This window comes from Aspergillus uvarum (assembly GCF_003184745.1).
Source record: "Aspergillus uvarum CBS 121591 unplaced genomic scaffold BO82scaffold_29, whole genome shotgun sequence".
Taxonomy (NCBI): Eukaryota; Fungi; Ascomycota; class Eurotiomycetes; order Eurotiales; family Aspergillaceae; genus Aspergillus; species Aspergillus uvarum.
The window spans coordinates 1-57,030 of NW_020291326.1; the positions used below are offsets into that span (position 1 = coordinate 1).

At 50.3% G+C, this 57,030-nt stretch overlaps 16 protein-coding genes across 16 annotated transcripts; 8 read left to right on the plus strand and 8 right to left on the minus strand.

Moving 5' to 3' along the window:
* Positions 1-253: 253 nt before the first annotated feature.
* On the minus strand, positions 254-1,464 carry BO82DRAFT_354615 (uncharacterized protein). The gene has a single exon (XM_025635246.1). It carries the CDS (start codon positions 1,146-1,148, stop codon positions 729-731), a length of 420 nt encoding a protein of 139 aa, XP_025491583.1. The 5' UTR covers positions 1,149-1,464; the 3' UTR covers positions 254-728.
* Positions 1,465-3,457: 1,993 nt separating this feature from the next.
* Positions 3,458-4,516, plus strand: BO82DRAFT_354616 (PaaI family thioesterase). Its single transcript, XM_025635247.1, has one exon. It carries the CDS (start codon positions 3,556-3,558, stop codon positions 4,237-4,239), a length of 684 nt encoding a protein of 227 aa, XP_025491584.1. The 5' UTR covers positions 3,458-3,555; the 3' UTR covers positions 4,240-4,516.
* BO82DRAFT_284287 (thioesterase family protein) lies at positions 4,466-5,588 on the minus strand (the record flags this gene model as incomplete). Its single annotated transcript, XM_025631453.1, has 2 exons — positions 4,466-5,367; positions 5,477-5,588. The coding sequence occupies 2 exons, from the start codon at positions 5,586-5,588 to the stop codon at positions 4,466-4,468; spliced, it is 1,014 nt and encodes a 337-aa protein (XP_025491585.1).
* A 744-nt stretch (positions 5,589-6,332) lies between these two features.
* BO82DRAFT_354619 (putative alpha,alpha-trehalose phosphate synthase subunit TPS3) lies at positions 6,333-9,499 on the minus strand. Its single transcript, XM_025635248.1, has 3 exons — positions 9,402-9,499; positions 7,936-9,322; positions 6,333-7,856 (listed from the first exon to the last, which is right to left on the minus strand). Exons 1-3 carry the CDS (start codon positions 9,422-9,424, stop codon positions 6,477-6,479), a joined length of 2,790 nt encoding a protein of 929 aa, XP_025491586.1. The 5' UTR covers positions 9,425-9,499; the 3' UTR covers positions 6,333-6,476.
* Positions 9,500-10,307: 808 nt separating this feature from the next.
* On the plus strand, positions 10,308-11,699 carry BO82DRAFT_354620 (Stk19 family serine/threonine-protein kinase). Its single transcript, XM_025635249.1, has 2 exons — positions 10,308-10,910; positions 10,987-11,699. The coding sequence occupies exons 1-2, from the start codon at positions 10,358-10,360 to the stop codon at positions 11,583-11,585; spliced, it is 1,152 nt and encodes a 383-aa protein (XP_025491587.1). The 5' UTR covers positions 10,308-10,357; the 3' UTR covers positions 11,586-11,699.
* A 198-nt stretch (positions 11,700-11,897) lies between these two features.
* BO82DRAFT_354622 (SRPBCC family protein) lies at positions 11,898-13,181 on the plus strand. The gene is made up of 2 exons (XM_025635250.1): positions 11,898-12,458; positions 12,563-13,181. The coding sequence occupies exons 1-2, from the start codon at positions 11,954-11,956 to the stop codon at positions 12,973-12,975; spliced, it is 918 nt and encodes a 305-aa protein (XP_025491588.1). The 5' UTR covers positions 11,898-11,953; the 3' UTR covers positions 12,976-13,181.
* A 572-nt stretch (positions 13,182-13,753) lies between these two features.
* Positions 13,754-15,876, minus strand: BO82DRAFT_82528 (C2H2 zinc finger protein). The gene has a single exon (XM_025641591.1). It carries the CDS (start codon positions 15,765-15,767, stop codon positions 13,866-13,868), a length of 1,902 nt encoding a protein of 633 aa, XP_025491589.1. The 5' UTR covers positions 15,768-15,876; the 3' UTR covers positions 13,754-13,865.
* Positions 15,877-19,088: 3,212 nt separating this feature from the next.
* BO82DRAFT_284235 (uncharacterized protein) lies at positions 19,089-20,597 on the plus strand (the record flags this gene model as incomplete). The annotated part of the gene is made up of 3 exons (XM_025631449.1): positions 19,089-19,481; positions 19,545-20,012; positions 20,067-20,597. The coding sequence occupies 3 exons, from the start codon at positions 19,089-19,091 to the stop codon at positions 20,595-20,597; spliced, it is 1,392 nt and encodes a 463-aa protein (XP_025491590.1).
* Positions 20,598-21,136: 539 nt separating this feature from the next.
* Positions 21,137-24,423, minus strand: BO82DRAFT_82629 (condensin subunit BRN1). Its single transcript, XM_025641592.1, has 3 exons — positions 24,171-24,423; positions 23,526-24,111; positions 21,137-23,459 (listed from the first exon to the last, which is right to left on the minus strand). Exons 1-3 carry the CDS (start codon positions 24,245-24,247, stop codon positions 21,456-21,458), a joined length of 2,667 nt encoding a protein of 888 aa, XP_025491591.1. The 5' UTR covers positions 24,248-24,423; the 3' UTR covers positions 21,137-21,455.
* Positions 24,424-24,716: 293 nt separating this feature from the next.
* Positions 24,717-27,901, plus strand: BO82DRAFT_383687 (sodium/calcium exchanger protein; the record flags this gene model as incomplete). The annotated part of the gene is made up of 3 exons (XM_025638036.1): positions 24,717-25,151; positions 25,229-26,585; positions 26,616-27,901. Exons 1-3 carry the CDS (start codon positions 24,963-24,965, stop codon positions 27,899-27,901), a joined length of 2,832 nt encoding a protein of 943 aa, XP_025491592.1. The 5' UTR covers positions 24,717-24,962.
* Positions 27,902-28,241: 340 nt separating this feature from the next.
* pan1 (actin cytoskeleton-regulatory complex protein PAN1) lies at positions 28,242-34,833 on the minus strand (the record flags this gene model as incomplete). The annotated part of the gene is made up of 9 exons (XM_025639320.1): positions 28,242-29,427; positions 29,488-30,030; positions 30,123-32,183; positions 32,235-32,298; positions 32,363-32,955; positions 34,181-34,317; positions 34,381-34,490; positions 34,554-34,612; positions 34,709-34,833. 9 exons carry the CDS (start codon positions 34,831-34,833, stop codon positions 28,242-28,244), a joined length of 4,878 nt encoding a protein of 1,625 aa, XP_025491593.1.
* Positions 34,834-36,361: 1,528 nt separating this feature from the next.
* On the minus strand, positions 36,362-39,335 carry BO82DRAFT_284320 (uncharacterized protein; the record flags this gene model as incomplete). The annotated part of the gene is made up of 3 exons (XM_025631456.1): positions 36,362-38,557; positions 38,629-39,031; positions 39,091-39,335. The coding sequence occupies 3 exons, from the start codon at positions 39,333-39,335 to the stop codon at positions 36,362-36,364; spliced, it is 2,844 nt and encodes a 947-aa protein (XP_025491594.1).
* Positions 39,336-41,988: 2,653 nt separating this feature from the next.
* On the minus strand, positions 41,989-44,020 carry rad7 (DNA repair protein Rad7, protein; the record flags this gene model as incomplete). Its single annotated transcript, XM_025637440.1, has 4 exons — positions 41,989-43,022; positions 43,154-43,319; positions 43,378-43,908; positions 43,979-44,020. 4 exons carry the CDS (start codon positions 44,018-44,020, stop codon positions 41,989-41,991), a joined length of 1,773 nt encoding a protein of 590 aa, XP_025491595.1.
* Positions 44,021-44,414: 394 nt separating this feature from the next.
* Positions 44,415-48,393, plus strand: BO82DRAFT_354630 (DNA repair protein RAD16). Its single transcript, XM_025635251.1, has 12 exons — positions 44,415-44,773; positions 44,914-45,788; positions 45,841-46,170; positions 46,224-46,332; positions 46,384-46,458; positions 46,511-46,569; positions 46,630-46,850; positions 46,903-46,949; positions 47,001-47,127; positions 47,177-47,929; positions 47,994-48,239; positions 48,298-48,393. Exons 1-11 carry the CDS (start codon positions 44,725-44,727, stop codon positions 48,223-48,225), a joined length of 2,877 nt encoding a protein of 958 aa, XP_025491596.1. The 5' UTR covers positions 44,415-44,724; the 3' UTR covers positions 48,226-48,239; positions 48,298-48,393.
* A 670-nt stretch (positions 48,394-49,063) lies between these two features.
* BO82DRAFT_82860 (C2 domain protein) lies at positions 49,064-51,433 on the plus strand. Its single transcript, XM_025641593.1, has 2 exons — positions 49,064-50,142; positions 50,213-51,433. Exons 1-2 carry the CDS (start codon positions 49,346-49,348, stop codon positions 51,177-51,179), a joined length of 1,764 nt encoding a protein of 587 aa, XP_025491597.1. The 5' UTR covers positions 49,064-49,345; the 3' UTR covers positions 51,180-51,433.
* A 1,045-nt stretch (positions 51,434-52,478) lies between these two features.
* BO82DRAFT_354632 (putative ARF GTPase activator (Csx2)) lies at positions 52,479-56,732 on the plus strand. The gene is made up of 5 exons (XM_025635252.1): positions 52,479-53,012; positions 53,072-53,205; positions 53,306-54,983; positions 55,079-55,169; positions 55,218-56,732. The coding sequence occupies exons 1-5, from the start codon at positions 52,949-52,951 to the stop codon at positions 56,611-56,613; spliced, it is 3,363 nt and encodes a 1,120-aa protein (XP_025491598.1). The 5' UTR covers positions 52,479-52,948; the 3' UTR covers positions 56,614-56,732.
* Positions 56,733-57,030: the final 298 nt, after the last annotated feature.

Below are 57,030 nucleotides of genomic sequence, written 5' to 3' on the forward strand. Positions count from 1 at the left end.
TTTTTAGGAGGAGGAGGAGGAGGAGGAGGAGAGGGAGAGAGAAGAAGAGAGAGGGGAAGGGGAAAGGAGAAGACCGAAAGAAAATTGAGATACAGGAGATAAGAGGGGGAGGAGAAGGAGGGGGGTCCACCAGAAAGGAAACAAGATCCAAGAGAGAAGCAGAGAAAGAGGAGGAGAAGCGAAAGAAGCGAAGATGGAAAAGGGAAAGGGAAAGAAAGAACAAGCAGGCAGAGATTGGGCGGTGGAGAAAATTCCATTCCGTTGTGGGAAAAACTCTTGGCGCCGCTTCTGCCGTCGATAAGTTGACTGACTGTGCAGCTTGGGCTTCCTAAGATGCTCCTCCGTCTACACCAACTCAGCAATACAACGAACAATGTCAACAGCAGCAACAATAACAACAATCAAAAGAAAAGAAGCAGCTCAACAGCAGATTAAATTAATGTGCAAGGATCGACCGCTCCTATGGGCGCCCAGCGGGGAATAATCGTATTTGACATCAAGTCGTAGAACATACAGCCACCACCACAACCATCACCCTTCTTCCCTCTTGAAACATGATATTACCACTACAAAGACTCGGAGAAATGTCATGGAAGGTAGAGTCGGCGCTCCAACCCACCCCAACAGGCATCAAATATGCGAACGGTCCCCATCAGTGGATGTGTGTTGACCCGCTTGCATATAACACGCCCTTTTCTTCGGGTCGTTTTCGCTCTCACACCATTCACTTACAACACCAGGCGCAGTCCCACAAACAATGCGGTGGCCAACAGACCGGTGGCATGCTCCTGGGCCAAACGAACGGCGGCGTTGGCCGTGGACGAGCTGCTAGTGCTGCTTGAGGTGCTGGTCCCGGTAGCCGTGGTCGATTTGTCAGAGCTAGTGCTGGTGCTAGTAGCGGTGGTCAAGCTGGTGGCGCTCGAGGTGGTGGACGAGGTAGTCGAGGCAGCCGACGCGTTCAGGGTGCCACAGGTCTTCTCATAGTCCTTACAGTGCTCCTCCTCAGTCAAGCTGGACGAGTTGCTAATGCACTGGGCATAATTGGCCTGACAAACGAAGAAGGGGACGGTCTGCGCATAAAGCGCCACGTCGGCGGCAGAGCCGTTGGAGCAGATGCAGGAGAAGTCCAAGGTAGTCTGTCGCGACATGGTGAGCGTTTCGTTCTTTTCAATTGGTTCGGCTATGCGCTTACCGAATCGCAGGAGTTGCTGGTAGCGACTCCACCACAAATCTCAGGGCAAGAGTTGCGCTCCGCAGTACACCAAGAGGCTAGGATCAGCGAGTCAGTAGAGGGCGAGGAACACGGCATTGCATACTAGCATACCGCGGGTGCCAGAGGAGATGGCGTTCAGGTCGAAACCATCAGGTAGAGTATAGTTGCCGGTAGAAGCGGCGGTGGCCGAGGCGACCAGACCGAGGGCGAAGAGCGAGGAGGCCAACATGTTGATGAAAGTGATCAAGTAGATATTCGAATGGGCGAGAGTAAGAGGTGATGTGTATATCACAGTCGCAGTAAAGAGACTTGCAAGGTAAGAAGAGCCGGTGATTGGTAATTGTACGTAGACGTTATAAAAAGACGCTGCTATTCTGTGGAAGGGGGGGGATTTGGGGGAAGAGGGAAGGGCCGAAGTGTAACAAGGAAGAAGAAGAGAATAGAGGAGAAGAAAGGAAGGGAAGGAGGAGAAGGAGAAGAAGAATTGAAGATAAGAGAGCAGGAAGAGAGGAGAAGAGAAGCTGAAGGAAAGAAGCTAAGCCAAGAGGGTAAAGCAGTAACAGCAGCAGCAGCAGCAGCAGCTAACAACAGCTACAGAGTACAGTACAGTCACAACAACAACAACAACCATAATAATGATAATACGGCGGAGAGGAGAGAAGGTGCGGTGCTACAGCCAGTTAAGATCCCTTCCTTCTCCAGTCTTCCTCTGCATACCTGAGTTACCGGTAGTTACCTAAGTTACTTAAGTGAGTGACTGACTTAGTTTGTGTATTCCTCCTTTTTAAGATTTTTTCTCTTTTTCTTTTTTCTTTTTTTTTTTTTGGTTGCTTTAGGTTCTCCCCTTTTTTCCTATTACATGCGCGCGCGCTCCTCCTCGTCTTCTTTAATTCCCAAAACTTTTTCGAATTATGGTCTTCATTTATGGTTGCCGCATGGTCTCAAAAACAACGACTTCCACCCCGACTACTGTACAATCAGTAATAATCAGAGTGGGAATTTTCGGTGCCACTAGTGAGTAGCCTAAGATGACTAGTCTATTCCGTAGTCAAGGATGAATTGAGGAGATGGAGACAGCCCTGGCACTCACTGACTGGATCATGGATTCTTTTCCCATTATTATCCGGCGGGAAATTATTAGTATGGCTGGTGCCTTGTTTTCACGCTGTCTGGGTATTGATTTGATTGGTCAGGGCTGCCCTAGTATGCGAGGGGAGCTTCGAGTTGATATGAAATGAGATGAAATGAAAGAGCAACTCGTTGAGTGCCACTCGATGCTTTTCCAGTTGAGACCGTGCGTGCGTGCAATGCGCAAGATGAACGAACTCACTCCTTCCTGCAGCTGCAGCGGAGGGAGGGGAGGGGAAGGGAGGGGGTCATTTCTCCTATTCTCTCGATTCATGGTGTTACCCAGTCTCCGTATACATCTACGTAGAGGTCAGCCGATGCTCCTGGCTTTGGGCAAAGAATGTTGCCCAGCCCAGTGGTATGAATGAGAGAGGGTTGGTGGAACCACCGCAGTGCGTTGATAAGCAGAGGCCAACTGGAAGACACCATCTTCCAAGGCCCAATTGAGTTTGGGGGCCTTGGTTTAGGGCCGGCGCTAGAGAGTTTGTTCCTGCCCTGCTGCTACTGGTCATACACTGGCGTGAGTGGTCTCAGGCCCCAATGATTGGCGTAGATTATTTGAATGATTTGTATGAGACAGACATAGCCGCCCACTCATCAGTTATCGGAAGAAAGAAATATTGAACTTCAAAAGTGATGCCAGTAAGTGATTTGCTATTACTGTCTAGATAGGTAGTACAGTACCATTACAGTAAGTGAGGTACAGTAGATCACCCGAGGAGTTCCGCAGCCGAGGATCCAAAGCAGAAGCAGACCCGCTAGTTATACTCCCGATACATACTACTGTACGATGTAAGATCACGGGGTCCTCGATCACTGTCTGTATTGTGTACGCAGTACTCCATACAGGACATAGTGTTGCTTTTCTTCATGCTCTCTGTACCTTGCATCCCACCGCGGGGAGCTAAAGGACAAACCGAACAAACATCTCGGCGATGGTGCTAACCTGCGGAGTACGGTATAGTACAGTACAATACTGTACAGGCACATGTCTTTCACAGGATGTAGGTTGTAATACACCTTCTTACCATACTCAACCACAACCTGAAGAGTCCCTCCTCTTATCCAGATAAGAAGAATACTTTTCTTAACTTCCTCTTCTCTATCGCATCAGTACCACTACGGGGCAATCAGTTCCGGACTTTATACTCTACGCACTTCTTTTCTTTCTCCTGTCCCCTTTCTTCCACAACCCCATATCTCAACCCCACGTCATGTCCCCTTCGATCTCCATTCTCAAACAACCACATCCCCCCGCCCTCGAACCATTTCGGGCTGCCGTTCCCCCGGTGCTGACCCGGTTGTTGCATCATCCCGAATACTTTCCCATCCGCACCTGGTCACGCATTTTCAAATCCGAGTCAGGTGAGGATGGCTATTTTGCCAGGACACTGGCCTCCCCATTGACGATTCCCCATGTCTGCACCCTCCGTCGCCAACCGGAACTGCTCGCACCCCTCCCTGATATTGCTCCTGTCTGGCCCGCTCCCAACTCGGTGTCTCAAATTGAGAACCCAGATCTCTACTTAGTCTTGCAGCTAGCGACGCCAGGGATCTCCGGTCATCCCTCCACCGCTCATGGCGGTCTCTTGGCGACCTGCATCGATGAGGCCATGTCCTATGCCGTCGCATTGCACGCCCCGGAGACAGGCGCCGCCGGGGCTCTCTCCGCCCACCACCCGCGCGGCATGCTGTACACTGCCCAGCTGGACATTCGTTATCGCGCACCCGTCGCCGTCCCGGGCTATGCGCTTGTCCAGGCCAAGGTATTGGCGCGGGTAGGTCGCAAGTTCTGGGTGCATGCTCAAATCCTACAGCCAGGCGAGGCGGACGAGGACCCGCTCCGCGTTACAACCGATGCAATTGCCTTTTGGCTTCAAACGAAAGCAGCCTTGTGAATCGCGTGGCGTCTCAGGTGCGATTCTAAAGAATTCAAGGCCTCGCACAGCAAAGACCCTGCTGATCGAATGCGAGTCCTTGCATTTTTCTTGCACATATTAATGCTACTAGATAGATTTATGTATATCTCTTCATTTGTCTACATACCTTTACTGAAGATAGAGATTCTTTATTTATTGACATACACACTCGAGACCAGCCCATGACATTGGCCTCCGAAGACTTCTACAACTTCGGCCGACGTCCTAGATTGCGGCTCGCACTCACCACCAAGCCCACCTGCGTCGCCACGGCCACCACCTGCCCTGCTGCATCCATCACTGTGACCCCCAAGTCCGTCCGACCACCCCGCACTGACACGGTTTGCACTCGACTGTATAACCAGGCCTCCCCCGTAGCTGGCAACCGCTTCTTGAAATCAATATTCAAGGCCACCGTCGGATACCAATGCCGACCACCAGCCTCGCCGCCGCCTTCTGCCGTCGCAGCCCTCTGATCCAGCCCAGACAACGCGAGCGGGAATGTATCAGTCAGGTACACCAACGCTTCGTTTGACCAGCGCGCCGTCTGATCACCCTCCGGTCGAAATCGAGCCCACTGATCCACAGCCGCCATGGTTGTGGGCTGTCGGGGACTGTACAAGTCAACATGCTGCGTCGCGCGCCGGAATTCAGGAAACGGGAGTTGGATCCGCTCCCACTCGCCATCGCGCCCTGACCCCCCCAACGCCACCAGATCGACACCTCCATCTGGCCGTGATCCCCGTGCCGGCATCGGCAGGGGCGCCCAGCCCGTTGGGGCCGTCAACCCAACCTCCGCGTGAGCGGGACTGACTGTGATATACCCCGCTATCTTGAGCTCTTGCTCTTCCTGGACGGCACCCTCCGAACCGACCCCTCTGCCCGACTGCTTAGGCTGTGTCAGGGTCACGTGCAGCGTACTCGTCCGCGACCCGATCTTGACATCCTGTACGTTCAGCAGGGCAGGTCCCACCGCCGTCCGGCGCAGAAAGGTCAGTTGCATGGCAATCGGCGTGGCGGGACCACGATACTGCAGCGGATGTGTATGAGCAAAGTGTGTCAGCGCCAGGCGGTAGAGGATGGCACTCGTGTAGCCTCCATGTGGCACTGTTTATGGTTCCTTGTCAGTGTATCCGAGGTAATATGGGACGAGAGCGAAAAAGTGGCGCCGCTGCCTATCGATAACCTCCAAACAATAATAGGCATGATCTCTTACCAGCTCCGATGCACCAATCCTGCCGGAGATAGGCCGAGTATTGATGCGAGTTAATGGGGTTTACTTGGATTGCGGCCTCAAAGGCGGTTCCATGCGGAGGTGCTACCACCATGTCGTTCGTTGGAATTCGAACGCGCTCAAATTCTTTCCCCTTCGTATGGTACTCAAGCCAGCGGCAAAATCCACAGACCGGTAATATTGATTTACAAAACAAGCCGTATGTTCTGCACCTAGGACTTTATGAATTGAGGAAGAAATAGGGAATAGGGAATAGGGAATAGGGAGTAGGGACAAAAAATAGACGAACTCTTGAGACGGGGATGGGAAGTTACTCACAGATGTCGCAGTAGCCGTGAACCTCGGCTGTTGAACCGTAATGAGAAGCGGAGAAAACACCCTTCCCTGGGTCGGCGAGTTGTAGTGTACTATACTGTATCATACTGTATCATATTATACATTAATATACACACTAATCAAAAACTTTCAATATAAGTATGCTACATACATAAGTTTTGATACACTCAAATCAATGTAAGTCTTCCTACTTGACTATGGCTTCCATTGACTATTCTAAAAACAAGGTCGGTCTACAGTAAACGCAGGACTTCAACTCAAGGAACAATGCAACCCGGTCCTCTCTGTCCTCGGCATCAGCCCATTCTCGTCACCGACCGCTTTTCTGGTCCCTGTATTCGGTTTGTCTACGAAACCCGCATATCTGTCCTTGCCATGATATTGTTAGGCATGGTACAGTACGTCCGCGAATAGAAGAACCCTCCGGTTGGCCAACCACCTTTTTCCATGTATCCGTGTGCTCATGCCTATGCAAATGTGAAATGATATGTCCTGTAATCGTGTCGTCGTGTGCTTATCGATGTATACGTCATCGCGTCTGTGTATGGGTATGTGCGGGCCCGCATTGGGATATGCATGGAGTCATTTATGACCTGTGCTCAGCCAATCGTTCCAAGCACGACAAGACTCCTATTGAATGAATATATTAGCCACTTGTCACAATCACGTAAAAGCATGCAGAGCTAAAAGCCTTACCAGTTACACCTTGGGTTAGGGTAGCCCTGGCTTCAGTGCTCCGAGAGCCCAGTGTAACCGTCACGGCGTGGGTGACCGCTTGTGCGCTCTCCAACTTATTAGCCCATCGAAATACAGGCTCGTCGTCGCGACTGTCTCCAATTGCCAACAAGAAATCCGGACGGGCCACGCTCGGATCTTCTTGACTCTGCTTGAGACCCGACCGCCACACCAGTTCTGTCGCCGACGCTTTGTTCGTACCCATCGGCTCGACCACAAGAGCTCCTTCCACAGGAATGGCATGGACGCCCTGGTTGGCGCAGGCATCGTTGATGTGCCCGGCGCACTCTGACGCCAGTCGTGCAGCCGCCACCTGATCTTCCGCGGATCCGTAATGGAAGACGAGTGAGCAGTGTCGCTGTTCGATCCAGCTGCCCTCAGCACGCTCCTGGTAGTAATCCAGAATCTGTAGCACCGCTGTCTTCCAGGCATCCGTCTGAGTCTTGTCCGTCAGCTTGAGCCAGGTTTCCGAATTTGGCTCTCGCACGAAACAACCATTCTCTGCGATCAAGCCCAGGCCAGTGACCAGGCGAAACAGGCGCTCCATCTCTTCGGGCATACGGGCACTCATCACGTACACCACATTGCGGGGATCCTCCGTCAGCTCTGCTAGCGTAGTGATGGCTCGCTGAGGCGTAGTCACGATTATGCTCTTGGGCGACCCCCAAGATGCAAGGGTGCCTTCATAATCCACAATTATCAATCGACGATTCGACTTTTGATACATCTCCTCCAACTTGTTCAACTGTAAGCGTGGCACTGCCATTATTTCACGCGACGATTGCTCGTTCCAGACACGGTTCAAGGTCTCACTGAACGACTTGACCCAGTTGGCCGTTGAGTTCTGCAGCACTGCCTGGTGCATTTGCGTCCAGACCTCCTTCCGCTCTGTTTCACTCCGCGACAGCGCCGTGTGGATCGCCTCCGCGCATTGCCGGTAATCCCAAGGATTGACCAGGAGCGCATGGTTACCAAAGACAGACGCGCTACCAGTGAACTCACTCAAGATGAGCGATCCGTATTTCTTGTTGTTGCCCCATTTACCGTCCTGGCAGTAGACGAACTCATGACTAGTCAAGTTCATACCTTCACGTAAGCTTGTGATGATCAATGCGTCAGCGAGGGAAATCAGCGCCAAATACTGAGGGAAGGCCAGGTCCTGTTTCAAGAAGACCAGTGGCTGGTGGGCCAGCGTGGAATGCGTTGAGTTAATCCGCATCGCAATGTCAGAGATGGTGGCCTCGAGCTCGGGCTGCTCGGTCGTGCTTGTCGCTACTTGAATCAAAACAACCTGAGTCATCGTTAGGAACCATTATCACATGCTAAGGGACAAGCTAAGGAACAAGAAAGAGATCGACTGATAACCATACCTGATCACGCCATTCGGGATATGTGTTGAGGAAAAGCTCATAACTCAACAACTTTTGTCGGATGCCTCGGACCTGATCGATCTTGTCACGCGAAACTATGAGACGCTTGCCCTCGTAGCGCTCTGCGATGGTCTTGATCCACCTCTCCACATCGGCTGCCTTGCGCCGCTGATCCCACGAAGTTGGGTCAATGCCAATGGAGAACTTGCCAACATTGACGAACCGATCTTCGAGTTGAAGCCCTTCATTAGTGGCCTCTACGCAGAGGATGCGACTACATGTCTGAAGAAAATGACGGCAGTATTCGTCCGTCTGAAATCCGATAAGGTTCGCACCGAGAATGCCCTCTAGGAGCTCCTTGCGAGGGGCCAGACAACGGAACACCTCGGAAGACGGGAAGGCAATATGCAGGAAGAAGCCAATCTGTGCGTCAGGCAGCAGCTTCCGCAGCATGGCCGGAACAAGAAGCAGATGGTAATCCTGGATCCATATGGAATCGCCACGCTTCCATTTCTGGGCGATTTTCTCGGCAAATGCCTGGTTCGTTTTGACATAGTAGATCCAAGAGTGATCTTCATATGCCTTGCTCTTGGGATTATCAGGAATTTGGTAATGGAATACTGGCCACAGGATTGTTTTGCAGAAGTGTGTGTAGTGACCGTCAAAGTCGCCGTCGCTGACATACACCGTCGTGGACCCGTAGTCTTCCTCGAGCTTCCGAGCAATGGAATCCTTGGTTGATTGGGGCAGTGCGTCAGTAGGCATGCCCAACGTGCCCACCCAGACCTTGTCCTCCAACTGGCCAGCATCCGTGGCGGATCGCACAGCATTGCGCAGTCCTCCATTGCCTTGCTCCGCAGTCTGAATGGTCCATTCAGCGTCGGAGAACGAGCTCTTCCGGCTCTGAGACCCATGGTGATCGGTGGCAGACGAGGTCGGCGGCTGCGGGGTTGTGCGTGTTTTCTCCTTGGCAGGTTCCGTCCCTGGCGCTATGGGTTCTTGGTGCTTAAGAATAGATGGCGATGCCGGGAAAGCTGCGCGTGGTCGAGGCTGGTTCAAAGAAAGGGTTGAGCCCCATGCAGGCGAATGAGCTTCGCTTTCAGTCAAGAGGTTTGCCTCCCGATCGGTACTTGGGAACGGGTAGCCGGAATGCTCCAGTTCAGCCTTGGCGATGTCTGCCGCAAAAAATTGTTCGTGTTCTGATGCAGGCCCGGCAGGGGTGATTCCAGGCTTGACATCACCATTGTTTCTCTCAAACAAGCTCACAGCCGCATTCGGAGTGGCAGCAATGCTTTGCACGGGGTTGGTGGGCGGTGGGCTGGTCGTTGTGTTGGCTTCATGATTCTGCGGGTCATTCACATGGAAGTCTACCGTATAAGGAAGAAACCTGGAGTTTCATTTTGTTAATCAGAACCTACACTTGAAGTTGGTGTCTAATTAGGAGGAAGGTCAAGTTGACCACATACAATGAAGCAATATAGATAGTCATGGTGACAAAGAGGGGGAAAAGTCCCCGGTGCGGCCTGGTGGGGATGAAGCGGGGGAGAGGTAAGGAGAAGAGAGCTAAAGGGTGATTAAGTGCTAGCAAGAGATGGAGGCTCGGTGATTGGAATGGAGGCCCGAAGCAGATAGCTTACCAAAGCAAGGTCTGGGATAAGAAGAGAGAAGGAAATGTAGGAGAAGGTGTGAAAGAAAGGAAAGAAACTTAAGAGGGGAAATAAAGGAGGAAGAAGAAGGGGAGGAGGAGAAAGCGGAAGGGAAGCCAGGTTTGAGTTTCAAGTTCTCATGGCTACGTCATGTGAAGTAACTAGTTATTAGGTAGAATTAGAAGAGAATAAAAAAAGAGTTCATGTCACATTTATGTAATAACTTTATAGTAGCTCTTTCTTATCAAAAGAGTGGGTCAAAAGTTCTAGACAACTTTGGAAAGAGCTGGCAGTGTCACGGGTGTAGTTGTACGGAGTATGGTACTGCGCACTGCATCGACTGTAAAATAGTAAGTATCTTACAGTACCTAATATGATAACTTGACCCAAGGTTTCTTTTCACACAAATGATAGGCAAACAATCGATTTCATTCCAGACTGAATCTTTGTATAGGTGCCCAACTTTTCATGGGTTACGCCATAGCTTACAGTAGTCATGGTGGTCCTTTGACTGTTCTTGGTTGACCTGAACTATATGCACTGTACAGTATTAATATATAGACACATATACACATACATACGACGTACAGTATGCTAAGTTATATCTGTACCATGCCCGGTACTGGTAAGAGACGTTTCTAGTCACGTGATAAAATAATCACTGGTCCCTGCACCGGCCTTAGGCGCCAACCTTCTTTAGTTCTGCTGCGTGCTCGTCTTTTTCCTGTTCTATACTCCATACCTCGGACTTTCCTTATCATACCACTCACCCGGCCATGCCCTTGCGGATCACTTCTGCCCCTGTCGCTGGAATCAAAAAGAACAGAAAGTCCAACTCTGTCAGGCCCCGCGTCTCTCCATTTGCCGCACATCCTCGCCGCAAAGCCACGGCCCCGTCGACAGATGCTCCCAATCCCCACTTCACAGATGATTGTGATCAAGGCTTCTTACCTGACTTGGGCCTGTCGCGGTACATCTCAGAGACTGCTCCCGCGACCGATGTGATGCAGGCGATTCACCACATTCGAACCACTATGTTCGAGGATCTTCCTCAGCGGGCAGGGATGAGTAGCGCCCGCATTGCTGAAGTGCTGAATCTCCGCCGGTCGATCCCCCCGCTTGCCTCTGTGGCCCACGTACATATGCTACTCGATGCGCCGACCAAAGTCGAAAAGGAAATCATGGAGTCGGTTTCTACGGGCCGCGTACGACGCTTGATCGTGCCAGGAAGAGGCAATGATGCTGCAGGCCTGGGCGACTGTCTGGTTCTCGCTGACGAGTGGGATCAGCTGGTGCAAGACAGCCTTACGTTGGAGGAATCGTTAAAAGGTACTGGCACTAGCTACTGCCGCTTGGGCAAATGATGAAGCAAACTTCGCTGACTGTGTCAACTGTCTTTCTTTAGAGAAATTCCGACGAGTCCTAAGTCGCATCGGAAATAACACTGCCGTTCCCGGTGGCGCCTTCACGGTACCCGAAGTTATCGCCTTGATTCGCGCCGGGTTCCTTGTTTCCTCTTCGTCCTTAGCCCAGGGTACCTCGGGTGTCACATCACTTCCTGCACTGCCGGCCAGCTCAGCTGTAGCCGCTGCTGCGAGCCGAAAGAGTCAGCATGATGCGGCGAGCGACAACGCCGTGACTGAGCATAACACGTTCTTTCAAAACGCCACCCTCTTTCTTTCCTTACCGAATACGGGACCATATCTTCGTCTACTGGGCGCCAGTCGATCCCACCTTCTTTCGCTCTTGAATCGGTCGGGTGCGCGGGAGGTGCCATTGTACCTTCTTCGGGACCGATGGGACGGAGCCGTCGAGAATGGTCAGAGCTTTAGCATTGCTAAGAGAATAAGGGGAGAGTTTGCGGGTATTCTGCCCGGTCGCACGAAAAAATGGAAGCAATTGTACGGGATGAGCTTCCGTTGGGCCCTTGAGGAAGCCCTTGGAGCCGGGCTTATTGAGCTTTTTGATACGGGCAGTGTTGGCCCGGGAGTGCGCCGTCTCTAATGGAGGGCCGATGGCATTGACATATTTGATACCCTTTGATGTTTATATAGTGTACTACGACTAGACGAGATGCCGCCTTAGCATGCAGCCATGATAATATAATAAAACCGTGCGAATATGCATGTATATGTCTATATATATGTATATGTATGTATCTCTTCCCCCCTCCTTGTATATATGGTTGGTATGTAACAAGACGGCGACCGACATATAATAAGGGAAGGTCGTTCCCCATCGCGCAACTTTCCATAGCTATTCTTACCTACCTAACTGTTTTTGGTTCTTGTTTCCTCCCTTATCATCATCATCCCAGAATTACATTCTCTCCCCTCACTTCCCTATCGCTCATCGAAGTTCCCCTTTTCATCATGTCACCACCATCATATATCCGTCTCCAGCCATTCTCCTTTTCCATCTTACCTGACCATCCATCTCTCACTCGGATGCCAACTCGACCACCCCTGCGCGACTTCCTCCACGACATTCTAACTCAAGCCCAGTCCTTCGTGTCTGCCATTCCGACAGCTTTCCATCCGACCCGCAAACCACGCCGTTCACACCCAGCTGCAGCCCCTGTCCTCCTCTCTACATACTCGCGTCCCGAAGCCTGCTCCGGCACGAGCACCAAGAAGTCGAAGCAGCAGCAGCAGCGGCGGCGGCGCGGCTCTGAGTTTTGGATCTGTCGCACAAGCGTTCACGAGAACGCGGCCCGCGATGGCACCGCATCCTCGGCGGAATTTCGTGCCGGGCTGAGGGAGAATCATTCCGCACATGAAATGGAGTACACGCCTAGCGTAACCGCCGTCGAGACATTGCTGCAGTGGCCATCCCAGTCAGTGATCGAAGGTGGGTGGCAGCGGGTGGATATCCATGGTGAGTTAAGTCGTCTCCCCTGTCGTTGCAATCTTCCTGGGGTGCAAACGACGCCTCTCACAGCGATCGCCTCGCCTGGATTTGCTTGCTGAATTCGCGACTAGTGAATGTGATTACTCACACCTTCCATCCGAGGCTTCTCATTGCCCCGCGCACCTTCATCGTTCTTGTCGTGTCCGCGGACCGACCGAGCGATCAAAGCGGCTTTGTGACCGTGCAAATTCCATTGTCTTTGACTGTGGAGCCGGTCGAGACCCTGCCAGACCTTCTCTCTGCTGTCACGGCCGCCCAGCCCCCAAATGCGATACTTGCTGCGTACATGAGCGTCGAACAGGTGTTGTTCACTCCTCCCGAGACGGACTTCGACGTTGTTACCTGGACAATGGCCACCACCTCTGATGCTGGTGGTGCCATTCCGAGCTGGGTGCAACGAAGCTGGACTCTGGGCGGAGCCCCGAAGGCTGTCGTGGCGGATGTGGGCTTGTTCATGAGATGGGTGGCTAGCAAGAGGTCATAAAAGGATAAATATGAGCATGCGCAGACCATATTCAGACGGCAGAAGGTTGGGCTGAAGAACTGAACAGGCCTGACGGCACTGATTTACATTGATCTGATCCTATATTTCTACCTTTCAAGCCTCATGGTTGATGATCTGGTGCTAGCAAAAAAAGAGAGCCACCGAAACAATCACGACGACCGCTTGAAGAGCCTGACTAACTACTCCCAACCCGTGGATAGATAGGTTGTGGATGTACAAGTACCATGGTCAAAAGAACTAGCGCCCAAGAAATAGAAGTAATAAAGGGGGGCAATTTCCCGCAGCCAGTAGGGTGTAACATGGATGAGGCATCAGGTGTCGCTTGAGATAAACTCGAGTTGAGTGAACAGTGGATCCATTCAAGGCCAAATACCGGGATGGCCTGACTATTAGCCGACCACTAGGTGGACACGAGCACGGGATGAAGCATTTGGCTAACAAATTACTAAGGATACAGTGACGAGGAAAAGCCCGGGGTTGCCGGGGATGCTGATGGCAAGCTGAAAGGCAAATTGGAGGGGAAAAAGATGGGACCCACCTGACAGCGGGTCTATACACGGCAAGGGGATACTGTTCATTAACGGCGTCCAGATTTTGGGTTCGGGGAAGATGAAGAGAGGAATAAGAAGAGTATGGGATGAGCATAAGAGGATTGGCAGTCGGGTTGGAGATCAAGGTATCTGACTTCCGACACAATCGCCGGGTATTCTGAGGGATATGGGCAGCGTTGAATTCGTGGTCCACAAAGGAGAGGAGCGGTTTTGAGGGGAGGTCTAGGCACTAGACAAAACAGACATGGCCAGAGAGCAAGAGATGTATAGTAGGCAGCGGGCCGAGGGAATGCAATCTGAAAGAATGAAAGAAATCGTTCAGCGTGGCCCAGCAGTGATACTACCGGACTCTGGCTGAGATGGCGGTACGCTGGAAGTTGCTAATGCATTGACATTGGCCGACGCCAATTGTACCCTTAGTGAAGCAACTTCTGCCTTGAGACCGTTCAACTCCTCATGGACAGAGCGAATATATGCCCAGAGCTTCTCTTCTCTGTCACGACTCTGATCGAGGTAAATGGCTTCATGGGAGCCGGGCAGCTGACTGCCATTGTTCAAAGCGGCTTCCGGTCCTGGTTTAGAGGCTAATGGCCCGCTATGATTGCTTGAATGACTGTGGGAAGGGGTATGTTTGGTGCCAGTCGAGACAGCCGGGGGGGCAGATCCCTGCGAATGAAGCGCAAACCGGGATTCGGAGGAGCTTAAGCCAGGAGGCGGGGGCAGCTGGGGGGCAGACGATTGAGGGGGGGGAAGGCCTAGCCCTGGAGCCGCTGAGGGGCCAGCCCTGCTGTACGGTTGTTGCCCTTGTTGCTGAAAAGATTGAGAAAGACCAGGCGAATGAGCGCGGTGCAGCTGGGCATTATTCTCCGGGTTGTGACCGAGTTGGTGAGACGATAAAGCATTGGGAGAAAGTGGCTTTGGGCTTTCAGTTATATTGGTGGGGAATACAGACGAGCCCGACGGCTGACCGGAGGATGGAAACGCGATGTTGGCCGACTGCGAGATCGGGGAGGTCGACGCGCTTGAGCCGCCGTGGCTAGGTGGCGGGAAAAGACCCCCGGGAGATGGTCTGCCGGATGCAATGGGGGGATAAGTGCTCGGCTGGCGTGACGGGTAACTCGGTGCAGTATTAGCTCGAGAAATCGATTCTGTTGGTATATCGTGCTTCTTGATACTAGGCATATTGAGCCGCCGTTCTTCTTCCTCATCCATACGCTCCGGTTCAGCATATACAAGCCCGTCCATGGTGTCATCCGCCGCCCCGGTAGCTGCAGCGTCGCCGTATTCATCCTCGGGAGCGTAGCTTCCCATGCTGGCACGACGACCGGCGCAGCCCCCTTGGCCTTTGTTGTGGCGAGCTAAAGCGTCCCCGCGAGCAAACCTGCGCCCACATTTGGGACAGATGTGTGGCCGTTCACCGGTGTGTAATTTGGTATGTCTCTTGAGATCATGAAGTCGGCGAAAGCGTGATTGACAAGTCTGACAAACATAAGGCTTTTCCTGACTATGGGTGAGAAGGTGACTCTTAAGATTATGATGCCTTGTGAATTCTGTCGAGCAGTAAGGGCAACGGTGCTTCTTTGCCGATGGTGACCGCTGGCCTTTGTGAAAGCCGGAATTGGGTAGGCTCAGGCCACGGCGAGGATCGCTTAGGCTGGCTGTGGGCATTGGGTATGAAAATGCCTTATTTCCTGGTTCTTGGGAGAGTCCCTCTCGATGACGAGGATGTTCTCCATCATGAGAGGCCGAGTCCTCGATTGGACCAGGACTGGCTACTGTCGTGGTATTCATCAGGGTCGGGTTATTCTCGGCTGTGCCGAAGGCATCAGACGTATTTCCCGGGGCTGGATTCGAATCTACCTGCATTTGATCTGAGGACAAAGGTATGCAATCTGGCGCCGAGCTATCCTGCTGCTTTTCGCTGGCGCCGAGTGCCTCCCTCGCGACTTGCGAACTGTGCTGCTCTGATCCCTTCTCCTGTTCGAGTGGTCGGTCCATCGAACCGGCAGCTGAGCTAGCGGTCGTCATTGGCGGTAATAATTCTGTTGAGCGTGAGACGTTCAATCCGGCGCTGGCAATAGACGTCAGGCTGGAATCAGGTCTCGGTTGTTTGAAGAAAGCGATCGACTCCGATGAGGTCGATAGGATCGGAGCGGACGAGCCGGGCAGTGGGGCAGAGATAGAGACAGGTTCGTTGTTCGATTGCATCAACGCAGCCATGGATGATAATTGATTCCCGCCAGCCTAAGGGGTTTGGCGAGAGTATGAGTTGCTAACTCAACAAAATTTGTTGTCAGTGTGTTCAGGAACAGAACATGAGGAGATTCGATGACAAGACAAGCGACTGGAACTAATGAGGGATACAAAGCGTGATGAAGCATAACACGATGTGCGAAGAGGGCAGGTACTCGACAGAAGAGAGAAGACCAAGAAATGCATGATGTCCTGCTGGAGAAGGGAGAGGAGGCGCTGTCGCGTGGGGCGCTCACCTAGGTCGAACCGAGTGTGGCGCAAGCTGACGGACGTCCTATTCAGCCTTCGCGCAATGTTCTGCCGGACAGTCGAGTCGTACACATCCAACAGCCGAGACAAGAGTCAGGTGTTGCTCCTTGTTATTGGAAGATAGAAAATGAAGAAGAATCAGATAATAAGGTTGAAGAGACTCCTTTGCATGGAAAGGGCCCAAAAGCAGCGAGCGACCTTTACAATCAGAGGATGAAGATGTCTGACTTTAGCGTCCGGATCTGAGTAAGAAGCGGGTCGGGATGTTGTTAGCCCATCTGGCGAAAGCCCGTCTGAAGGCCTCGGGGGAAATAGTACGGCTGCAGGGAGAAAGCTAAAACCCGCACTTGTCAAAACAAGAATGTCGACGAATAGTCACAGTCATGCAAGATATATGTCCAAAAAGAGATGTGGTTCAGGCACAAGGTGACGCCTGCCCAGTAGCTTAGAAAGAGCGGACCGAACAAGGAAGGTAAGCAGAGGGGTTTGGGGAGCCGGCCAGAGGGAAAGAGGAGTTTGAAGGGCTTGAAGGGCTTGAGGGGGTCAAATGTGTGGCTGACAAGAAGAGCGGAATCCTGCTAAGAAGGGTAGACGGAGGGGTTAGAGAGATTGAATGCAGATGCAGAGCAGATGGTGAACCAGGTGGAGAACAATGGCACAGGCAGAATGGAGTAGTAAGCAGGGGGAGGCTTCAAGGTTCGTATGAGGGGTACGGGGTATTGGATAGGGATGTCAATGTCAATCAATCGTTTTTGGTCACAAGTTGCTGCAAGACGTACACATTCAGGCGAATACAGGACCGAGAAATTGATTGGTTAAGAGGTTGAGACGGAAGGATGAGGCAAAGAATCGGTAGAGTGGAGAGTGGGAATGATTGCTATTGTTGGGGTTGTTGTGGAGAGTGGCTTCGGTGTGAAGAGAAGACCAGATCCCCTGCCATAAACAAATTGGCTGTCAAAATGAAAGTGGATATACGTACTCGTGATCGCTAGAGAGATTTCGACCAAGAAAGAGAACCAGGAAGAGACAGTGAAGGCCTAGAAGCGAGAAAGCGAAAGGGGAAGGAAAATCAATTGAGGAAATGGAGTGAGAGGGAGAGAGAGTACGGACGGAGTACGTGAGTTGAGTGAGTTGGTAAGAAAGAAAGCGGAGGGAAACGCAGGCCTGGAGTGTGGCTAGTACTGAGGCTCGGTGGTTAACTACGGAGTAGTAGTTATTGGCCAGATCCAATCAACCTTACGGGCAGCAATCTAAAAATACCCCTACCTCGAGGTACTACTGGTACTACTACTACCTACGACGTATGGTACCTACATGTAAATTAAGTTACTTACCGGGACACCTAATGGCATGAATGATGAGTATATGACTGCTAGACTGCATGTTGAACAGTCTGACAGACACAGAGGAATGGGATGAGGCTGTGTTGATTGAAACACCGAAAAAATCATCGTGGCTGGGTAGGCTGCGAAGACCTTGGGCTGACTGGCTACTGCTCAGTCGTCGCCTGGTGGTCCATTGAGTGGCTGTGCTCTCCGACCGCCTACTAATCTGGCTCGAGCTGGGCCTGCCGGGCGACAAGATTACCCCTGCACAAGTCTACTGTAGAGGTACTCTCTGCAGCACTTCTCTTGCAACACTTATCTGTCAAAGTATTTCACCCCTGTTGTGATTCTTTTTAATGTTCTGGATGAGCAGGACAAAAACAATCTTGGAAGACAGAACAAGAAAACGTAAAAGAGGAAGAAAGTGACGATGGATAGAGACGGAAGAGAGAGGGAGAAGGAGAAGGAGAAGGAGAAGAAGAAGAAGAAAAAGAAGAAGAAGAAGAAGGTGAAGTTCAGATGATGTTGTGATGAGAAAGGATTGACTTGCAGCTGTCCCCGGCAGGCTGTTCGAGTCACCTTACTTATACAATAGAGTACGTAGTCTCGTACAGTTACTGACAGGTAACACGTGATGCTCCTTCCCCTTCTCCTCTTCCCCCCGCTTCTCCGGTTTAGACTCAACTACGTAAAGTACGTATGTACTCTACTCTCCAACTTGGAAGGTTAGTGTACCTTACCTACTAGTCAGTCCTTCAGAGTACAGATGGCCAGCGGCTCTGCTGCTCATTTGATTGGCTGATTGTGAAAGATGGTCAACAGCATTTCAAGGTTCCAAAGTTCAATGTTGGCGCTCGGCAGCACAGTCGGAGCCCAGTCCGTGGAGATCCCCCGATTTGATTCGTTCTCCAGGTGATGGAACGTGCATCTGAAGTGACAGCCAGGGCTTCTCCATGGTCTTTGCTCGCGGCGAATCGCGCCCCCGTCTCCACTGTGACAAGCCAGGTCGACTGCTCTAGTGATTCACTTTGACTTCCCTGCCCATCCAATCACTATTTGCCCTAGGTTGTGCTGCACCTTACTGCACCTTGCTGCACCTTGTCGGCGCTTAATTGCTCTCTTCACATACTTCTAATCCATAATGCTATCGGCATGCCCCCCCCCCCCCCCCTCTCCCTTCCCCTCTCTTCTCGTCGAAAAATGAAGAAGGTATTGCTAGGACCCTCTTCATTGATATTCAAAGCGATCATGCCGCCCAGGCCCGGCTTTTCCTACCTCTTCCCTCATCTCTCATAGTTCCTTTTGTTTTCCTGCCTGACTGCCAGCCCAGCTTCAGGGCCCTCATCTTATACTCGCCATTCATAACCTTAATATTGAACAAACAAGAGAAGGTTATAGAGAATTTGCACTGCCTCCTTTCTGAGGAAAATAATTGTTTCGATCTTTCGCCATCAAAAAACATATTGTGGATCCGCATGCTCCTTCTTGTATAACTTGCTCAGTTGTTTCAAACCTTCAAACCTGTTCAATCGTCATTGCGACCCAAGGTTGAGAGCTGGCCTCTTCATACCTTCGAGCTCTTGCTACATACGGCCTACTGCAACCAAACCCCATTCACCAGATGTCTATGTCCAGCGAGAGCCAGAAAAGTTTGCCTCAAACTTATGAAGCCGTGTCCCCCATTGATATCGTTCGTGGCCGTAATACTGGCGCAATGTTCCCGCCCAACGTCGCCATTCAGGAGCGCAAGTCTTCCGAATCATCGACTGCTTCACTTAAAGGTTGTCGTGTGACTCGCTTTGCGGAGGCAGAAACCATCCATTCTCCTGCACACGCCGCGGATCTAGAACAGTCGCCATTCGCAGACCCACCTGAGGCCTTACAAACTCCCCCCAATGTGTCCGACGTGGGTTTTGGATATGTCGCTGCGAATGATCCGGCGCATCATGCCTCGCATCATGATGTCCCAACTCCGGGTCTCAAGAGCGCACTCAAAGTTCCTGGAACCCCAGGACGAACCCTCAATCTATTGAGTCCAACCTTTCGGGAAGAGTTCTACGTGGAAAAGCAAGAAAAGGTCACCGACAAGGAAAATGCCAGAGATCTTGTAAGTCAAAGTTGAAAACTACCTGCCATGGTGACTCTAGATGCTGATGACGGCCTATTGTAGCGCATAAAACTGCGTGTTCGTGTGGCCAAGGTTTTCCTCCGCTTCATCAATTTTGGATGCAGTCTGATTGTCTTGACGATACTGGGCACAACACTGACCGTCTTCCATGCGACAAAGTCGATTCCTGAGCGGAATACCTTCCCACCATGGGAGACTGGCACAAATCCTTGGCCGCAATATCTGCTGCTGGGGGTTTCGTGTATCTCTTTGCTTGCCTGTCTCGCAGTATTCTGGGGCTACTGGAAAGGTGGTCACAAACGTGCGGAGAAGTTTGCTCTATACTATTCGTCAATCACAATTGGCGTTTTCGTCTTCGATTTGGTGATGTGGATCGTGGCCGCCGCCATATTTCAACACTCCAAGTCCAGTGGGAATAACAAAGATCTCTGGGGGTGGTCTTGCGTTCACAACGAACGAGAGCAGCTATTTCAAGACCAGATTGATTACGCGCTCCTTTGCCGCTTGCAGGTATGCTAACCTCCTTCTCTCAGTGTTGCCTGGCTAACACGATAAAACTGACAGGATTGGGGATTGGTCTGTGCCGTGATCGAGATTGTTTTGGAAATACTGGTCCTCCTGGTCTATGTGGTTGTTGCGTACCGTTTCTGGACCAAAAGAAAGCTGGCAATGTCCATGGACCGCCGCGACCGCGCCAGAACAGATTTGTACATGGCCCAGCTCCGACAGTCTGCGCCGAACACTCCTAGGTTTCCTCCTACGCCTAAGGCGCCTATCGTATCAACTGGCATGCCCCAAGACGCCTTTCCGCAAGATCCCTACTCGGCAGCAGAGAATGGAGAGGTATATGCTACTCAGTTTGCCTACCAGCCAACCGAGACCAAATCCCAAGCACCTTTCCAGCTCAAGCCTCCGCCCATCCGGGTTCAGCATGCGACTCCTCAGCCAGCTCAAGAAGAGTTCCCTTCACCGGCTCCGATTCCTACTACTTCAAGTCATCACATGACGGTGGCACCCGGCGAACGTACCTACGAGAATGTACCTATCCCCGAGGCATACAAGAGCCCCATGAGCCCTGGATTTTCCCGGGGCTGAGTTCGATAGTTGGAGAGAATCATGACGAAAAATAGGAGGGAAGAAACCCACACGCACATGGATTGAACACTAATTAGGCTTACCACTAGGTCTGGGAAGCTTTGCTGGAGGCCGCGGTTGTGATTGGGCATCAGCCAGCCCTTACTTCCCTTTTCACCAAGCACCTCCCAATACTTCCATGTCCTGGATAGTCGATTTTGTGGGGATATCTGTGCGCACCTCTCCCTCAAACTCTCATGTTGGTCTTAACTACCGCTTCCTTTCGAGCCGATCTACTTTAATTGTTTCTGATTCTTTCTTTGTTGATACGTAATTCGAATTGATACCACGCTTGCATGTACCTACAGTGTCGCACCTCATAATTCTGTGTTATTGGAATTGCAAATGTCTAGTCACTGTGAAGCTGCATTGCTGCATTCATATCCCTAGAGACAGATGTTGGAAGTACTTCAAGCCGACGAACTTAGTTAAGGAGTATGTGACACCTGGTTCAAAGGGTACGCGAGCATCATGATCATTTATGTCAACGTTATGGTAAAAAAAGAAGATGTAAGTATTCATATGCCCGGCATTGCTTAAACTATTTGACGTTTGAAACAAGGAAGACAAGAAAACGCAGCCAATAAAGACAGCCGCGAGATGTGAGCTTATTCTCTCATTGAATATTGCACCGCAGAATTAGCATACCGGTAGAGCCAGCCAAGACAGCCACGCCGGCCCATTTCCTGACGAAAGAATCCTCCATCCAGAACGCCTATGCCCACGAGACCCAAGCATGTCACAGAAATAGTCAGCATTACCTCATATCGCGGTGATCGGCCTTGTGCATGTGGTAGTACTACCGATCACACTCTCCCTTCATACATTGCCTTCGTCAAGGATCGCATTTGCATCTTTAGTAACGAAGATCTCTTCCAGCCTTCCAGCACCAAGGCTGCTAGGGCCATCATCATTCTGCAAAACTAAACCTTGTTCATTAGCCAAATGGAGCAGGCAGATGAAACCAAAAGACGTGCTGATGTCGCGTAGCTTCTCCGGGGCGTAAACCGTTTTAAGTGAGTTCATGATTTGTGTGAATCGAAGCGTACTGTCCGCAGAAACATCCTCTTGGCCTTTACCCATTGGTGTAGACGTTGGAATCGGCTGCGCCTCGGTCTCGGGGTGTTGAGGCGTAGCTTCCTCGGTGGCATTGGGTGCGGTATCTGCCTCACAGGGCGTATCAAACGAGGATGTCGTTATCAGCCGCTCTCCCATGCCCTTCCACATTTCCTGCTTTAGCCGACGCACATCAACCTTCTTAGCCACTCGAGCATAAGCGACATACTCGGGACGTGCCCGACGACCGCCCTGCGTTACTAGTTGCGATCCAAATCCTCCAGCACCAACTGGCAATGTGGAGCCAGGGGCTGACCCCATCATGTCAAGGAGTGCGGGAAGGCCTGATGTTCCCGCAGACTCTCCTACAGATGCACCTGGACCTCCATCCGCGGGCGGGGAAAGTATTTCTCTAGCATCAGCGAATGGGAGGTTTTCGTCATCGTCGTCGTCGAAACCGTTCGGAAATGCAAGGCCATCATCATCCGCGAAAAAGTTGGCGTCATATGCCCCTGGAACACTCTCGTCGGAAGCGGCAACATCCTCCGGTTTGTGATTTGCCCAGAATGCCTCGTCCATTTCCCCATTGCCCGAGGTTTGATCATGTCGGCGGTGGTTAAATCGCTTTAAAGCCATGAATCTCTTGGATCCCAACCTCGCTTTTGGCTTGAGAAAGAGGCGAAGCAACTGTCGTGAATTGAAGTGCTTGTCATCCGGAAGAAGGTTACGACCCTTTGTTTTCCATTGTGTTCTAGGCAGCGATATTGTGGAATTCGAGCTGGCGGGCATATAGATTAGTTCCCCGATAGTAGTATCAAGCGGTGTAGAGAAATCAATCTCGAAAGGTTCCTTCTCCCTACGTTGCTTCGGCGCGACGTTGGCGTTACTTGCAGCGGCATGCTCCTTGATCCGGCGAATCTTCCAATGCTCCGGCCCTGCCCAGTTCTTCTGTAGGGCATTGTCGAAGTAGCTGAGAATATTTTCATGATCCCTGTTGTCTGGCTGGTGGGTCAAAGAGATAGCATAGGCATCACCATCATCGTGGTCCATATCTTCGCCATCTGCATCATCCTCGCCTTCTCGATCAACACGATGCACTTTCAGCATGGGCTCCAAAGCAGCTTCACGAGCCCAGACCTCACCACCCTCACCAAAGCCAGCATCTCCGCCTAGATCGAAGCCAGCCAGCGTGGCATCATCATCGTCGTCGTCGAACCCGACTGCGTTGTCATCATCCAGCATGATACCAGATGCATCATTCACGGCACCCGCCTCCTCTTGGCCTCTCTCATGCCGCCAGTCGTCGGATGCCTTCAAGAAAGGGATGTCTAACGAGCCGCTTGGGTCGCCGAGATCAAAGTTCTTCAGTGACGGACAAATGTCCTGATTGTCCACGAGGTCCAAGTTTGGGAAAAACCGTTCCGCCAGGGGAGTCATATCTATCTCCATGCTGTCCTCAAACATGTTGTCTGCTGTTTTTCTGGCCGAAGACGGTGATGATGGTAGTTCTGGTTCCTGTGATTCCGCCTCCTGATCGTCTGCATCCTTTGAATTTGCTTCAGCTGCCGCGGCCGCATCATCACTGCTATCAAACACTATGCGTCCCTGTCCATCAATAGATAGGTGATTCAAAAGTAGGCCTTTGGCACCACCTTCATCAAAATCGGCGGAGGCCTTCTTGAACAATGGGTCAACGGAGAATTCGAGCTCAAATTTTTTCAATTGGAGCGAGGAGAAGGATGGTGCTAATGTAGCTTCGTGTGATCGCTGTGCCTTCGCCTGGGTTAACAACTGTTAAGAAGATTGAGGATAGAGTTCTGAGGGCAAACGAACCTTTCTCCTTGATTTTCGAGCGGCACCTTCTTCTCCGTCCTCGTCCTCGTCTGCCCCATCTTCATCGCCGCCCTCGGCTCCGGTCTCGCGAGCTCTCTTGTCGCGACTGTCGGCTAAGCCACTTAGTAGTTTGCCTGTCTCCGTCGCCACGCTATCTACTCTGCTAGTGTAGATCTTGACGCAACCATCCAGCGTGCAACTAGCCTTTTGAAAGTTGACACCATCGCCCTCCTTGAGTAATGACATATCATGGAAGTAGTCAATCAGTGCGAAGTTCCAGGAGTTGTTAGCATTGATTTTGTTGTCAGTGGCCATTTTCATCCATTCTTCAAAGTTGGCCAAGATTGGTACGCGCTTCATCGGTGTCACTGCCCTGCGTCCACCCACATCACTTTCTCGCCCTCGATACCCCGAGCCTCGAGGGGTGGCTGGGCTCATGCTGGCACTATGGTCGTATCCAGGATGTCGTCGAGGCGGCATAGGCGTCTTGACAGCAGCCTTGATTTGGTCCATGTGGCGGTCATGTCGAGCTTGGCGCGCCTCCATGCGCGCTGCTTTCTCTCCCATGTCGTCGTTAAGTGGTATCCTAAGACTGTCCGTCAGTACTTCCCACCAAGATAATTACGGACTTATAACCGTGCACACCTCATGGGAGAGTTCTTGAGAGGGGTGGATGCGCCACCATTGGAGCGACGGTGCTTGGAATTAGCCACGCGCGGCATTGTGCAGAGGGGGTCTCTGTTGGTGGGTGAGGGGATTCCAGTAAAACGGCGGAAACCAAATAAGTATAGAGCCCTACGGGAGCCAGTTCTGAGTTCAAAATCAGACGAGCCAGATAGCCGGCATCAGGTACCATGAGCCCGTAGGAAACGGTGGTGGTGGTGTGTGGTGATTATCGTTTTGACCCAGTCAACCCTCCATCTGGGACGAAACAAACAATCAACAAAACATCCGCCCCGCCACAGTAACCACTACCGCAATTTCCCCGCTTGCTGAGTCAGCTCTAGTGCGGCCAGTTAGTAATATAGTACTAGCTATGACTAGTTAGTAGACGTACTCCGTACTGTACTGTACTGTACAATAGTCATATCTGCACCGCCTCCTAGCGTGACATCAGTGGCTGGTGCTCTCTATACGTAGGTAGTTAAGTTACTTTACTAACATACCGCTTGCTGGTGTCTGTCACTCTGTCTAAACTATCCGTCCTCCACCTGCTCTTCCCCTTCTCTTTCTATCTTCCCCATTTAATCTTCGGCCCGTTTATTTGCGCGACACCAAAATCCTCTGTCTCCATCTTTCAAATCTTCACGGCTTTGTTCATCGTTTCCTTTTTGCCGCAGCTGGATGGTGCTCACCTTGTTTCGCAGCAGCCACGTGCTTATCCGGGTGTGTGGATCGTGACGGCCTACCGCCCAGGATGCCGCGATATCTCTCAAAATGCTATCAAGACTGATTTCTCGCGACAACCGAATCTCTCGGCAAAGGCGCTTCTCTGTTCGGCCATTTTTCTGGTCCATCATACTTCTAACATTTCTCGGTCTCTCTAGTTGGACTTTGCGACGGCTCACGCATGAACCTGCCGTTCCCGACTTATGGCGGCTTCGCCAGCGAGACAACACAGTGGAGGTACGTATCTCTTCTCAAGTCTCGGGTAGTAGTCTGAATGAAGTACGGAGTTCTGACCTCCTGTACGCCCTATCCAGTGTCGTTTAGTCCGTCAAGTCCAGGACCAGTGCTCTTTCATCAGGACAAACTGCCCGGATGATCAAGATGGACTCATATCCTACCTTGAGCTCTATTATTGCACCTTAGCGAATGCAAAGCCTTTGGCGCTCACAGTCATCATATCATGGCTGTCCCTATTGTTCAGTACTATCGGCATTGCTGCCAGTGATTTCCTCTGCATTGACCTGAGCACTCTGGCCAGTGTTCTCGGTTTGAGTGAAAGCCTCACAGGCGTCACCTTCCTTGCCTTTGGCAACGGAAGCCCTGACGTGTTTTCCACGTTTGCTGCCATGCGATCAAACAGTGGCAGTCTGGCTATCGGGGAGCTTCTCGGCGCAGCAAGCTTTATAACATCAGTGGTTGCTGGCTCGATGGCGCTGGTCCGCCCATTCAAGGTCGCGCGGAGGAGTTTCGTTCGAGACGTAGGATACTTTGTTGTGGCTGTGAGTTTCAGTATGTTTCTACTTGCTGACGGACGCCTCCATGTCTGGGAGTCAGCCACAATGGTAGCTCTATACTGTTTTTATGTGGTGCTTGTTGTAACATGGCACTGGTATATCCTACGACGGCGCCGAGCCTACGAGCGAAACCTAGCAGCACGGTCGCACTTCCACATACCTGAGAATCAAGAGCTCGACATTGAAGAGATCGAGGACGATGATCCTGGGATAGCCTCAGAGTCTACGAGTCTCCTTCACGGCGAAGATTTCAACGCGCTGGAAAGGTCCGATGCTGGGAATTGGCAAGGAGAGGAAGACGATGAAACCCGCAACCGTTACCTGGCTGAGATACGGGACAACATGCGTGTCTTCCGCCCAATTGCCCGCCGACGCAATACTCTAAATCCCATCCGGCCAAGCCTCGTGGGTGCGCTGGAATTCCAGTCCATTCTTACTTCTCTCCAAAAATCGAGGAATCTTCACTCAGATGCCCCACCTGTCAACCTTGACCAATATTCAGACAATGAGGAAATGGCCACGTCATATGTGTATTCGGACAACGTCTCGGTTGCATCTCATCCGCACGCTAGTCGACCCTTGGCCAGCGATCGCTTGCATCCTAATCAAGCACGTGTTCCGACTCGAACTCGAGCCGTATCTGCCAACGCTGCAGTGGACCTAAAATTGGACACAAGCATATTAGAGTCTAACTCCCGACAACCCCTGCTGACTGTCCGCCAACCCTCGGTCAACAGTCAAGCAATAGGCGACACACATCAGCCCGATTGCATACCCCAGAGTCCAACCCTCCTTGCTCCTCCGGAATTGTTCCACTTACCCACGTATCAATCATCACACTCACATCCCAGTTCTCCGCTGCCGATATCCCCTAGGGGTACGGCCTTATCTGCGGATGCCCATCTAGATAGCCCAATTAGCCCTTTCCCACCTCTTCTGGATGGAATGGGTCCAGTGTCTTCAAGGGCACCGAGCATTCGCTTGCCGCCTGCTACAAGTCCCACTGAACCACTCTACTTTCAGGACGGTGTTGAGGTCAATGGGGACAACCAGATCAAAACGTCGGCAACATCTTGGGCTACGTCTTGGTCCAGCTTTCAGTCAATCATTGCGATACTTTTTCCTACAATGGTCGGATGGAAATATAAATCTATCTGGGAGCGACTTTTAGGCGTCATCGCAGCTCCTAGTGTGTTTCTGTTGACAATCACACTCCCTGTCATTGAGGCAGCACAGTCAAGCCCTGATGCTGGTGGTTTTTCCGTCGTGATAACACCTGCGGATAATGTCAATAACCCTGCGCCCTTGGTAGCTTTACCGGAAGACAGCCCACTTCTACATGCCCTTGATTATGAACCCAGAGCCGAAGATGCCATTCATTCAAGCCGGAAATCTCAGTGTGCACCACCGCAATCACGTCTTGATTCCGAAATCCCTGTCATTGAAGAAGGCGCGGGTTCGTGTACAACGGCCACGAAAGAGTGGTGCTCTTGGCTGGTCTGGGTCCAGCTTTTCACGGGTCCTTTCTTTGTGGCTCTGATTACTTGGACAGCCTTGGATCCCGATCTGAAGCTTCGCAGTCTACTATTACCGTTCTTGGTCTCACTACTCTTTTCGCTGGTATGTTGTACGGCCCTTATAATCAGCACGCGGCACTGTTCGGCTTCGCAGCCTCCAAAAGAGTGGCGACCTTTTCTAGCACTGTTAGGGTTTGTCGTCGCTATCTTCTGGATTGCGACAATAGCCACAGAAGTGGTCAACCTCCTCAAGACCTTGGGTGTTATCTTGAACATCAGTGATTCTCTTCTAGGACTCACGGTTTTCGCCGTGGGCAACTCTCTAGGTGACCTTGTTGCAGATATCACTGTTGCGCGCCTGGGCTACCCCGTCATGGCACTAAGTGCCTGCTTTGGGGGGCCCATGCTAAATATTCTTCTAGGAATTGGCTTGGGAGGTCTATACATGACTGTGAATGCGAGGCCAGGAACAATGGAAGCGCACGGAGGCTCTTACGAAATTGAGGTCTCGAAAGTACTTGTCATCAGTGGCGCTACTTTATTGATTACTCTGCTCGGGCTATTGATTGTAGTTCCGTTGAATGGCTGGAGGATGGACCGGAAGATTGGCTGGGGCCTTATGGTCTTATGGGGTATCAGTACACTCGGCAACGTTGTCGCTGAAATTCTTAGTTGAAGTTTGCAAGGGTTTTGGGAGCTATTATCTAAAATGTTTCGCAGGAATATTACATTCCTTCAGTGGCTTTTGCGGAGGGGCTTGTTGGTTTGCTGTCATTTATACACTATATATAGATTAAGATATATATCGAAAGGGTGTATTTTAGTCACATCAATGCTTTGTTAGGTTTTGTTTTTGACTGTTATGAGGATTTCCCCTGGTGCTCTTTTTACGTAGTCATCTAAAGCAGTAACGTAAATTCGAGGTGAGGTTCAAGGCGCATCTTCAACTACATTCTCAACATCGAAAGTGGTAAAGCTCTTCAAACAAACATTTCATGGATAAGTAGATCGCGTTCTTAGTCTAAAACACGACCTGCGGTAGAACTGATGCTTCGGTCATTGGTCTGCACTTTCCTAAGCCCTTTACCTGCCTGGATGGAGGCTAGCAAAGCACCTCGGTCCATTGCACCCGCTGGTGCCGATGAGGGTGCAGGTGGCGGAGGGATACCCGGAGGTGGAGCAGGAGGGGCCATGCCGGGTGCAGGAGGCGGCGGCGGCGGCGGCGGCGGCGGCGGCGGAGCAGCAGGCTCGACGCTCAAAACAGGCACCGGGGGAGGGGGGGGGGGAGGTGGAGGTGGCGAGGGCTCTCCCTCAGTTCCAGAAACCGTATCTTCCTTCTCAGCGGATGGCACTTGTGGTATAACCGGGATATCTGGTACAGAAATGGACGATTTCGACGAAGGCTTGTCATCCATGGCACTCAAGGGCCGCGGAGGAGCCATAGTACCGAATAAGATACTGGCGAGCTGCTTCGCACTGCCACCTCCAGGGCGTTCGTCATCGTCGTCATCAGAGGAATCGAAGTCAGACCCTGCTGCAGACCAGTCATCGTCTGCCTCAGGACGAACACGCGATTTGCGTTCCAAAGGTCCAGGAGCAGTGAAAGTCGGTTTGGTGCTCTCCTGTTGTTGCGCTAATCGATGGAAAGGGTTCGTCGACTGGGAATCGGCTTTTAAAGGCACGCTTGTTGTGGGATGGGAAACCGGCAGAGAAGCAGCAGGAATTTCTGGACCCTGACCAATTTTCTTGAAGTAGGGATTCTTGGATTCAGCCTCGGGGCTGAGATTACCCGCGGAGGGTTGGCCGGGACTGACGACGGGATCTGCCGGCGGCGCTGAGATTGTGTTGGAGGCTGGAAGCGCAGTGGTTAATTCCGCGGGAAAGACTTGACCTTGAGTCGGTGTGGCATCCCGAGGAACGACATCTTCGGGGCCTTCCTCATCTGAAGAACTTTCCTGCTCAAGGCCTTCCAACTCCAATTGAAGCTGTCGCTCTCTTTCTCGTGCCAATTCAAGCTCAGCACGCTGAGCTGCAAGCCTTGCTTCCTGCTCCTTCGCCGCGTGAATTGCATCTTCCTTTCTGCGTTTCTCTTCCTGCTTCTTCATCTTGCCTTGCCTAACCTGCTCCTGAAGTGCAGCAAGGCGCGCTTCCTGTGCTTCTTTCTCTTTCATCAACTCCTTTTCACGCAGTTCGGCCTCAGACCTAGAGTAGGTGTCTATGTAAGTCAAATGATTATATAATCGGCTCGCAATGGGGGCATACTCTAAGCGCATGGTCTCTTCTTCTACTGCACGCTGCTCTACTTCGATGGCTTGTTCACGAATAGACTGTTCTGTTTCTGCTACTGCATTTGCAGCTTTCTTCGCATCAACCTGGTCCGCACTGTCGGTGCGAACTCTCCTCGAAGGTGGTGCTGGTGGAGGCTTCTTGCCAGCTGGTTTAGAACTTATCACGGGTCCTCGTTGCTCTTCAGCCAGACGTCGCTGTCTCTCTTGTTCCCGCTTAGCATCTTCCTCTTCGGCTCGCCTTAACCGTTCTTCGCGTTCCTTCTTCTCTCGCTCCTGACGCTGGGCAAGAGTTTCTATGGCGTCATTTTGAGGCTTCAGGCCGGCAGCTGCCATTCGCTCAGCAATGCGTTTTTGTGCACGCTCCCTGGCAGCCGCCACCCGATCCTCATGTGTAGAGCCAGGCAACGATCCCATAGAGCCTGTGGAGACGGGGGAGGAGCGTACGGCAGGTACGTTCGAGGATAATCTATCGTCATCATACTGGCGCTGGTCTTTGGCAGTAGCTAGCCCAGATTGTCTAGATGCAAATGTCAGTCAAAGAGGTCGTTCCCAGGGCTGTCAGGCTGCGTCCGATATCGTGTTCATGGGGGACATAGAGGGACGTCTTACTCATCCTTACGAATATGGGCAGTGCGGCTACCGCGTTTCAAGTCGTAAATGAAGTCCCGAATAACATCTTCCACACCCAAGGCATCTTCCCAACGTCTTCTTTCGTGCTCACGTGTGGAACTCTCGCCACCGTCTTTGAGGCTGTCTTCAAGACTATGTGCGAATTCCTTCACGCTAACTTCCACATCGCGGGTCATCGTCTCATTTTTCTCCCGCTCAACCTTCACTTTGGCGGCTTCGGCTTCGAGGCGACGAGCAGCAGCTCCATCATCATCCTGGGAAGGCGGGGTAGGCCTTCCAGCGAGTTCGGCAGCGCGGGCCTGCATCCTCGCACGCGCCCGTGCCTTTATGCGATCAGCCTCAGTCACAGCACCCCCGGGCCCTGTGCCAACGATGTTAGAGGCACTGTCAGGATGATCCTTGGCATCCTTGAGGCGAAATAGCTCTAATCTAGCTTCTGCAATCTCTCGTTCGATGCGCCTCACCTCCGATGCAATTTGCGGAACTAGGTCCTCAAAAGCCTGTAGCTGACGGCGTAGCGACCGCCGTTCTGCGCCAGAATCAAGGTTGCGCAAGAAAGCATCTGGGTGGGTGTCAATGTCATCTTGCACACGTCGAATGCGATCCATCAGGCTTTCCGCCTCTCTCCGGTCTCGCCGATCTAAAGCATCATCCTCCTCGGCCTGATTCTCGTCCTGAAAGTCCACGGCATCGAGCATTATCTGCGCCTCGCGCAACTTCTTCTTTAATTGTTCGATAGAAAATTCCTCTTCAGGTGCCTGTGAAGTAGCAGGGGACGGTGTCCGACCACTGTTACCTACACGACGACGAGCGCTGGAGCGATAACCGGCAGCTGCCTCATCGTTGTTCTTAAACAAAGTGGCATCTTTGCGGCCGGCTCCCGGAGAAGCCGAACCGCCACGGAATGAATGTTCTTTCAGATAGCTAACACCGGTCTTCTGCGGCTGTAGAAACGCGCCTGAAGCTTTCCGTGTTTCTGCATCCTGTGAAAGCATAGACTTGATTGTGCCAATAGAATCATTCAAGTTCCTGGTTGATGGGGGAACAAGCTCCGGTGGTAGGCGGCTAGGCACTGGATACCCGTTGAGCTTCCTATAGATCAGATGCATCGCAACAGCAAACTCGTCCATGTTGAGACGCCCTCTATTGTGAGGATCTGCCAACGTCCAAATGCGTTCTAGGTCTTTTCTGTCTAAGCCGCTTTGGCCCATGATCTCGATCGCAGTATCACCGCCAATGAAGCCTTTGCGAAACCCATCCCATGCTCGGAACAGATCATCATAAATCTTTTTCTCCTCTTTCGTGATAGCCCACGGAATTCGAGCGTTGCCCGAAAGACCAGCAGCGGAAAAGCCTCCTTCGCGTCCTGGTTGCGGCATGAGCTGTTGCTTGAGAGCTTCAATGTTAGGCAACCCCGACGACGGGGCATTGACGAAGCCCCACTGTCCGGGAACACCGGTAGGCTGCGCAACTAACCCGAGGGCGGCCCCGGTTTGTGAAGGACTAAGGCTGTAGCCGGGACCGGTAGGCATCGGTGGAATAGGAGGGCGATGCCCGCTATAACCCGTGGGTTGAGGGTTAGGCATGAAACCTGTTGGGTGGGGCTGCAAATCTTGCTGCCGAGATTGCCCAGGTAGACCTGTGATTTGCGAAGGAAGAGAGCCTTGGCCTGTAAACGATGACTGATTTTGCTGGAAGCCGCTCGTTTGAGGGAAGCCCGTGTGCTGCGCCGCGAGCTGGGTCAAAAGCTGGGCGTTAGTAGGTTGCTGAGGCTGCGGCTGCTTTGGAGCTGAAGGTATAGCTTGATTTTCCATCATTGGGCCATCAAAGTTAGGGACATTTGTCCTCGCGACGGGCTCCGGTTGTGTATCCGGAACTTGGAAAGAGATTATGTCAACCATGCTAGATACCTCGTTCTTTATTTTCTCGGGAAGGGCCTCTGGGAGATCCCTGCCCGTGATCCGGAGGTTGCATAGATACATTGCCAAAGCGAACTCGGGGAAAAACAACTGCCCTGACTTGGTAGAATCAGATAGAACCCTGTAATCATTAGCAACATCCTGATACTGGAGACGGAGCTTGGCAACTCACCAGATCTTGGATAGATCACTTCCCGAAAGATTTGACCGTAGTAGGAGCTCCTTGGCTTTCTCTCCTGTGAGAAGGTATTAGTAACCATGCGAGGTAAGGCTCTCCTAAGGTCGATCCGCATGACTGACCACTCATGGTGTGATTATTCCCCACGGCAGATTTGAAGAGCTGTTCAAATTTGGCCTGGTCCTGCGCCGTGATGAATGACAGTCTGATATTGGGAATCTTATTCCCGGCTGACTTAGGCGGCGGCGGCGGCGCCATACCAGTACTGCTCTGGAATGAGTCTGCCATTTCCGTTGATGTCCTAGGAGCAGGTCGAACAGCGAGACTTGTATTCGATGGGAGTTGGAACTGCGCAGCCTGCGGCTGGGATGAAAGCCCCGTGTATTGTGGTTGCTGAGCTGAAACCTGATAACCATTCTGAAGCGATTGTGATAATGCTCCAGGGTAACCAGTAAATTGAGGCTGCAGCTGCCCGGTGGGGAATCCTGTAGATTGAGGCTGTAGCTGTGAGCCTCCTAGCCCGACCAGCTGAGGCCCATAGCCGGTTGACTGAGGAAGGAAGCCAGTTTGTTGTTGTTGTTGCTGTGGTTGGCTGGGAGGAAATGGCGAGTAGGGGGATTGTTGCTGCTGCTGCTGCTGCTGCTGCTGCGGCTGCGGCTGCGGCTGCACGAAAGGGGGTTGGCCGGGACGAGCGCTGTTGGCGCCCAGGAAAGAACTCGACGAAGAATACATTAGCAAACGCACGGTTGCATTTACTGAAGAAAATGAAAGAGAAACAAGCTCAAAAATAGGTAGATGATGAAGAGCGCAGAATAGGAGAAGAAAAGGTAAAACAAGAGAAGAGCCGGCCGCGCGAACAGGACAGGCAACAGGGAGGCGGGGAAGGCAATGAGAAAGGGAACTGGGAAGGGGAGCTGCCGGTGCATTGGTCAGTGACGCTGACGGGGGTTGACAACTTACATAATCAGGGACGGTAGTTAAATTATTAATACTCCGTAGTTGACTAAAGTCGAATAAGTTAAGCCAACCCGGTCCGGAGGTAACTTATGTACAGTATGTATTGTTACATATATCAAGATCAACTTTGGGAATCTTGATTTATCTTGAATATATCGAGTTGCTTGTTGGCTCTTAAACAGCAATATAGGACAACATTTTACTAAACAAAGATTTTTATCAAGATAAAAAATTCTTAAACAATAAATAAACAATAAAGATAGTGGTAAACACCAAGCTTCTATAATTCTAGTACCTACTATGTTACGATTAGGATTGCCATTATGAATCATAGCTCTTGGTAGATATAATATTATAGACTCTACAAGGTGGCTTGCTGACTTACCTGGCTGGTTTCAGCTAACGATATTGTTACCTATCATCACTTGCAAGTCAAGCAAATGCTATTATACAAGTACCTACTTAAGCTTAAGTAGGTTGATCAACTACTGTTGCTCTATGTACTATTATATCGTCACCAGTCCCAAGTGCCTGGATAGGCTTAGCTAGCGCCCAGCCACCTTTATAATTAGTAGATCAAAAATGTAGATAAGTTACGTGTACACTTTTTGACCCTGCCGTTAGAATAGAACGGAACCCCGGAACGCCTGAGGCAACAAATCGAGCGAGTCATCAATTAATCATATGTGAAACAAGAGAAGTAAAAACAGCAGTAGAAGCACTCCGGTCCTGATGACAGATAAATAGATACGTGCGCGTTTTGACCTGTCCATGCGAACAGAGCCAAGTTGAAAACAGCGGGATATTAGCAACAAAGAGTATGATGGTAACAGAAACATGTCCGGCTGCGTAAGTTTAGAGATCCAGCACGCCAGGAATCGCGTAGCAAGTTTATTCTGCGGACAGCAGTGGATAGTGACTATAGTCCATCCTGACCACCGTTCTGCTGTTGAGTGGCCCCAACCATCTTACGGAGCTCATACTCTTTAGTGAATTCTCGGGAGAGAATACCCAGGTCACGCACGAGCTCATGGCAGGCGGTAATGACAGCTTCTTTGGGAGTAATCTCGCCATCTGTCTGTACGCGTAGCAGAAACTGCGGCACAAGCGGATGAGGCACCTATGTACTTCTTGTCAAAATCCATCCTAGCCAGTAACTATCACTGAACATGAAAGTGCATACCTTATACGCAGCGAAGAGGACGTGAGAGCTCTGTAGCAGGCGAGAACGGATCAAGTTCCCTAGAGTGTGATCCTCTTTGTTGAAGGTGAAGATAGCGGAAGAGGGGATGCCTGGCCAAAATCAGAAAGTTTGTATCATTCACCAGACAAGGCCGAAAAGGATAAGTGACGCACGAGTGTCTATCTCCATCTCGACTTTGCTTTCGCCACTGGCGAGCACGAAGGACTCGTAGCTGGTTGAGGAATAGGTCAGTAGATGGACCGTAACCGTCACTTGAGAAGAGCCAACGGATCAAATTGCACATCACTGTCGATCGGACGGAGCCGACCTTTGCTGCTGGTCATGAGACACATTGATCGTAGACTGACAGCCTACTCGAGGCCCGCCGTTGCCATGTCTCCAACGAGCATAGGCTGTCTCCGGTGGCAGGAGATATTCCTTGCTCGGACTCATGGCTGCAGCCGTCTAACGTGACAATGACTCGGAGCAGGCAGTAATGGCTCGGTGAAGGGAGATGTACATAAGAACGAGATGAAATGGGGAAACAGGAGCAGCAAACACCAACCAGTGTGACGGGGGAATTTCTGGGGAAAGGGTGAAATGAACGGGAGCAAGTGCCATGCAAAACCTCCAAGGTTGGAATCAATCAATAAATGACAAAAGCTCGGAGCGCAGAGAGCTCATACAGCTGCATCCATGTACATGTCTTTGATTTCAAACGATCGATACTGATATGAACAGAAGAAAGAGCCATGCTTCTAACTAAGAATAATTCTTACCGATCCGGGGCGTTCATCTTGTATTTGGAGTTCAGATATCCAGATGAAGGAAGGGAATGCAAGAGAACCGAGATAGTCTCGATCCCAACACAGCAGTCAGCAGTACAAGACTCAAGTAAGGAAGTATAGAGTAAGCAGAGAGATGAAGCTGAAGCTGAAGCCAACCCTCTTCCGCTGTATCTTCTTTGTCCCTTAAGGACGGGGGAGGAAGGATAATGGGATAATGAAGCCTTAGCGGTTGGACCGTAGGTAAGTTATGATACAGAAGTGATGCAGGGTTCAGATCATCAAGATAAGGAATGCAACTTTCCGCTGCTTAAGCTGAAGAAGGGCTTTGAAATAAACAGTAGGCTTTGGGAGATTGTTGTACATGCAAGCAATTTCGGATAATGCTTTGGTAACGTCAGAAGAATCTCGGAATAAAAGCACGTGATCAGCAGTCACTCGGCTATCAGTTCCCCTTTGCGACCAGCCACCATTGACTATATAATACCTGGATGTTTTCGCACATATTTATTCCTGCACAAGATGAAAAGCTAATATTATCGCGTTCAGAGACAGGCTCCAGAATGAATAGACTGGGTGGATGATGTCTGCCTTCCTACATATGTTGAAATCTTTTGCTCCCAGCTCGAGCCATACTAGTAGGGTTTTCTATCCCGCGTCGCTATCTTCTACCCAAGTGAAATATTTTATAGATATCGGGTACATATTGATTAAGTACAGGTTCAAAAAGATACATGCGACATGTGGATGAATGCAGAACATCACAACCCGCACTGGGCTACAAAATCGACAAGCCATTAGAACGCCAATCATAAGCCCTTATCCAGCTCCGTTACACAAAGACAAAAGACAGGGAGAAAGCTGCTAGCCATTATCACCATCAACCATAGCTCAGGTGAGAACAAGCCAAATTACTGGAGCCAACAGATGTATAGAATCATATCCAGAAAAAAGAAGAGACTGTCGAGAAATGGACCGAGGAAACGAACAGATTTCAAGGATACGGTTGAACAAGAACAACTGCATAGGTATAGAGACCAGTCAGTTTGCTCCGCTGAGATGTCACACGAATGATAACAGATAATTTGGTAAAGGAAGAGAACACTTTCAAGGAGCAAAGCAGGGAGACAGTGAAAGATGGATATGCAGGTTTAGGCCTGAGACCCAGGGTATATGTCAGAGCAGGACTAACCATGCTAATGTACTGCGTTGAGCAAGTCCCCAAAACTAGAGGTTTCCTTCTTCATTCTCCAATTGTTCCTCTTGTCTTCTCGTTTTTTCATCATTTCAGCCCATCCTTCATCATCATCGTCATCGTCCGCCGCAACGCTGTTACTTGGCTTGGAGTGGGTGGGTATGTGATTATGGCTGGACAGCGGACGATTAGACATGGGCAACCCGGCTGGAACGACAGCGGAGAGTTTCTCATTCTCATCGTTACACGAATTGAACGTTGAATGGAGAGTCGAAGCCCCGAGATCTGGCTGCACCATTGAGACAGGTCTATAGCGGGATGCTAACCCAACATTGCTACGTTCGGACGGGGCAATAGACGGTGCATAGCCTTGACCTGCTGGAGTGCCAGGCCTGAGGGCCCCAGATGCATATGGCGAAGCTGGGGTATTCAACCGAGAAGAGGCGTTGGGGTCAAGCATGCTGAGCGTCCTGTGATCAGCTTGGTGACCAGGTGATGCACCGCTCATAGTGTCGGCTGACGGCATCGACGACGGCCGCATGTTGACACTGGCTCCCAGACCGGGTAGAGGGCCGCCCTGTATCGTAGTTTGAGGAACGTTCTGGCCACCCTGGATTTGAATCATCTGTTGCATCCACTGCATTTGCATCTGTACCATTTGCGTCATTTGCTGTGAAAGTTGTATTTGTGCCTGCTCCGTCGCAGATATCGATGGCTGCGAGCTAGTCATAGGGGTCGAATTCAGGTTCATCATAGTGTAGGGCCTGGGAATGCCACCCGGATGAATTGCCGATCCGGATACTCCGCCAGCCTGATAATCATACATGGCTTGGGTGTTGGGACTTCCCCTTCTCATGGCTCTAGCCCGTTCCTCAGTAGCAATGACCCCCACTAAGCCTCCTGGAGGTAACGCGGGCGATTGGCCGCCATGCACAGACGCACCTCCTCCGAGGGCGAGAGATTCTCTGTTAGAGGGATTGACCAGACTTGCACCAAAATATGGGTCTCGAGGCAGATTTCGGGCGAAGACAGGTAAGCTACTACGGTTCGCAATATCCTGTTCTGCGGCGGACGCCGGAGACGATATATACGGCTGTTGAAATGAGTTTCGAAGATTGGGTATAGAATTAGAAGGTGTCAGGCGACTGGGAGGCCGATTCCTGTTTGGAAAACCATGTGCTGCAAGAATCCCCAATGGAATCTCTTCGTCATCATCACCATCACTGCTCTTACCGCTTCCGGATAGATTGCCTTGTTGCAACAAATTTGGTGCACTCTTGCTAGCCCGATCAATGTCTGTCGGCAGGGCAGGAGCGGAAGATTGTTGGCCAGTCACTTTCATCATTTGCTGTCGGTAGACAGAGAGATGAGCCTCCTGCTTCCGTCTTTGCCTTTCAGCCTCACGGTTTTTCTCTGTTTCATCCTCCTCTTCGTATTCGCTTTCGCCAGACTTCTCACTCATGGATGCGTCGCTTGTGGATCTTATGAGCTCCTGTTGTTGTCTATAGTGTTCAAATTGGGAGGGCGTCATGATCTTGTTTGCTGAAGAGGCAGATGCCGGTTGATACTTCTCGTATTGTGCGGCCAGGTGAGCATGTGCCACAATTGAAGCATCAAGGTTGTTGTGTTCCGCTGGTCCAACTAACGTCGGAGGCTCCTGATGCTCAGTTTGAGCCGCACCCGGTAACAAGTCTTCGTTTTGAAAGAGGGATGACTCGTTCTCGACGTCTGAAACGCCTTGGTCGGATGTGGATGGTACCTGTACACCCTTTTTGCCTGAATAAAGAGACTCCATGATTAATTTAGCATCTTCGTCGTCGACAGGTGCGGGGTCGCGTTTGCTTGCATATATCGCACTTCGCCTCAATCCCTTATCAGAGGCAGTCTGTGGTTTATCGAGAGAGCGATGAGAGGTCGTAGCGGCCGCAAACGACACGATATGGGGTAGCGCTGCAGACCTTGGCCGTTCTCCCGCGGAACTTGTACTCGGGTCTGGGCGTGCATGCTGTGTGTCTAGCTGTTCTCTGGGCGAATCGATGGCTGCGAGTAAACCATCTTCAGAATGTCGGCTGTCCCATGAGTAAGGGGACGGCTCAACCTCCTGCGATCGATCAGTATCGATTGGTGTGGGGCGGGTGACTCTATCATCTTTTCTCGCAGGACCTTCGTATCCAGACTTGCGTGGTGCTGACGAGTTCTAGAAGACATGTTAGAACTCGACACCGACTGCTCAATGCAGAGATCAGCAAATACTCATTAGGGACGTACCGGCTGTAAAGCTCTCTCTTGTGGTGAATCCTGTGGAGCATAGTAGCGCTTTTCAAGGCTACCGAACATGTTTTGAAAATCGTCTTCCATCTCGTTAAATTGCAGCTCTGTCTCCGGAAGTCTCGGTGCGGTCGCAGTGTTTGTTGTGCTCGCAGTCATAGCTCGGTTTCTTGATTGTCCAGACATGGATAATTGAGATTGTGGGACCGCAGCCGAAGTCTTCGAAAATCTCCCACCGAAAGAAAATGTTCGCCCGGCTGCCCGAAGTGCACCAGAGATAGGAGGAATTGGTATATCGTACAAATTCCGCGAATGTGGGGACTGAGCCTCGATCGGAGGCGCTCCGTCTGTTGAGCGGCGTGTAGACTGAGAAAAGCGGGCGGAAGGATTTCCTTCGTATGTACTTTTCGACCACGTTCGTTAGTACCTTATAGCAGGGAAGTAGTAGGAAGAGGATCGTACGAAGTTCGTGAATGGTGGCTTTCCGATGCTGCAAATATGTTGCTGTTATCGTCTTCGGATGGCGAATACAGAGGTTGGCCTTCGCTTAGCCTCTTCGACATCAGGTTGCCATCGCTGGAGGATTTCTTGTCGGCGGATGGTCGTTCAAAAACCCTAAATGATGACTGAGGAGGATTTTCCACCTCCTCGAGAGCATTGCCAGACGATTTTCGTCGAGCGAAACCTTTGGGAAGCTTTATTGGCATCTGGACTGAAACCGAAGCGACCACTAGCGAAGCCGGAACCACTTCCAGATGGGATTAGCAAGCTACGCCAGCTCCCAGAATCCGCAATACTCCAGCCCCTGCCTGTTGGCGCTATTGTCGTCCCATAAAAGATTACCGGCGTGGTGGAGGAAGGGAAATTGGACTGAGGGACGGCCCGGGTAGCTGAAGGAGAGAGAAACGGCGTGGTTTTTCGAAAAGGGTGCTGGGTGTGCTTGGAATAATTCTGGGCCTTGTCTAAAGACCGCACAGATTTCAATCCCAGCGGGGCAGAGAGAGGCCTGCTCACGAGAATAATAATTCAAGCAAAGAAGTGGATGACGTGAAGGAAAATGAGATAGCGTCAAGGCAGATCAGTGAGTGGAAGATGTGGATGCTTGGGAGGCTTCGAGCTCACTCAGGGGTCTCCGAAGAATCTGGTTTGAAGAGGCGAGGTGGCCCAGGGGAGCTTTCTTTCTGATACAGCGTATACGTATAATGATCGATCAGCAGCGGCTGGGACCCTCACAGTCCACTAGCGGGTCCTTGGAAACGGGCTGGTTGGTTGAAGTGATTTCTTAAGCGACTTAACTTCTTAAGTGAGTGTCCGGCATTAGTGGGTTCAAGAGAGGGGTTGGTTGTGGGCGTATAAGCAATGAACGATAGGTACAGGACATGTAGGTTTTCTGCGACGGGGTCTCGAAAGGCAAAACGAAAACAAACCTGCCTAGGGGACAGGAGAGAATGAGGGGAGAGGGAGATGGATTCGAATGACAAAGACAGCTCGGAGCGCAACCCTAGTTTACTCACCTGAGTTAGTCGGTCAACTGGTCATTTGAATGACCAGACTAGAATAGTCCACCTTTTCAGGTATTATTAGTATCCACTGGATAGGACAAATAGATGTAATAAGAGCGACAAAAATAGAGGAGACTCAGACAGCTGGACACCCCTTGAGTCTTGAGTACTAGGTATTCGTACTAAATAAAGTAGGTTTCACCATTACAATATGAAGACCATTTGTTGTATGCTAAGGACTCTACGAAATAGAGATGAAGAACAATTTCAACCAAGAGGAATCTACTCGGACTCGTGACTTATCATTTCTGACAATGGTTTGGTGGTTACCCGTAGTGACCGGCTATTTAGCTCATGGGCTACTTGAAGAAACCTGAGTCTCTTGGGACTCAGCACTGTCTGTCATCAGATTCAACAGACCCTGGATGTGGTGGGGTGTGGAGCCCGAAACAGTAAGTTACGTACCATACCTAGTAGTTTTCTAGTCTCATATCTAAGCCTCATAGGGGAGAGAGGGGGGAGGGGCGAATGCTGCTAATAATAGTAGCACCCTTCTCTCCTTCCGCCCGTGACGGGGACTCCTTTTCTGCTACTACTTCTTCTTCTTCTTCTTCTTCTTCTTCCTTCTCCTCCCACATGGGTTGATAGTATGTAACGTTGGTAAAAGTATTTTGTGTGGCAGAAGATTCCCAGAGGAGAAGCCTGTGTTCTATGAACGGCGAATCGGATAAAGGGAGGTAGGTGATTGTGCCTGGTGCCTGTTGCCTGTTTGGAAAAATCCAGCTACGGAACCAATGATATACCTACTGAGAAAAAAGGGGAAGTGGTGTAAATCCAGACTTCGGTAGGAAGCGGGTGGCAGTGGCGATGGAAATGGAGAGAAAGAAATGTACAGTACAAAAAAGTGGTCAGACAAAAGAAGAGTGTGAGTTGGGCGGCGACCCTCAGAGTGTACTCTGTACCACCAATATTACCATCCATCTTTATGACTGTCCGGCAACGCAAGGGGCCGTCGAAAAGATCGGCTGGTTCGCTTCTCAAGCCCGCTGCTATTGATTTGAATTTGTTGAAGGCTTGAGGGACCAGGCACCCCGTACCAAGAGGGAAGCTTCAATAGTCGAGGTAATATCTTATCACATGATCACACAATTAGCTGGTTCTCCAGGTGAATACGATTAGTACGATACCACAATTATGCTGTATACACTGTATTGTAACCACAGTTTGGATGCGCGGGATTGATGTGTATGGCCAGCCGTCTTTATCCACAGACTAGATCCATTGTAGGCATTAACTAGCTCCCCGGCCATCCATTCATGTTCTAGACTAGCATACCTAAGTTAATTACTCCGTAGTAGTCTACTTTTACTAAAACCAATTATCACGTGATATACAGTAGGTTCATTCAAGTCCCCATCATCATGCATACATCAACTAGATTAGACAGAAAATGAAACGCACAGGTCGTTAGACTTGGTCATCGTGGCTCATGACCCTTTCGTCATCCATTCATAATAAGAAGAATCCCCGAGTGTATCTGAATTAGTCAGCATACAAGCTAGTTTCCCCTGTCCCTCCCAGTATCGTTACCAGTGGATTCATAAATGATACGTAGATTGCCGACTACACTGAAAAGGCCTCGGGATGAAGGCGATGGCACTCCAGGTAAGCAAGTGTTTGATAGACCACAGAAGGCTTCCAGTAAGGTATGAGGTTAGATGACCTGACCATATTTCTTGCTCTGATTTCGAAAGTCTGTTATAACAACGAATTCAAATTGAACCGTGATACTTTTGGCCCTAGTATCCATCAATTAATTCCTAGCTGATTTAAGAGCCCCTATCTTCGCGGTTAGAGATTAGGAAACCATCGATTGTGATTGAGAAGTTCCCTCCATTACAATGGAGTCTTGTGCCTTCAAGCCACCTATCAGCGCAACACCTGGAGGTATCTTGATATGGCGGAGGTTGAAGCAGGCGAAAGCCACCAACTTTTGGATGTTTGGGCAGCTTTGAAAGATCTGACCCACGAGATAATCATCCATGACCGTATGGAACGATACGTCAAGCTCCCTCAGCCTGGGATATGTGCGGCCATCCGAAAAAACCTCAGTAAAGGCAGCATGTGATATGTGACGACAGGACGAGATATTCAACTTGCGAATCATAGAGCCTGAATGGTTCATGAGTGCAATGAACCCATGAGATGCAAGGCCTGTGGCTTCTGCCGGATCGTCTGGGCTAGCATTATCGATATCACGCGTTGATGAAAGATCCACTATTTCTAGAGGAGGATTTGGCCAGTCTGCGAAAAGACGCACAAATCCCTTGTCAGTGCAGGTGACGTTATCCGAGAAGCGTAATTTGGTCAATGTCCTGCACTTGGCGTGTATCATGTCAAGTAGATGATCATCGGCAGTAGTGAAGCTTTCCAATGACAATGTCTGCAAGCTTGGCCCCACCTGATTTATGGTCTGGAGAAGAGTGTCGTTCTCCACATCCTGATAGAAGTGTAAAGACAAATGCACCAAACTTGTCAGGTTAGAAATGGCTTCAAGTGAGCGATCCCCAAGCTTCCAGCAGTGTTTCAATTTCAAACACCGAAGTGCGGTACAGCAGCTGGTCAGCGCCTCCACGGTCTCGTTGTCCAATGAGCAATCAAGGTTGGACAGTTTGAGACTCTCTAGCTGTGATCCTAGCCTTTGGAATAGCTGCCGCCATGAGGAATCTGACACCAAGTTGGTAGCATCTAGCTGTAAACTCTTTATATGGAGGTCACGGCTCAACATGTAGCCCACCACCTCATCTTTCATTTGACCTGCAAAGCGAAGGTTGACATGAGTCACAGAAGGCATGAATGCAAAAATCTTCTCAAAATCCTGTGTTTCAAGCCCTAGATGCCATCTGTTAGTTCTCATTACTTGGGGGAAAGCATAAAAGAGCGAATAGCAGAAAGCTTGTGTGATAGAAAGAGTGAGAATGCCACAAGGGAATAAGGAAACTGAACCAGAGATGAAAACGTACTAGCGGCATCGTAAATATCGATAGAGTCAAGGTCTGGGCGAAGGAAAAGATTGAGAGTCCGAGGTGTCATGACCCGCCTTTTGGAAAGTATCTGACTCAGACGATGTAATAGTTGCGGTGGCAAGTCACCAAACTCTTCAATATCGTTGATGTTATCTGCAACTTTCTGCCAGCTAGTATTAGGTCAAAGCGCAGCGACTTCAAAGGTGTGGTGATCAGCGTACCTTCGTGCACATCTCGGCCAAGCTCAGGGCACCTTGTTGCGCGAGGCCGTCGAGAAGATCGCTCTGATTTTGACGACGACTAGTTCTCGGTCCGCGCTTCTTTGCTTTTGCTTTCCTCTCATTGTCTGTTTGTGCCTTTGAGCATTTAGCACAAAGAAGACCGTGGTTTGGTCCTGTCTTGCTGTATGGAGTAACTGTGAAGCGTTTACCGCATAGCTCGCAATTGTCAAGCTGGCCCGGCATCGGACGCGATCGTTCGTGCATCATCTCACGAGCGATGAAATCATCATCATCATCTGGCTCGCCAGTTCGTCGCGCCTTGCGTCGGGCGAACTCTTTACTCTGCTTGATTTTGGCCAGAGCAACAGTCTCTTGACGCTTTCGCTTCTTCTGCTGCTCTGGCGACTCACTAGTGCCCTCATGTGGAGAGTTCTCATCATGGTTTTCCTGAGCCTCATCAACCTGGCGTTCTTCATCTCTCAAACGTCTTTGGTAGTCTTGGTGAATTTGAGCCGCGGAGATGTTGTTGGACTAGAGAACGAAGCCTTATTAACTCATTTATATTGGATGGACGGCGAGGTTAAGAATAATCAGTACATACAGCGAGAAAATCAGTAAGTGCCGAATGCCTGTGATGTATCATGAGTAGTCCTTCATGATATAGAGGTAATCCGGGAAGTGGGAAGTGTCATTGGGAACATACGGGCCTCGAATTTGGTTCCTTATCTGTCTTCTCTCGCTCCTTCAACGTGTTAGTGAGACGCACAGCGGCTTGCTCAAGGCAACAGGACGTACATTTTGGTTGAGTAAAAAAACTGTGGATGGGATATGAGATACGTTTGAAAGCTCAACTTCTGCAGCAGAAATGATCAGCAGGGTTATAATGGGAGGTCTTGGCTGGTCACAGGATTCCGTGACGATTTCGCGTTAAGTGAAACGCGAGGTCCACCAGGCGGTTGCTTATCGCCTCCAGGGTGGCAAATCAAGGAATACTTGAGAAGGGAAGTTTTGAAGCGATAGGTCCGAAAAACCAACAATTTGTATTCACTCAGTCTCTTTCTTTCACTTTTGCCTCTGTCTCTCTCCTTTTCAATTTTCGTATTTTTTTTCTTTTCCTTTCTACCTGTCTCTGACTCATCTGCTTTCTCTGTCGACACTCCTTTGCCTCTTTCCGCTAACCTCACCCTGGCTAGATCCTGATCCCGCACCTTTCTTATCGGTCATCCATCCCTTCACGCATTACACTGATAATACCCACCGTTCCACCGACTGCGAGATCTATCCCACGGGTTTGGTATCAGTCTGTCCTTTTGTACACAGTGACCAGGCAACCAAGCGATCAACACAATGGGAAGAAGTTCATCTACCGTGAAGCAAGGGCGGTCATCAAATACTGGTAAGGCGAAGATCTCCTATCTTTTCCCATGCTGAATAACACGGGTGCTCAACTTGCAATAAGCTATCACTCACTGAGAGCAAGACCTGAAGATATTATGAGGATGGCAATCCTGATACTAGCTGATATGTGATGTATAGACACTGTGGCAGTCTTTCCCAGGCGCACTTCTGCACGGCTGAATCGAACGTCATTGACCTCGTCAGCCAGCATTTCCCAGGCAGAGAACAATGACAGATGCGACCCTTTCCCTGCGACTATGGGACATCAAGAAATCAAGCCGATATCTATCGAAATTTCTATACCTTCCAGGAGAGCGGCAACATTATCCGAATCTGAAACTTCTCTGTTGGACGAGGGCTCTTCCGGAGTCTCAACGCGAACATACAGTACGCCAGCGACCAGTACTGCAGCTACACCAGTCGAATCTGATGCATCTGGGTCGAAGAAGCGAGTTAGTGCCTCTGCTCGTACGCGAGAACTACATTCAAGCACTATGTCCCTAAACTCAAACCGAGGGTTAAAGAGACCTGCCGCATCCATGTTTTCTACGAGCGTCACGACGGATGCTGCTCTAGCGGAGGCTCTACAGGCTCAAGAATATCAAGGGCGGTCATCAAAGCAACCTAAATCGTCTCTTCATTCTACTTCAGGTAGCAATTCCTCTGCAACTGATATGGGACGCTCAGTACGGAATGAGAGTCTCCATGCACAGCGTCTTTCATTCAGGAAACGACCACTTCGATCAGCTCAGATCAGCACCGCTCTGTGTGATGACGAACCTACAGGTGACGAAATGAAAACTGACCAAACGGATGTTTACTCAAGTGAATCCGATCTCAGCGACTGTTCGTATTCTCTGACCGAGGTCAGCGAAGATGAAGACGCCAAGCCACAGGAGCCAATCAGAAGTAGGGCTGCACGGAATTATGGTGTTTCAAGGACGTCACGACAAGGTCCTACGTCGGCTCGAAGCAGTTCTCAAGTTCCAGGGGATGTTTGGATGACCCGTCGGGTATGTCTTTTGAGTGAATTTGCTGGAAATGCATCACTAAATTACTCTGTAGGCGATCAAAGAACGGAAGAAATTAGAGAAGCAGCACCCATCCGTAATCACGATGTGGGATGATTTGGCAAAATTGCCTCCAATCAAGCCGGTAGCGGCAAATCAACCAAGTGGTATATCAAGGACGCTCAAGTCATTCCAGCTCGAGGGTCTCAACTGGATGATGCAGCAAGAGCAATCGCAGTATAAGGGGGGTCTCCTAGGAGATGAGATGGGCATGGGTAAAACAATTCAGGCTGTTTCCCTCATTATGTCCGATTACCCTGCCGGAGTGCCATCGCTTGTAGTAGTACCTCCAGTTGCTCTAATGCAATGGCAATCCGAGATCAAGGTTTGCTTCTTGGTCCTCTCAGTGCTTCAATACAACTGACTTCTTTTCTTCAGGAGTACACCAGTGGTCAACTGAAAGTTCTTGTCTATCATAATTCCAACCCCAAGGTCAAGACTCTCTCAAAAAAGGAGTTGGAAACATATGATGTGATTATGATTTCATGTAGGTGACCAGACGAGCTATGGCATGGAAATGAGACTTACAATCTTTCAGATGCTGGCCTTGAGTCAATCCATCGCAAAGAGTGGAAGGGTTGGAATAGAAATGATGGGATTGTGAAGGAGGACAGTAAGTGATACACATTTCAATGTGTTCTTTATACATACTTACAGCAACGCAGGCGTCATTCATTCCATCAAATACCACCGACTGATCCTGGATGAAGCGCACAGTATCAAGGTAAGCTTGGTGCGTCCGCTCCTGACTATGAAGCTCCAATACTAAAACCCAAAACACTAGCAACGGACAACGAGTGTTGCCCGCGCCTGCTTCGCATTAAAAGCCAACTTCAAGTGGTGTCTCTCTGGCACACCGGTTCAGAATAGGATTGGCGAATTCTTCTCACTGCTTCGTTTCTTGGAAGTCCGTCCTTTCGCCTGCTATTTCTGTAAGCAATGCAAGTGTCAACAACTTCATTGGTCACAGGATGCAGAAAAACGGTGTACTACATGTAAACATAGGTAAGGTTCATTTCAGTGCTTTGTGTTGCTTAACTGTTAACCTCGACTGTAGTGGCTTCAGTCACGTGTCCGTTTTCAACCAGGAGATTCTCAATCCGAGTAAGAGATTCACAAGTCGTCCACTTTTGAGACTAGTCTAATTGAGAACAGTAACCGAAAGAGACCATGCTCATGCTAGGAAGGAAGCTTTGGCAAAATTGCGTCTCTTGACGGACAGGATCATGTTGCGACGAATCAAGCGAGACCATACAGCTTCCATGGAGCTTCCACCTAAACGGTTTGTTGCATTCTGCAAGATGAGTTGAGCTGCGCTGACTCGTCTCTAGTGTTGTCATTCGTAATGAATTCTTCGGAGAGATCGAACGTGATTTCTCTAGGAGTATCATGACAAATTCTACTCGCCAATTTGATACCTACGTGAGCCGCGGTGTCATGCTGAACAATTACGCCAATATTTTCGGACTTATCATGCAGATGCGACAAGTGGCGAATCATCCTGATCTAATTCTGAAAAAGCATGCTCAGAGCGGACAGAATGTTCTTGTCTGTAGTATATGTGATGAACCTGCGGAGGAAGCTATCAGATCTCGCTGTCATCATGAATTCTGCCGCAGATGTGTCAAAGACTATGTTCAGTCCTCTGGAATCCAGTCTGTGGTCGACTGCCCCCGTTGTCACATTCCTTTATCGATCGATTTTGAGCAGCCCGATATCGAACAGGAAGAGGAGCACGTCAAGAAGAACTCTATCATCAACCGCATCCGAATGGAGGACTGGACGTCGTCGACTAAGATCGAAATGCTGGTTTATGAGTTGTATAAGCTTCGAAGCAAGAAACAGACACATAAATCAATCGTCTTTTCTCAGTTCACTTCCATGCTACAGCTTGTCGAGTGGCGCTTACGCCGAGCCGGTTTCAATACAGTTATGCTCGACGGTACAATGACACCAGCGCAACGGCAAAAGTCGATTGAATACTTTATGAACAACGTGGATGTTGAGGTGTTTCTCGTCTCACTCAAAGCAGGCGGTGTGGCACTGAATTTGACCGAGGCGTCGAGAGTCTTTATCATTGACCCGTAAGTCTTCCAAAGGCGGTGGATCTTATCTTATATCTTGTCCACTGATGCTTTATTGTCTTAGATGGTGGAACCCCGCCGCTGAATGGCAGAGTGCGGATCGCTGCCACCGCATCGGGCAGCGCCGACCTTGCGTCATCACTCGACTCTGCATAGAGGATTCAGTAGAATCTCGCATTGTTCTACTACAGGAGAAGAAGGCCAATCTCATCAATGGCACCCTTAACAAGGATCAGGGGGAGGCTTTGGAGAAACTCACTCCGGAAGATATGCAATTTTTATTCCGAGGATCCTGAAATGCATAAGACATGTGAGTGGTCCGGGCTTGACCTGTTATCCATTTATCTCATGGTTATTGTTGATGCCAGGAAATTTGCCAGGTATCCCGTGCTACTACCAGTAAATGGGATCCACTTGTTCCAATGAGACATGTAATTACAATCAAGACATCTTAAAGTGCCTGAATCATTATCCGTGGGATGGTTGGTCGTACACCAAAACCAAATTCAACGCGGCAGCCTAGAATGACGTCACTTGATTGCGATAATCCAATGCAAATACGAGTATTTAGTCTGCATTCTGTACATGGATGAGTACATGGAATACCTTTCTCCCATGAAGAATCGCTCCCCCGCTCGTTCTCTCCTTGTGCAAACCTAATTTTTATAATATCATTCCAAGTCGCGTCAGCGCATGGTACTTTGGATCATCGAAGTGTACATCGATCAGGGACTGTGTACGGTGGGCACTGCATGGGGCAGGCTCATCAGGTATCGTGGACTTTACTCATTGCCAAGCGACGATGTACCTGTTGATTACCTATTACGTACTGTGGAATCTGTAACTGAATAGGTGGAACGTGGTCTCCGCTACGCCCTACAGGGAGACTCGGTCCCGTCCTTCCGTCATCGTTCAAAACTCCCGGGGGCACGATCGACGGGAAAGAAGCCTTGCCGAGACCAACATTCACGGGCTCTCTCTCTCTCTCACACACACACACTCTCTCTCTCTTCTCCCCCACACCCTCTCTCCCTCTCCCTCATTTTTCCGGAGGGGCCGCATGATGTCAGTTCCCCTAACTCCGAGGTGTGGTTGAGTGGATTCCAAACCACGTATTTTTCTTATTTCTGGTTCGGATCTCTTTCCTAAGTGCCCGCACCTCCTTTTCGAAAAGAGGAATCGAAACACAGAACAAGCGTTTGAAAAGAGAAAGAAAGAAAGCAAAGAACTAAAAAAAGGAAGAGCACAAACAATTAAAAAACAGCACGGAACCTCAGACGTCTCCTGCATCATCCTGCGCCTGCTTGCTGATCCCCGCACACTCTTGCAGGTAACTGGCGGACCCGCGGGCCCTTACCCCATTACTTGCTATCGTACTTCATTTTATCCAGCTTCCACTCCTTCCCTCCGCCTCCCATGGAACAAGCGCAACCGCGGACACGTCGACGGCGTCCGGTAGATAAGTATGGTCCCAGATTCTTCGACAAGACAGAGCACGTGCAAGACAGAGCGGCTGCCATGAAGGCCACTTTGCACGGGGACGAACGCTCGCAATCGCAACCTGCTGGGGGCTTTGATAGTACCCCGTATCCTTATGCTCCGCCAGGGTATACCGTCAAATTCACTTTTCATCGTGGCGTCAACCTTCCTTGCGCGGATTTTGGTACCTTCTCTTCGGATCCTTATGTTCATGCTCAATTAATCGTCGACCTTCCGCAACGCCACAAGCAGGATCCCGTTATCTCGTTCCGCACACCTACGGTGCGAAAGAACCGAGATCCAGTCTGGGAGAAGAGTTGGATTGTGGCCAATGTTCCGGCATCGGGCTTCCAGTTAAAATGTAATGTTTACGATGAGGATGCGACTGACCATGATGATAAACTGGGAAACGCCTACGTTGAAGTAGACTCAATCGATGAAAATTGGCCTTCGATTAAGGAACAATCTTATCGTGTCAAGAAGCGACTGGGGAGCAAACGAGTATACTTGTTCGGCAACATTGCTGCCTTGGCTTCACGACGCCTCGACGTGGCTTCACACTTGGTGATCAGCATCCATTGCCTAGGCAAGACGCCCGGTGATGAAGGAGCGCATATGTACACCATTGGACCAAATTACTGGTTCAAGCATTTCTCTCCCCTTATTGGCAGGCTAGCAGGCACCAAGGACGAGGTCCAGAGCCAGAATGGTCAAAAGACAATCAGTCGATACAAGTACGTCTACCTGTTACAATCCAAGCATATAGATACAACAAGTACAACAAGCTCACTGCCCACATTCTAGCTTTCAAGCAATTCAAATACAACTCAAAGGCCCTGTGCCCGCCGAGCTTTATCATCGCTATGTCGAATTCAAACCATTTGTGGCCGGAATGTTCACGTCCCACAGTCTTCGTGGCAGGATTCTCAACCGAGCGCTCCATCATCAACATGAGCGCATCTACAACTTCGACAAAACAACTCTTACCGGTCAATTCGCATCGCCATGTGTTGAACTTACTCAAAAGTTTTTGGAGTTTGTTCACTATGCACAGGGTGGGAGAATTTTCACCTATGTTATTACACTTGACGGACAATTTCGCTTCACGGAGACTGGAAAGGAATTCGGCATCGATCTCTTAAGCAAACACACCATGCACAGCAATGTATCAATCTATGTCGCGTACTCTGGGGAATTCTTTCTTCGACGACGAAAGCATCGCCATCATCGACAACCTGACACCCCGCATCCTTCAGAAACCTGCAACTACTCCGCGGACGAGTCACAAAATCACTTGGAAATATCGGTCGATCCTGCTGACTACGAGCTTTTCATCGATAACGATAGCGGCACCTATCGTCCCAATGCAGAGTATCTTCCTCTTCTCAAACAGTTCATTTCATCCAACTTGGTAGGCCTTCATATAACCACACTTGATTGCAAAAAGGATGCTGCGCAAATGGAAGCATTGAAGAATGAGCAGCGAGATTTCAAGAAGCATGAGGGAAATCAAATGATTTTCCTTCAGCGAAGTAACAGCTCATCACTCTCTCTTTCCAGCTCAGACGAAGAGGACCTTAATGAACGCAGCGACGCGCAAGTGCCACGCAGAGCAAGGGGGGACCTGGCACAAAAGGTCCACGAGATGCGCGATGTCAAAGGCCACTTGATGAACTGGGCACAAGGAGATGACTATGCCGGCCCCAGGTTCAAGGCGGGCAATTCCGCACAAGATCATAGGGGTGTTGGAGGGGGTACTGTTAATTTATAGATGCCTAACTCCTTCATGTTCAGGCACACCGGAATCCTGCCTGCGTCGACCTATTTCGTACAGGGCTTTCGCAATGATCACTTGCTGAACATCCTCGAAGCTTTCTTCCATCCTTCGTTCCCCTTGGCCCTCATATCTTTATTTTGCCTCTCAATAGGCTCTTCGCTCTGCTGTCTTGCGTGTCTCCTCAGCGATCATGCTTATCCATTATACCTTTGTTATCAGGCCTCTCATTGGTTTATTCTTAATGTTCATGACCTTATTGTTTCGTCCTAAGCTCAGAACAGGTCAAAATGCAACTAATTGCGCCATTGTATAAATCTGTTTTCATTTAAGATTCAAGCCCGCCTGTGGGGATGTCCGGGTGTCGTCTCTACTTTAGCTAATTGTCTGGTGATTATAGAGCTTGCGCTCGACGAGTAGAATGCAGCCAGTATGTTGCTCAGAGGTTGTATGCTGTGGACTCGATGCAATAAGCTAAGAATGCGACTGATTCAAAGGCCACTGGATGGTAGAATGCAGAACAGTTGTTTGGGTCCTGATGGCGTTCCTGGAGCACCAAAAGAAAAGAATAGGAAAGTCGGAAGGAGACAATTTGATTACACTGTCCCTCAACTGGCTCTCGCAGGTCACTATCACTATGCCTAGACATACGAACCTACATGACAGCCGCTTCGTGAAGCACCTACCGTTCTATCTGCTTTGCGAGCACGGAAGGGAGCCCCCGATTTGATAGGATCAAGACAACCCATTTAGGACGACAGGCTGCGGATTAAAAGGATATTGGGGCGAACTGAAACCTATGCTTACACGAGGGCTAGGAGAATTCCCTGGTGCGGGCTGTCATATGACTGAACTCTGATAACAAGATTGTGGGGGTAAAAGAAGCTGACAGGGAGCTGTTGACAGGCATCATGAAGAAGGTAGACCATGAATAGCTTGATCAAACCTCCTCGGAGAAATGACAGTACGTACGAAGTAACAGAAGAGGAAACAACTTGAAAAATGAAGGACCAAACACAACTTGGAAGCAGCTTTCGTTGTCGCAGGTTCAGCCGGCAGAGAAATGAGCATCTTACCCGATTCTGCCTTAGCCCCCCCGGCGGGTCTGACTGCTTCGCCCTGGCCTACTTACATGCCCTCCGTCTCTCTTTCTTTCTCACCCTCTCTCAGATCGCAAACAACTTCAAAGGCCAGATTCCGCATCTGTTCCTCGGGGTTCTCGTTTGCCGTGTCTTCTGCAGTTTCTAAAGGGCTATTACTTTGTTAGGATCTGTCTGCCATTCTGGGCGTGCTCCATTTCCATCTCTCTTACCCTTTGCCCTCCTCACCCCTCTTCCCCTCCTCCCTCCCTTCAATTACCACACAGCACCCCCCCCTCCCTACCTCCTCCTCCCCGCGAATTTCAGACAACACCTCCTCCTGGCTTATTATACTTGAACTCGGAACAGCAAACTCTGCTCCTTCCTCCTAGTTACCATCGCCTCAGCGACCCTTCCTCCGCGCGCAAGCCATTTTCGTGACTTCCAGCACATGGTACACGATCGTCTCGCAGCGAGCAACTTTGGTCGCAAATAATTAAGTGATCCATCAATTGTCTGGATGACTACCCATTCTCTCGAGAATCTCATTCTTCTTCGCCTTAGCCTTAGTCTGGCGCCACATCCAGCTACGGGAGCGCAGACTGTCGATGCCCCCTCCTAGTCACCGGTCACTTCTCCGGTCTCTCCTGTTTCGAGCGGTGATTCGATACCTCCAGCCACTTCACTATGGGCAATGTCGGAAGCCGCCTGGATGACTCCGGGAGCCTGTATTTCAAGGACCAGGCAAAATGTACGCCCCTCTTCAATTATAGATGCAACAGATGTTGTGGCTCATATGGACCCGTTTAGTCACGATCGCTGCTGTAACGATAACCAATTCTAGGCGCCGAGTGCTTCTACATCTCGTTCCCAATTCCTTTCCTGCTACCAGATACACCGCTAGGCGCGAGGTTGGCGATGAGAGCCCGATCGAATATATACAGGTAAATCGAGAACGCCGGATATACCGTAGCGGTAATCGCTTGGATTTCTCGGGGAGGGCATAAACACCAGTAGCTAACCGCTTCATTCATCGGTGGACAGGACCCTGATCTTTCGTTATCTGCACCGGTGCCCACATTCCTCCTGCGCTTGACCAACGAAGACGAGCTGAATTTCAATTTTACCTTTATCCTGAGACAAACACAGACGGGGAACGCGGCCAATGCCACTGTCAATGGGGTCTCAACCTCTCTGCCCGAAGTAGCCGACACCGTTCTAACAGGCCTCACTTTCGCGCATGCGCCAAACACTAGAGATCTAGACAATCTTATCACTCGCGAGTTTCACGCCAATCCGAACCTCCAGAACAATTCTAATGTGCAGCTGGTGGGAGATTATTCGACTTCGGGCAATCCTTCGGTGCAATTTGAATGGTCGTGGAAATGGAAACCGCCCAAGGTCATAGAGGATAAAGGGGGTGGTTGGAGAAACAGCTGCAGTTTCCTTGACTACGACCAGAGAGCCAATCGGTTGAATACCCTCGCTCATTTCTCGTTTTGGGTGCACAGCACTCAGCGTGCTCTCCCCAGTCCTCAGGTCTATTCACCAAACCTAGAAATCCCTGTCCCTTTTCGGAATCGTATTCCTTCCTCACAGTCCATCGTCTCGCACTCCAGTGATGCAGATACAGCATCTAACCCTCATGCTGTGCCCGTCACACCCCCAGAAGCTGGCGACACGGCCTTTGTGCCCCCACCTGGGTATGCACCCCCCCTTCCTGTCAAGGTCGATCTTCCCCATTCGCGCCCCGGAGAGGACATGAGCGTGGTTGAGGATGGCCCGTTGTTCCGTGCGACGATGAAAGCATTGGAGCAAAAGACAGGGAATATGCGAGCGAAGATAAAGAAAGTCCTCAAAAAAGCCGAGTCCGCCCAGCAAGCGCAAGTGGCCTGCAACGATGCTGTAGAAGCATTTCTTTCCGCACTGAATGAAGCTTCTACTTCTAATGCCAACGCGATCCAGCCTGCACTTGACCATTATTTTGAAAAGACGGCACGCCAGATTCTGAATTATGAGCGACTAAACACGACACAACTTCAAAAACTCGTTATTGAGCCATTGGTCAAACTCTACAATAACGATATTAAACAGGCCGAGGCCAAGAAAAAAGAGTTTGAAGAGGAGAGTAGGGATTATTATGCCTATGTCAGTCGCTATCTTGGCCAGCGACAGGATTCTTTGAAGGAAAAAAAACGAGCGGAGAGTGACTCGAAGTATCAGGCTAAGCGGCGCAATTTCGAATTAAAGCGTTTTGATTACTCCTCGTTCATGCAGGACCTGCACGGGGGCCGCAAAGAGCAAGAGGTTCTCTCTCACCTTACTAAGTATGCTGATACCCAGGCGAAGAGTTTCCTTGCGGCCGCCAAAAAGGTTGACAATATGATTCCTCAATTGGATGCTTTGATACATGAGGTCGGGCAGGCGGACAAGGAATTCCAATTTCAACGAACGGAGAGGGAAGAAAAGCGGAGAGCACTGGAAAAGAGCAGCAACACTTTTCTCGAACCCGACTCTCTAATCTCGGCAGGCGCCCCGTCTACATTCTCAGGGAGTACCAATGGCACTCAGAAACTGGAAAGTGACCTAGGCCGCGCAGATAGCACCGGCTCCCAGTTGCGAAGTGTGGCTAGCAACAACTCATCAATTCTACCACAAGCAAACTCGTCTACTACACCGGCAGCCGGGTTGTCCATCCTCGCGTCGACGGCGGGCTCAAACGGTATGTTCACGCCCAATTTTCAATTACAGTCGTCATGATGGCGCTCTCTGAGGTTGACTCGTGTTCCATTCTCAACCCTACTGATGATAACGCAGGCCAACAAAGGAAGGAAGGTCTTCTGTGGGCGCTGTCTCGCCCAGGCTCTCATATTGATCCCAAAGGCATCAACAAACAAGCCTGGCACAAGTGATTTCACCCACCTTTTCAGTTTGCCTTTAAACTAACCACATGCAGATTCTGGATTGTCTTGGATCAGGGAAAACTTTCGGAATACAGCAATTGGAAACAGAAGCTTGACCTCCACATGGATCCCATCGATCTGAGAATGGCATCCGTCCGAGAAGCCCGAAACGCCGAGCGGCGATTTTGCTTCGAAGTTATAACTCCACAGTACAAACGCATTTACCAGGCGACCTCCGAGGAGGATATGTCCAATTGGATAAGAGCAATCAACAACGCTCTGCAGAGTGCAGTAGAGGGTCGCGGCATGTCACCACCACCAATCGCCACGGACAACGATAGTGCCTCTTTCAGTCGTGATATCGGATCTGTGCTGACCGGAAAGACCACCTCATATTCTGTTCAACACTCCCAATCAACTGGCTCTAATAACAATGTCACTCGTCGCACCACTGTAGGTGCAAGACCAAGTTACGTTCGTGATAACCATGGCTTTGAGGAGAATCCTTCCAAGTTACTCCAGACAGTTCGCGATGCGGATCAAGGCAACAATTGGTGTGCTGATTGCGGCTCCACATCTAAGGTCGAATGGGTGTCTATTAATCTGGGAATTGTCTTGTGCATTGAATGCAGTGGCATTCATCGATCGCTTGGGACACATATCTCCAAGATACGGTCTTTGACGCTGGACGTGCACTCTTTCTCAAACGACATCGTTGAAATCCTCCTGCAGATCGGCAACCGTGTCAGTAACATGATCTGGGAGGCAACACTTGACCAGCTGCACAAGCCAATCGCCACCTCTACTAGGGAGCAAAGGCTGAAGTTCATCACAGCCAAGTATAGTGAACGAGCATTTGTCCAAGCGCTACCCTCCCCCTTATCCCGCTTTGCTACGGCGGACGAGACTCTTCTTGCTGCAATCAAAAGAAATGATATCCAAGGCGTACTTTATGGCATCGCGCTTCGCGCCAATGTGAACATCACCGACCGTTCTCGCAATACTCATGCCGTGTTTCTGGCGCTAGCCGCAGCTGATCCTGCATCACCGGGGTCGGCCTCTAGTCTGTCAACCAGGTCACCTGCAGGTCCTCCTGTAAAAGCGATTCCTTTCCCGGTTGCAGAGATCCTCGTCCAGAACGGCGCCGAGATTTCTCTGCAGCCTCCGCCTATTCCCCTTTCGCCAGCTGCCCAACTATATTTGAGTCAGAGGACCGCAAGAGTGCCCAATTATATCAGTACTCCTTCCGCTCCTCCCACTGGGAAGAGTACAGCTGAAATCTCAGGTTCACCACCAACGTTTCGAGGCCCGGGCACTGATAACAGCGTTGTATCGCCCGCACAGGCTCCGAGCTCACTTGACAGTAAGGAGCGTGAGAGATTGCATAAAAGAGGTAGTGCTGGTGCTAGATTTGCTGGAAAGGTTGCCTCACTTGGTATAGACCGATAATGACTTCTCTGCCTCTTCGTCTTCTTCTTTTTCTTCTTCTTCTTCTTCTTCTTCTTCTTCTTCTTCTTCTTCTTCTTCTCTTCTTCTCTTCTTCTCTTCTTCTCTTCTTCCCTTCTTCTTCTCTTCTTCTTCTTCTTCCTCCTCCTCCTCCTCCTTCTCCTCTTCCTACCTTCCGTCTCTGTGTTTATGTTCTATATCCTTTTCTTAATCCTAATTATAACGAAGCTCCAGTAGACATGATGTCATGTCGAGACCTAGGGTCAAATGTCTCCAGTCTCGATGTCTAACTGAGACGATGAATGTTATGTTACTGCCGAGACCACTAATGCCCTTGTCACAAATTCTTGTTGATATCACCTTCATACAAACTCAGTCCAGCTCTCTTTGCTTTCTTGATTAGTCACCCGCTGCTACTCG

Excerpts from the sequence above, each read along its gene's own strand:
- BO82DRAFT_82528 (XM_025641591.1), bottom strand. The coding sequence starts at position 15,767 with ATGGCTGCGTTGATGCAATCGAACAACGAACCTGTCTCTATCTCTGCC.
- BO82DRAFT_82860 (XM_025641593.1), top strand. The coding sequence starts at position 49,346 with ATGGAACAAGCGCAACCGCGGACACGTCGACGGCGTCCGGTAGATAAG. Across the intron at positions 50,143-50,212 it reads AAGACAATCAGTCGATACAA|CTTTCAAGCAATTCAAATAC; the intron begins GTACGTCTACCT and ends CCCACATTCTAG.
- BO82DRAFT_354616 (XM_025635247.1), top strand. The coding sequence starts at position 3,556 with ATGTCCCCTTCGATCTCCATTCTCAAACAACCACATCCCCCCGCCCTC.
- BO82DRAFT_354630 (XM_025635251.1), top strand. The coding sequence starts at position 44,725 with ATGGGAAGAAGTTCATCTACCGTGAAGCAAGGGCGGTCATCAAATACT. Across the intron at positions 46,459-46,510 it reads TGGGATTGTGAAGGAGGACA|GCGTCATTCATTCCATCAAA; the intron begins GTAAGTGATACA and ends ACAGCAACGCAG. Across the intron at positions 46,570-46,629 it reads ATGAAGCGCACAGTATCAAG|CAACGGACAACGAGTGTTGC; the intron begins GTAAGCTTGGTG and ends CCAAAACACTAG.
- BO82DRAFT_354619 (XM_025635248.1), bottom strand. The coding sequence starts at position 9,424 with ATGACTATCTATATTGCTTCATT. Across the intron at positions 9,323-9,401 it reads ACTATCTATATTGCTTCATT|GTTTCTTCCTTATACGGTAG; the intron begins GTATGTGGTCAA and ends ATGAAACTCCAG. Across the intron at positions 7,857-7,935 it reads ATCCCGAATGGCGTGATCAG|GTTGTTTTGATTCAAGTAGC; the intron begins GTATGGTTATCA and ends ACGATGACTCAG.
- BO82DRAFT_82629 (XM_025641592.1), bottom strand. The coding sequence starts at position 24,247 with ATGCCGCGCGTGGCTAATTCCAAGCACCGTCGCTCCAATGGTGGCGCA. Across the intron at positions 24,112-24,170 it reads CTCAAGAACTCTCCCATGAG|GATACCACTTAACGACGACA; the intron begins GTGTGCACGGTT and ends GGACAGTCTTAG. Across the intron at positions 23,460-23,525 it reads CTCGAAAATCAAGGAGAAAG|CGATCACACGAAGCTACATT; the intron begins GTTCGTTTGCCC and ends GCGAAGGCACAG.
- BO82DRAFT_354620 (XM_025635249.1), top strand. The coding sequence starts at position 10,358 with ATGCCCTTGCGGATCACTTCTGCCCCTGTCGCTGGAATCAAAAAGAAC. Across the intron at positions 10,911-10,986 it reads GTTGGAGGAATCGTTAAAAG|AGAAATTCCGACGAGTCCTA; the intron begins GTACTGGCACTA and ends GTCTTTCTTTAG.
- BO82DRAFT_354622 (XM_025635250.1), top strand. The coding sequence starts at position 11,954 with ATGTCACCACCATCATATATCCGTCTCCAGCCATTCTCCTTTTCCATC. Across the intron at positions 12,459-12,562 it reads GCAGCGGGTGGATATCCATG|TGAATGTGATTACTCACACC; the intron begins GTGAGTTAAGTC and ends ATTCGCGACTAG.
- BO82DRAFT_354632 (XM_025635252.1), top strand. The coding sequence starts at position 52,949 with ATGGGCAATGTCGGAAGCCGCCTGGATGACTCCGGGAGCCTGTATTTC. Across the intron at positions 54,984-55,078 it reads GTCGACGGCGGGCTCAAACG|GCCAACAAAGGAAGGAAGGT; the intron begins GTATGTTCACGC and ends ATGATAACGCAG. Across the intron at positions 55,170-55,217 it reads AACAAACAAGCCTGGCACAA|ATTCTGGATTGTCTTGGATC; the intron begins GTGATTTCACCC and ends AACCACATGCAG.
- BO82DRAFT_354615 (XM_025635246.1), bottom strand. The coding sequence starts at position 1,148 with ATGTCGCGACAGACTACCTTGGACTTCTCCTGCATCTGCTCCAACGGC.